Here is a 71,567-nt window from a genome sequence, read left to right on the forward strand (position 1 = left end):
ATCCTAAACCCTAATCTATTTGATTTTAATTTATATTTATGCCATGTACATTATGATTACTGTTCTATGCTATATGTATGTTATATGTTGGTGTATATGTGTAAGTATACTGAAAAAGAAACCTTAAAATCGTAGAAGCCGTGGCTGGAAGCTGGGCCTACGTCTAAGCTGCCGGACCGATTCACCAAACCCCTGCCTTAGACTGGACAACCCGTCGTTGTTGACGTTGTCCCTAACCTCTAATCGCTGTTGTTGCCCCATCTCCTCGACATAAGTCGAGAAACCCTAGGGCCGCAAAGACTAGTCACCACGATGCCTAAAGCTATCCTTCTGTGGTGGTGATTGTCTCTGAAGATCGAGGCTCGAGAGATTCTGGGAGAATCTTAGTAGATTGAAGGTCGTTTCACCTCGCTGCCATCATTGTGACGACGTCGGCATCGATACTCGGACTCCGCCACCATATTTATAGGTGGAAGACTATGCCTCGTAACCCATGCCAACATTAAGATTCCTCCGTTGTGCCCTATTAGGTTACCACTAAGAATCCACGACTTTCCTCTTTTAGAACCACATCCCTCGATGATTTCGAGGTTGATGGTGAGGTCTAGAATGTTTGACTCGACCCATAACCTCCAGAAGATGCCTGAAAGCGGCAGACTTGTTTATTTTGGCGAGGGAGACACCACCAGTGATTCAGATGGTGTGCGTTGAACAGTATTGACTCAACTTCGGCTAAAGTCCGTTGAAGAAGACGCCCAACTTAGCTAAGACCTACTGAAGAACACGCTCAACTTCAGCTAGGACACATCGAAGAACGCACCTAGCTTCGGCTGGGCGTACCAAATCTACTCACCCATCTTTGGCTGGAGAGTGCCCATCCATGTAGAGACTTAAAGTTCTCCATGTCTTAAATCCGTTAAATCATACTATGTCCCTAGAACATGAGGGGAAAACTTTTGAATATGCTAAGTTCATAGAGTAATGTATCGTATGCAATTAACAATTACAAGGAGGAAGCATGCTTGTATGCACTAAAAAACTAAAACTTAGACTAAGAAATTAAAACCTTGTAGTTTGGCGAACCAAAGACTTAACTCAAATTACAAAGAGAGTTGAGATTTCTTATACCTTTGAAGATTCTCTATGCCTAGCAAATGGTAATCACCCAAAGTGAGGGCCTTCATTACTTTCCTTGAGTTAGACACTATAACCTTCATCTTCATAACTTTGCTCCTTGGATTTAGATGCTTGAATGGATTCTCCAAAGCTTCCAAAATTGCGAGCCTTTAACTTTCGACACCAAGCATGATTGAGGAAGAAGATGAGTGACATGGGAGAATGAAGATGGTAGTGTTCTTCTCCCATGTAGCTTGCATCCTAGAGTGAGAAGAGAGAGTTGTATTCTCTCTTCTATCTTTATAGAAACTTCTTAGTGAAGGAAATGGTTAAAAGATCTCTATGTAGCCACTCACATGTGAGTGGCACAAGCGAAATTCTCCTTTCCTTACTTGTATGGCTAGCCATCCCAACTCATTTGGGCTTTTGGGCTTCTTGAATTTTGTTGTCAAGTTATTATACAACTTAAGTGAATGGGCTTAAATTGGAAGCCCATTAGGCCTTGAGGCCCAATGTGTTTTAAGTTGTCATACAACTTAAGTTAATAAGCTTGAGTATTTAATTTTCATTGGACCTTAAGACCTAATACTAACTCAAGGTCTAAAACGAACATATTTTTTTATTATTAATTAGTCATGCCATAAACTATTAAACTGTTTAATTACTCTTACTCAACTTCGTTATATTCTTCAATCATTACATTACACAATTTGTGATCCATTAGGTTCTTTTTATCGAGAAAGTGAGTTATTATAACTCTTACTAATCGATTGTGAATTGAAACTTACTTTCGTTTCTCCCTTAGTGATTGTTAATTGCCATGATCTAACCCATAAGATACATCTAGCAGTATGTCATGACTCCCATGTAAACCAGAAGAGGTTGAAGAAATTGTTCAGTTTGGGATTACAATGCAATACGATCTTTCTCTAAATCAATACTCTTGATCACATTGTTTAGTTGATAGTTTATTCATGTCTACTATCTAATGTGATTCTTTTATCTATATGATTACCTTGGATGTAATTTGGAATGTACTTCCTCAATCTCATTCATACTTTGGTCAGAGATTCTTAATTATATTATAGAGTATTCTCCCTCAATGGTTTGAAGGTTAGAGATACCTTGCTGTATATTCACATGCCCATGTGATTAAGTAGCTCAACCCCAATTATGTCGTGAACACTCTGTAACGGAATGCCTTTAACATACTCAAAGATTAATGACCTAACCACAAGACAACTATGATGCCTCAGGTCGAAAGACTACTTTGCATTATCCCAACTAGTGAGTTCTCATATGACATAAGTATGAGGACTCATGGTTGATCGCATTTAGTGGACTCATTCTGATTGAGCACCTATACACTTGTCTTGGTGTCATTCATACCAATGACTTGAGACCCGTCACTCTTTGAAGAGAAGACATAGTATGTAATGATTTGTCGAGATTGTCAATGCCTAATAGATAGTCCTATGTTTAGGAATGTTTAGGATTTGTATATAAAAAAGTAAAGTCTTATGAATCTAACATCTTTAGATTACATTCTCTTAGTTACATATTACTTGAACTTATCGTTTAAGTGTATAACATTTAATGATACAGCTTTAATCAATAATATTTACCTTTATATTAAACTAGATTAATTTAATATGTGAAAAGTTCGTAAAGTATCATCTCATGATTTGCTTTAGGGCTTATTTCCAACAGTCATAGCCATGATTCTTGTGAATATTAATTCAAAGCACTAATTCACATTTTGTTTATATACAGAATATGAAGCTCAAGTGCATACACGACCTAAATGTGAATATTAATTCAAATAACTAATTCACTATTTCACAGCTTTAGAGGTTTTTGGAAGAAACTACCTCAAGTAGATACAAGATAGGAAGCCCACCTAACTACAAAGGATATTAGAAGTGACCATTGAAGCTGAGAACGAAACAAGTGAAGCTGAGAATGCAACTGTTACAATCTTTATGCACCACCACATGCATGATGCATTACAGACTGAATATATGTTGGAAAAAGATCTCCAAACTCTCTAGCAAGCATTAGTTGGTCATTTTGGTCACCAAGAGCTGATCCCCTTGCCTGAATCAAGACATGATTGGATTAATATAAGGCTTTAGGACTATAAGTTTTTGAACGAGTATAACTCTGAAGTAGGGGTGGGCAAACAGGTAAAGGATTCGTGGGTCGGGGCGAGGCGGTGGTATTTATGGGGTGAGGCGGGTCCTAATCTTCAAACCCACGGGGCACTAGACCAACTCGTTTCTATAATAGAATGAATGGATGCGATTTATTGATTAACAATCATCCACATCTCAACTGTTGGATTAGATATGTTTCTCCCTACCATAATTCATCCTCTCCCATTCCAAACCACATGCACGCATACTCCCACTCCTTTCCTATCTCTCATCCTTGACGACATCACATAACTCAGTCCCAGACCATTACCGATTCACCATTGTCACCTATCACTGTCATTGCAACCATCACCACCCCATCCTTCATCCTTAAAGACATCGCCAAAACCCAGTTTTCTCGCTCTTGATTCCTATCTCTCTTCCTCAACGACATCACAGAACCAAGGTCCCAGACCTTCACTGATTCACTATTGTCACCCATCATTGTCATCACGACCATCACCACCTCATCAACGTTGTCGATAACACTACCATCACCGAAGCGTCCTGCTAAAATTTAGGTAATTTTTGAATTAGGGTTTTTTTTTTTTTTGTAAATTTTTGGTTTAGTGATTTAGGGTTTTTGATTTAGGTTTTGTGAAAATCTAGTAGATTCTGTTGTGGGTCCTCAATATCTGGGTTTGGACTCTGTTCTATATTTTTAAATTAGCATTTGTTAATTAATATGTTGATTTGTTGACGAGTCCTTTGTTCAGTCCATATCAAGAGATTTGTTAACAAATCAACATATTAATTAACAAATCCTAATTATGGGTTTGTTAATTAATATGTTAACAAATCCTAATTATGGGTTTGTTAACAAATCAACATGCTCTGGGTTCTGGTATTCAAGCCTCAAATTGACACTGAATATGATCAATATTAAATTTTCAAAATCTCTTTTTAATTTTATCTATGACCATTTCATGCAAATTGGATTTGATTGTAAATTCATTTTTATAAGCTATTATTTGTAACTATTAACAGGGAAAGATGGCAATTTATGAAGCAGTATTCACCCTCTTAGAATTGGGAGAAGGCTGCGAACACCTTATGCTGACAACAGAGGCTGCAAAGCCTTTCTCATTATTTTATAACTTTTCTTATCTAGCAACAACATGACTAATGAGCTATTTATTTCTATATGTTCAAATGATTTAAGTAGTCGCCAAGTTAGCCTAAATGCAATTCTCTCTTTTAATACAATATTCTACTCGGCAAATATTTACAAAGAAAATGATAGCCCAATTTTGAAGGGACTGGACCGGACCTAGGTTCAAAGGGAACCGGCCGGGGGGGGGGGAGGGGGCCGGGCCGGGGATTACATTTTCTAATATAAGAACCGGACATTACCCGGCCCGGTTGAAATGGGCCGGTTCGAGCCGGGTCCACGGGTCCTTTTTTTTTTTTTTTTTTTTGGTTTGAAAAAAAGAAGAAGAAGAATTGTACGGATTGCAAACTGCACAGATTGAATTTTGCACAGATTGCAATCTGCACAAAAACTGCACAGATTGCAAACTGTACAAAACTGCACATCTGCACAAAACTGCACAGATTGCAAATTGCACAAAATTGCACAGATTGCAACTGCAGAAAGTCACATACTGCATTTATGCAGATTTTGCACAAATTCACCATTATTCACATCCAATCTAAATACAAAGTCTAACATCCAAGTTCATAGATTAACAATACATCCAAAATAATAATATTACATCTTCCAACATCTAAAAATCAAATCAACATACAAAATATCTGAAAATCCAAGACATCCAAATTCTAAGAATCAAATAATCCAAAACAACATAAACATGACATCCACAATAAATTTCAAATTAACATCCAAAACCACATCCAAGTTCCAACGCCCAAGTTCTAACAACAATCTTCATTGAATCTGTAAGCAAAAATAGAATATAAACATGACATTTTTAACGTCCAACATCATATTATCTATCCTCATTCAAATTGAATTATTGAAATTTAAAGTTTATTCATTTGAGTTTAAAATATTACCGCAATCCTTTTCCTTTATTCGTTCGAGTTGCTTCAATTTCAAGAACACTTGATGAGATGGTTGAACTTGTAGATATAATATTTGCTCTTTTTCTTTTATATTCTACAACAAAGAACAAACGTTAATTTTAAACCAATTAATATAAAGTTATAAACCAAACTATAAAAAACAAGATAATTACCTTCTTCACACTCTTGATAAAATTCAAGCTCCGCGGGACTTGCTTCATACTTAATGCTGCCAATTGGTTCACTTCTTATCCAATTTTGAAGGCACATCAATGACTCCACTGTTTGAGGAAGGAGACATGATCTACAAGGGTCAATTACTCTCTTTCCTCCACTAAATGCACTCTCACTAGCAACTGTTGACACTTGAATTGGCAAGACATCTTTCGTTATCAAAGCAAGTGTGGGATATGTGCTCCTCCCTTTCAACTTCCACCATTTCAAAACGTCAAATTTTGAACCATGTGGTACTTTCTCTACAGTGTCAAGGAGATACCTATCCACCTCATGTTCAAGCGCAATATCCTTGGTGTCTTCTAGTTCCTTTTCCCAATCATCCATGATTTGACTAAATATCATTGGATTTTCTGTTGGCACACTAGAAGATGATTGTTTTACCCTTGAAGAAGAAGTGTCAAGAACTAAATCTTCTCTACCCTTTTGTTGTGTTTGTGAATCGAAAGCTTGACTAGCATATTCATCACACATTGTCTTCAACAATGTCTTCACTTGATTACTTTTTTGTTCAATCTCTTCTTCAAGAAGTTGTAATTGCTTTCTACACAAGTGCATGTAATGCCTCAATTTGAACCTTGGGTCTAAGACAAGGGCAATTACAAATATTTGATTAAGGGACTCAATTGAACCAAAATACTTTCTATATTTGGCTCTCATGATGAATGCCATATCACGTAGCACCAACTCTGCAGGTCTTCCAGTTTGCATATATTCAGGCAAAAAAAGTTTTTCAATCTTGTTTTCCACAACAATGACATCATGAACAGCTGTATTAGATGTGTGATATTTACTTGCACTAACTTTCAAAGTTACAAGATAAAAGACCTTCAAAAATTTCACAAACACTTCGGCACTATCCCAATCTTCCTCCTTAGGTGGTCCAACCCTCCATTTACTCGCCACTTCTCCTTCATCATTAAACACCTTTTCACTGAAATAGGTGGTGTATATATTGGCTTCATCGTCTTCGATCATCATTTCAAATGCTTTTTTAAACTTCAAGCAAGATTCTAGCATCATGTATGTGTTATTCCACCTAGTAGGCATATCCATAACAACTAGACCCCTACTATCCAACTTCTCATTCTCCACACATTTCTTGAAATAACTTAACCTTCGGGGACTTGATCTCACAAACTGCACGGCATTTCTAAGAGCATCCACACTTGTATCTAATCTTTTCAACCCATGTTTCACTACCAAGTTGATAATATGAGCTAAGCACCTCACATGCATAAACTTGCCATTCATAATCACTTTACTATTAGGCTATTTCTGCATTTTACGAACAACATACTCAATTGCCACCTTATTAGCCGATGCATTGTCAACTGAAATGCACATTACCTTTTCAATCCCCCACTCAACCAAACATTGCTCAATCATCTTCCCTATTTCTTTGCCTTCATGACTTGAAATCAAACAAAAGTTTAGAATTCTTTTGTGCATATTCCAATCATCATCCACAAAATGAGCAGTTAGCACCATGTAGTTCAAATTTTGCACACTTGTCCATGTATCAGTAGTCAAGCTCACTCTATGATTGTGTATCTCTTTTTTTAACTGATCTTTCATGCTATCATACATACTGAATAACTCCCTCACGATAGTTCTCTGAGATGGAACATGCAATCTAGGCTGGACTTTGCACATCATTCGCCTAAACCCTTGACTCTCCACAATACTAAAAGGTACCTCCTTGATCACAATAAACTCAATAATACCTTCCACACTTTCTTCTTAGCTCCACTCTTTAGCAACAAGCATGTTTTTGACATCCCCAGAAGGTCCAGAACTGCCTAGAACCTTTTGCAACTCATCAGTTGGTTTATATGACTTGCAATGTTTATTGATATGTTTAATGTAAGTACTAGTTCCACCCCCCACTAGTATCACATGCAAAAAGGGCGTTACAATGGTTACACTTAGCCTTCAATACTTGTACCTCCACCTTCTCTTTCTTTCCATCCTTTTCTACTTCTTGTATTTCCGAGACGGTACACTTAGTGACATGATCCCAAACCCAAGATCTCTCAGAAGAAGATCTCTCTAGTGAAGCTATTATAGTTGGTTGTTTTGTCTTTGGAATAGGTGGTGCTTTTCTTTTTCTGGAGGATGAGGGGTTTGGGGGAGGCATTGATGGTTTTGACTGTGTGGGTTGTGCTTGTGTTGGTTGTGGAGGACATGGTGATGTAGCCGTAGATGATGCTACATTAGTACTACTAGGGGTACTTTGACTTTGAGATTGAGACATTATGTAAAAATCTGTAAACATTAAATAATGGAACTATATTCATTAATCAAATAAAATAGCATAATCTCCATGTAAGCATAATCTACATATTATACATAATTTAAACCCAAAAAAGCATAATCTCGCGATTTTTATATCCCACATCTAATACAACAAGTTATAATTCAATAATTCATTGATCACTAATTGTGTTACTCAAAAGGACACAATATGACAAGTTAATGAATCGATACTCGTGATTTTTAATTGAAGGACCAAACCTTCAATTGAGAAAAAAAAGTCAAAAAAACCAATACTATTTTCTCATTATATGAATTGAATCATGAAAGAGTAGGACAGTTGTGATTAATTAGGGTTTAGAATATCTGCTCCCTCGTCGAAAGCATAGTCAACGGAGACCTGCCCCTATTGCCGCACAAGACTACAACCTACAAGTTTATACTCTGAAGTTTTAAGATATGAAAGATTTATACATCTGTCCAACTGTATTACATTAGCATAACACGCAAGTTACAACATCATTAGTCCTAAACAGTAATTAGAAAATTAGTCAACAATACAAGCCCTTTTATGGTTTGACGAACATACACTCTAAAAGCTTGATAATAATAGTTTCATGATTAGTATGGTCCAAATTTTTTTGACTACTTTAATTCTTTTGCACTTCAATGAAATAGTTTTTATAACCATTTCGTTTTTCGTTTTCACCTTTTTGTTATGACTAGGAGTAGGAAATACATGGGAGAAAAGAGGGATGGAGGGTGTTGGGAACTCGAAGGAAGTGGAAGAAATGTGCACTAGAAGAGTACTCAAATGAAAACTAAAAACTAAACAATTTTAGTTGGTTTCTTGCATTCTCCTTCATTTCTCTCTCCTCCCACCCTCATCCCTCCTTTTTCTTTTCATTCCTCATTCCTCCATATGCATTTCCTCCATCTCTATCAAGAAAGAATAAAAACTACATATGAATTGGTTATCAATCAATATTAAGAGTTTGCCAAATTCACTCTCACCCAATCCTAGTTACCAAAATAACCTCGCAATAGAATGTTGATGATTCTGCTAGTTAACAAAATCTAGGGACAAAAGTTGAAACTTACCACCCTATATATATTATTCATGGAAGTAATTATTCTCACTGCTACAGCACTATGGGGAATTTGATTGGCAGGGACAGAAAAAAGGAAAAAAGAGCCAAAGAGAGAAGAGCCTGAGAACTATGGATATCAAATAAACTATGGATATCAAATACTCGAAACCAATAAACTATGGATATCAAATACTCTTAAATTTCTGCAAATTTAAATACCAAACAACTTAAAATCTGCAATCTATAAGCAGATCCATAAAATTCAAAACCAATAAACAAGTTTCTACAAGTAATCAAATCGCAGCAGTCCATATAATCAATCAAAAAGCTTATGCAATCATAGCCCTAAAAACCCTAAATTCCCAAATCAAAAACCCACATAATTCCTAAATCAATTGAAAAGCTTATGCAAAAATCCTAAATTCCTAAATCAGAAACCGTAATTCATAAATTACCTAGGAATTTGCAGGATGATGGTAGTGTTCTCGACGACAAGGTTGGTGTGGACCGTGTCGTGGTGGTCGGAACTCGCGATTGGGAGGATTGAAGGAGAGTCAAGAAACGATCCCACGATGGTTATGGTGGCTACCTGATGTAATATCGACAGACACAGTCGAGGTTGACAGTCACTATGAGTCTCATGGAGTCGAGTCGAGTCGAGTCGAGTCGAGTCGAGTCAATAGGGGTGAGAGAAAGAACAAGAAAGTGGGGAAAGTCGATGGAAAAAGATGGGAGCAATCGAGCGAGGTCTGAGACGAGAGATGAGAGGAGATTTGGGGAGTCGACTGTGGGAGTCTGGCAGGTAGAGTCTGAGACTCTTGACTTGAGTCGAGTGCGATCGCGGTTTAATCAATAGATCAGATTAAATCTTAAATTTTTGGAAGGTGGAAACGGTTTGGGTTGGGGACCCGTTTCCTCAGCAATTAGGACCCGTCCCGCCCCTCAAATAACATGGACCTGCCCTGCCCCGCCCCGTTTCAGAATTTTAAAAACAGGACTCGCCCTGTACCCACCCCAAACCGCTTGGACCCGCCCCGTACCCACCCAGAACCGCTTGGACCCGCCCCTAACCTCGGGTCCAGGCCCCGTTTGCTTAGCCTTAATTTGGACTCATGGACCTTGCTCGATCCGGCCTGTTTCAAACGGACCGTTGCATTTTAAAACGGTCTAGTTCGCTCCCTCTAACTTTAGTCCCGGCCAGACTCATGCCCACCCTTACTCTGAAGTATATAGATCCAATCAGTCTTGAAGTATTGTGAGGTTGGGTTCACAGAAGTGGATCTTTGGAAAATACCTACTCAACTTTTCTTGCTATGAATAATTTCCTGCATCAACAATATCAAGCGCAAAAATTTACTAAGGCACCATCTGTGGATGCAAATTTCTACCATCTTTTCCTTTGATGAAAATGCACTTGCAAAATAATAACACCTAAGATTAAGGCCAAAAACCTCACGCACCCACGATGAATTAGGGAGGGGGCTTTGGCCGAAGAATCTCCAATGCCAAAGTTAGAATTATGAAAATAATGTGTTTAGGAGTTTGTGGGTAGCAAATGACTTGGCTTTTTAGTGAGAGAACATGGCTATTTATAGGGGAGTGGCTATCTCTATTTGGAGAATAGTGGCTGGCCATATATGGTGAATTTGTGTGAATAATTGCAAGATATTATGTGAAATAATATCTTGCAATTAACATGGCAATTAATCTTAAATTAAATTGGACAATTAGGAGTTACCTTTTGAATAAGGATTTGATGAGGAGTGATGAGAGGGATTTGAATAGATACCGTATTTGATAACCTTTGACTTTTCCTTAGTTGAGTCGTTATTGTCCGTTGCACGTGTATGGGAATCCCGGTATGCCTCGAGGATAATTTTGTCCCTTTCACCGAAAAGTCCATATGTCACCTCCATAATTTTCTTGATTATTTTTGGCTCAACAAATGCCCCCACACTTGTTCGGCTACTCACAGGAAAGGGTAACAGGTGTAGAGATCTTCCCTTGCTTTAGGAAACATAAGATCGTTTCCTATATTGATGTAGATTCCCACATTTAATTGGAAATTAGATCCTTCTAGGAAAGAGAAATAAATCACTTCCAAAGGCTATTTAAGTCTACCTTATGTAGATAATTACATCAATTTTAGAGAGCAATTTATTCTACCCTACAAGAGAGAGAAAGCTAGATGATATTTGTTCCTCCTCCCTTAGCAATCTTCTATACTTGCCCGTGCAAAGGATTGTCTTTTGTTACTTTCTTCGTATTCACGCTGCACCAAGGTAAGAAAAAATTACTTTTTCCTTGTCTTCATAATTTTTTAGAGCCTCGCGGCTTGAAATTTGGCTCAACGGGGGTCGAGGATGTGTGAAAAATGGTTATAAGGGCCACGACACTATTGCCATGGGTGGCATGGTGCGGTGGCGGCTTGACTTAAGCCGTGGGCTGGCGTTGTGAGCCTAGGGCTCGGCGCATGGCTGGTTTGGGCCTGGTGCGCTGCTTTTTTTTTTTTTTTTTTTTTTTAGCTGTCTAATGATTCTTCCTTGTATCTTTGTAGAATTTCTTTGAGTATGTCATCTTTAAGCCACAAGAGTGATGATGATGCACTGCCGTGGTATTGCCAAGACGGGTCTTTGAGTAAAGTGGGCTATTTTAAGGCTGCTTACTTCAAAATTAGCTCCGATGACTTGTTTAGAGATTTCCTTAAAGTATATAGGCACGCCATTCCGTCTGGGGTGCGTGTCAAGAAGGGTAGCAGTCGTGAGCCATATAGTGGGGCTCGAAGAGCCATCAAGTTTCACCCCTACTACTTTGTGTTGGGATTTACTTTTCCCATGCCGGATTTCTTCCAAGTAGTGCTTTGCTCCATGAAGTATGCCCCCGCTCAATGTTCTCCAAATGAGGTTCGTGTGATGGTGGGATTCCTCAATCTAAGCCAATTCTTAGACTTGGATCTGACCGTCAACGAATTCTGGTACTTCATTGACATAAACCATATTGATGGAGTTGGGCAGCTGTGATCCCGCCATAGGCTTTGTGATCATTCGAGCAAAGGAGATCATGGCTGGTCTAAGGAGACTTTTGAGATAAATGGAGAGTGTGAGTCTAATTCTTCCCTTGAGCTATGCGTTTCCATGATTTTCATCATTGGTAAGTAGACTGCTTAGTCTCTAGGCTATTTTATGCTCTTACTGAGTTGCTTTCTGATTCGTTGATTGTCCTCTTCTGCTTATGTAGATTTGAAATTCGGCTCAACTCCCAAGATTTCTCCAGATATGAAGAAGGTGAATGTTGCTTTAGGTATCCCCGTTGAGTATCATAAATGGCGTTAGCTGCTTAGTCCTCTTCGTCAGGAGAAATGTGGGCTACCCCCTAGAAATGAGATAAAGCAGATCAAGATGGATGCATTAGCTTGTCCGATCATTGTCATGGAGCCTGTTGTGAATGAAGGTGAAAAAAAGAGATATTCCCTACCTGCTCAAGAGATACCGGTTGAGAAAAAATCGAAGACTTCATTCGTTGCTCGTGAGGGTCCGTCTGTTCTCGATAGAGTGATTGACTTGACTTCTTCCAAGGGAAAGAAAGATGATGCCGCTAGATCTTAGCCGGTGACGCCTGCCATGTTGAAGGTAGCTAGTACGATTGCTGATAGAATTACTCAGTGTGGAGGTGGAGGTTCCTTGTGCCCTTAGTTTCGAAATTTGTGCTAAGACGTCTGTTGGGAGCTAAGTCTAGTTCACATTTGAAGAGGCTTGCTACTATGAAGAGCGATAAGGTGGACTTTGCTACTAAAATGGTGCCAAAGCCTATTCCTCTTGCTACTGAAATTTGTTCGCCTGCTGAGAAAGATGAGACTGCTCGTGTAGGAAGTTATGAGAAATCCACCAAGCTTGTTTCTGGAGAGGCTGCTGACATCTGTGCATTTTTGAAGCCATATCTGCTTGAAGACATAGACGTGTATGCCAAACTTGTTGATGACGTTAGATGGGTTATTTGCCTAAGTTCCTTTGCGAAGCATATGACCCAATATAGAAGGACTGCTCTACTTGCTATGATGCAGAAACAGTGATTCTAGCAGCCGAGTCTATGTTCCTTAACCAAGAAGTACCAAAGTTGCCAACAAGATGGCAAAGACTATGGCAGCTGAAGCTTATTCTTCTGCGGAAATGATCAAGAGGTTGGAGTCTGAGCTCGTTATTTTGAAGAGGTCCAATATCTTTGCCCCTACTTTTCTGCAGCTTGAGACTGCTCACCAGGAGATCGTTGACTTGAAGACTAGGCTTGATGCGATCCAAGTTAAGTATGAAAATGTAGATAAGGAGATTGGATGTTACATACCTCAGATTCAAGATCTTGAGCGTGCCATTTCTAAGATTCATTTTACTACTTATGTGGAGGATGAAGAGTTGATTGCTGCTTATAATCAAGTGATCAACTTCAAGAAAGTCGTCGATAGGCTTGAACCCCAAGTGTTAAAACTCCAACGTGCACTGAAGATTAACAAAAATTTGAAAAAGGAAGTGGATGAGTTACAGCGCGTCCATGTTGGTCTGCTCAATGAGAACGAGCAGCTGAAGGGCTTGAGGCTTTGCTTGTTCAGAGTCAGGCTGATTTCTACAAGCTGGGTTATGTAGATCATCTTTTTGGTAGGCCGTCTAACTTTGTGTTTCCTGGGAAAGACTTTAAGACGTTCTTTATTTCTCTAAAAGACTTGATTGCCTTTACTTTTAAGGCTTCCATTGGTGAAGTAGTCCGAAAAGTTGGTGCCTAGGCTGGGGCAGCCGGGGCTTAAGTGTTGGATGATGTCGCTGTTGAAAGCGTCGTGGCTGTTGAATGTGTGGTGATCGAGTAATCGTGGGATGTCTAAGCTGCTGAAAAGTAGTCTTCTAGGTAGCCTTTATGATTTCCTTTGTTTTCCTTGTTTCTTTTTGCTTTCCTTGAACTTTTTTAGCCTTTGCTAGTTATTTATCATTTTTGCTAGAAAATTTAATAAACTTGCTACTTTTGCTTTTCTTCGTCTTCGTTTTTCTTCATCTTTGGTTTTTTTGTTTACGCCCCAACCTTTGACCTTTAGACCAACGACATATGTGCTGATTTTCTATAAGCAAACAGGCCCACGTAGCCTATGCAGTCGTAAGTGTTGGTGTATAACTTTTGCAAAGTTGTTAGCCATAGGGTTGGCAATCAGACACCTTACTTACAGAAGCAAACGAGTTCGCATGACAACTTGGTTGTTAACCTTGCCTTTCTTCAATCGTTTGAGTTGTGTGGCCTGTATCACAACATACTAAAGATTTTTGGGTCATGAAATTCGCTAATCTTTAGTATCAAAAGTACGTGGTTGTATGGAATTTCGTAAGCAAAGGTTTGAGAAATCTCCTTGCTCATTATGTAACCAATTCCGTGGGTTGCGTAACAAGTATGACAACACTTTAGGAATTAGTGTAGATCTAAACGATCATTCCGCACTTTGCAGAGGTGAAGCTTATTGACTGCATAACATGTTGACAGTGGATAGAGCTTCGTATATGCATACTAACTGTTTAACCTTTCACAAAAATGTGCGGTTGTATAAGTTTAGCACAGCTTGCTGCTTGAAGAGCAAGCCGGAGGCAGTCTTCTGGAAACCATAGGCTACCTTAATGCACTCAGTAGCAACTTTAGGATTCCAGGGCAGTCGTTCATAGGGCGTACTACGTAATGTGCCTCTTCTGTCTCTAAGGCCCAGTTCCCTATAGATTAGGCAAAGAGACCAAAAATCCTTCAATTAGCTAAGCTTTGAAAAAGATCATTGTGGCTACTTCTAGGAATCCTAGCGTAAGCCATTGTACACCTAGTTACTCTAGGGCATCCCAACTCATCCACGTCTGGATATTTAAAGTGTATAGTTTATCCTCCTGCATTGGAGAGCAAACTCATGTGGGTGTTAGGGAATTGGTTTACCCTCTTGCACTGGAGAGCATGGTTGGTCTCTAGGGGGTGTAATTCCTGCAATAAGTCTCTAAGAAGGGCGCAGTCTTCTTTTGAAGTGCAAGAGTGATCATTTGTTGTAAACATGCAGCCAAGCCAAGTTGTAAATTACTTTCGAATTCATCATTGAAAAATGAGTGAAACGAACGAAAACCTAACTGTAAGGTAGGAACTACATAATAACTGGATAATCGTTAGCTTGCGAGGTGGTGCCCATCGAGCTGCTTGAGTTTTCATGCTTTGATGTAGCAGGAAGTCACGGATAGTACTTTCTCAGATTGTAGGCATTCCACTGCTTTTCGATCTCTTTGTTGTTTATGGTGGTGAGGGTGTAACCACCCTTACCACCTACTCTGTTAATCTTGCATGGACATTTCCAGATGAGATTCATCTTTTTGGAACATTCTCTATGGGTAGTGATGAAAGCTTTTCTTAGGACTAGATATATGGGCTGGAATTGCTGGATCTTGGCCCTTTTGTTATAGTTGGAGAGAAACTGCATTCGGTAGATTATGATGTGGGTGATGACCTTCTTGTGTTTCTCCTCTGTTGGATCTAAGTTTGTGGCCATTTCCTTTCTGTTCAGCTCGATGCTTGGCAGTAGAGTGTTGGTACTTGGTACGATGACATTAGGAAGAATGATTGCTTCTGAACCAAATGCCAAAGAGAAATAAATCTCACCGGTTGCTCGTCATTTGGTTATGCGATACACCCATAGACATTCGGGAAGTTCATCTGACCATTTTCCCTTCTTATCGAAGATGGATTTCTTGAGGCAGTCGAGAATCGTCTTGTTGCATGCTTTAGCCTGCCCATTGCCTTGGGGATACCTTGGCGTGGACATGTGCTGCTTGATTCCATATTTCTAGAAGAACTTCTCCAAATCTTTGCCTACAAATTGAGGGCCGTTGCTTGTGACGATGGATTAAGGGACGCCAAATTGGCAAATGATGTTCCTCTATATAAAGCGTTTTATGTCCGTTTAAGTTATGGTTATCTTGGGCTTTGCTTCCACCTATTTGGTGAAGTAGTCTGTTGCCACGATCATCATGCATTTGCCCCCAGTAGTGGGTGACATTAGCCCTACCAAGTCAATTGACCACTGTATGAGTAACCAAAGACTTGTCTGTAGATATAGTTCACTGGCAGGCAGTGCTGGTACCGGCTTGTAGCGTTGGGAGCAGTTTCACTTTTGTACTAACTCCTTAGCGTCTTGATGCATAATAGGTCATTAATAGCCTGCATTAAGAGCCTTCTGTGCTAAGGATCGGCATCCAGAGTGATTTCCAAAAATGCCTTCGTGGATTGAACTTAGAACCTTTAGGTCGTCGGGAGGCGCTAGGCAGCGGAGATATGGTCCAATGTAAGATATTCGGACAAGAATGCCGTTCCACATGTAGTAACGTGTTGTCTTTGTTTGGAGCTTTCTAGACTCTAATATTTCCATAGGGAGTGTACCATTGACCAGGTAGTCTATAATAGAATCTTGCCAGTTTGGAGTTGTACTAACATGTGACACCTCGGCTGCTGGCTCTGTCTCTATGCTTGGTTTGTCTAGATATTCCATCGAAATAGAACGTTTGAGCTGATGGTCGAGGGCGGAGCCTAGGCCAGCTAGCGCATCCGCGTGTGCGTTGTCTACCCGCGGAACTTGAGTGAGGGTGTAAGTCTGAAACGCCTAAAGTTGTTTTTGTACCTTCTCTAGGTATTGCGCCATCTTCGGATCTTTTACCGTGTACTCCCCAGTAATTTGGCTGGGAATCAAAATGAATTGCAAGCTTTTTCACCGCCAAGTATTTCATTATTTGAAGATCTACTAGTAGGGCTTCGTACTCTGTTTCGTTGTTGGATACTTTAAAGCCTAGAGTGATTTCCTGCTTGAGCATCAAACCATCTAGGGTGACAAGGACTACGCCTGCTCCCGAGCCCTTGTAGTTAGATGTGCCATCGACATGCAAATGCTAAAAGTCTCCATCCGGTGAAACAGGCGTGGCTAAGGCATACTCAGTTGCCTCCAGGGCTTAGTTGGGTCGCTCTATTGCATTGCCTAAGTTAGGGCCTAAGTTAGGCATGACTTATGCTATGAAGTCCACCAAGGCTTAGGCTTTTATCGCTGTGCAGGGTTGGAAAACTAAGCTGTATTGGCCAAGTTCCAACGCCCATTTCATTACTTGTTAAAAAGTATTTGGACTATGTAGGATTGATCGTAGAGGATACTAAGTCATGACGATGATTGTATGAGCTTGAAAATATGGTCTGAGCTTCCAAGCCGTAACAACTAGCGCTAAAATTAATTTTTTAATCTTCGGATATCTAGTTTTCGCATCGAGAAGAGCTTTAGAAGTGTAGAATACCAGCAGTTGGGCCCCCATCTCTTCTCGTATGAAGGTAGAGCTCACTGCTACTTCTAAGACTGTCAGGTAGATGTATAAGTCTTCTACTGCTTCCAGCTTGGATAGTAAGAGAGGTGATGTGATATACTTCTTTAGGTCATGGAAAGCTCTTTCGCACTCATCATCCCATTTGTCTGGTTGTGCCCTCTTGATTGCTTTGAAAAAAGGGGTGCATAGATCGGTGGACCGCGAGAGGAAACGATTGAGCACGGCTGCTCGTCCGGTCAAGCTTTGGTCTCCTTCAAGGTAGTTGAAGACTTTATTTCTATAATTGCTAGGATCTGCTTGGGATGTGTTTCGATTCCTCGTTGGGTTACTAGGTACCCTAAGAATCTGCCTGAAGATACTCTGAATGTGCATTTGGCGGGATTGAGCTTCATCTTGTACTTTCTAAGGATGTCGAAAGTTTCCACCAAGTTATTGATGTGGTCTGATCGCTGTTTGCCCTTTCCCATAATGTCGTCAACGTAGACTTCCATGGTTATTCCAATTTGCTTCTTGAACATCATGTTTACTAGTCGTTGGTAAATGGCTCCCGTGTTCTTGAGGTAAAAAGGCAGGACCTTGTAGCAGTAGGTGCCTTGCTCGATTACGAATGCGATTTTCTCCTTGTTGGGCTCGTGCATGGCTATTTGGTTGTAGTCGGAGTATACGTCTAAAAAACTGAGCAGCTGGTTCCTGGAAGTTGAATAAACTTGTAGATTGATTTAGGGAACTGAATATGGATTATTCGGGGGCTTTGTTGAGGTCAGTGTAGTCCACACAAACCCTCCATTTACCCTTCTTTTTCTTCATTACTAGCATGACATTGGCAAGCCATGCTGAATGTGCTACCTCTTCTATGAATCCAACTTCTAGTAGTTTGTCGATTTCCGCTTCGATGATTATCAATCGTTCGAGTGTGAAATGTCTTCTTTTTTGGATCACTGGTTTAGCAGTGGGGTTAATATGCAGCTTGTGACAAGCTATCTCAGGGTCAATTCCGGGCATGTTGGAAGGTGACTATGCAAGGACGTCACAATTTTCCTTAAGGAAAACCATAAGTTCCTCATTTTCTTTCGGGCTTAAATGTGAGCTGATTTTAGCAGTCTTCTCCGGCTGCTGGGGATTAAGAATGATGTGCTCGGCATCCTCTTTAGGTTTTCATTCTGTCTCGTCTGCTGGCGCGTTGATTTGGACATCATCATCTTGATTCGTCTGCTGTAATTGCTATTTAGTAACTTTGTCATCCATTTGGACCTCGGTAGCCTCTACAGGGGTAAAAGTCTTCTTTTTTTACTTCTTCAATACTTGCACAGTGCATCATCGAGATGTGGCCCGGTCAGACTTGATTTGTTTGATTCCTCTTCATGGGATGCGGAGTTGGATATTTTGATACTTGACGGAGGTTACGGCATCCAGCTTTATCAGCCAAGGTCGCCCTAAAATCCCATTATAGGGAGATGGGTCGCTTACTATCGTGAACATCTGCTTTGAGTCAACTAGCGGTGTTTTCATGTTAAGTGTAATATTGTCGATGGCAATCGAGGTGTGTCCGTTGAATCTGGTGATTACCTCAGCCAATGCCGTTTTCTAAATTATTTAGAGCTAAAGTAGGTTGAACTCACTTTCATTGTCAACTATCATTATGTCGACTATAGCGTGGACACTGTGTGGGAAGTCAACGCCTTTGGCATCCTACTCGCTGAAGCCAACGATGGGTTTAGGTTAGGTGTTGACTCTTGGAGTTGTTGATGGCCCCCAAGTGCTCGGATTCGACGAAGATGCTAATGATCTGGATTGTCTTGGTCGATGGCTCTTCGTCAGCGTCTATGTTTCTTCTAGGATGCGCAGCTGGCTTGTCCAAGTATCTATCGACCTTGCCTTCTTTCACCAGTTTCTCTAGGTAGTTTCTCCAAGTGTAGCAGTCGTCAGTTGTGTGATCGGGACCTTGATTAAATGCGTAGTACTTGGTGTGGTCCACTTTAAAGGTATCTCCATTTGATTACTTTGGGAGCTTGAACCATGGTTCGTTCTTGATGTCGCAAAGGATTTGGTGGATCAGGATCAAGAACTTAGAGTAGTTCTTCGGCGTAGGGCCTCTTTCAGTTGGGGATTGGTCCTTACGCTTAGCTTCCTGCCTATTTTTATTGTTATATTGCTTCTCGTCCTTTTTCTTTTAAGTTACTTTCGATTCTCTTCGAGGCTGCTTGGGTGCCTTGTTTGCTCTCCAAGCTTCGTCCCAAAGTGCATGTTTCTCTGCCAGAGTGAAAGAGTATGCCAGATTTAAATCTTTTTCATGATCAATTCTTTGAATAGTAGGTAGTCTCCTAGGAGTCATTTTTGGAAGGCTGCACTAGCTATCGAGTCATTGCATTCGATTATCGTTGCCTTCTTTGCTTTAAACCTCTTCACATAGTCATGAAGCAACTCCTTTGGGTTCTTTTTGACATTAAACAAATGGTCGGACTTCTTCCTAATCGAGCAGTAAGATGAATACTCCTTGGTGAAAACCAAAGAAAACTCATCAAAACTTTTGGATAAATTGTGGTGGCAAGGTATGAAACCAATCTTGCGCCTCACCTTGTAAAGTGATGGTGAATATTATGCACATCAGAGCATCGTTGTTTCGATAGAGGATCATTGCACTTCGGTAGTGCTTTGGGTGTCTCTCTGGGTCTCCATCCCCTTTAAAGGATGTGAAATACAACATGCTGAACTTACGTGGAGGCTCTACCCGCTTGATTTCGTCCGTAAAGGGTGACCTGCTTATGTTGGTTATGTCTCATCGTACTACCTCGTGAATGACCTCATTGCATTAGAAATCGCATAATCGCTTGGTCATGAACCTCTCTACTTCTTCCTGAATTTGTCTTTGTTGGGGGTAACAGAGCCCTCGGTTGCCCCTGGTCGTGACTTGTTGGTCTAAGCTGCTTTTCCATGTGTTTGGCTAGTATATGCCATAGCTGCAGTGCATGTGGTATGTTCTTAGCAGGCGAGCAAATTTCTTGTAGGTTACCGGTTGAACTTGAGCCGGATTAAGTGACTGTTTTTCTCTGTCTATCGTGCTGCCTACTGTGATATGAGGTCAATGATGTTCCTTACGGGCCTAACGGTGAATGAATACTTCACCTGGATGGTTGCTCATGTTGTTTATCAGAGTATGGCCCAACAGTGAATGTATACTCATCCGTGGGCCTAACCGAGAGTGTGCATTCCTCTGCATGTTAAGATGAGAGTATACGCTATCTCGAGGGCCTAGTCGGGAGTGTATACTACCCGAATGCTTGGTCCGTGGCTAGTCAAGGGGCTGCTTGCTGGGACGTTGCCGGAGAGGTTTGTCGTCTGCCTTTGTCCTACTTCGGGACATCTGGTTTGGGGCGCGCTACATCTTGGCACACTGCAAAAGGGCGTTTGTCAACTCTATGACTTATTGGGACAAGTGTTGTTCACCATTTGGGTTAGAAGAGCTTGGATGGTATGCGTTTCCTTATGTAGTAGAAGTGTAATGGGCTCCGAGTACGAAATTTGAGTTAGGAAATGTCAAATCTGAGGAGAAATGGGGTGAAGATTCCTCTGGTTTAATCCTTGGTCCAGAAATCTGAAGTCGAGACGGTTGAACCAGTCTTGGACTAATTTGGATTGCTATGAGGGCCATGTGTATGGGTTGCCTCGCATGCGGCGCTCATAGACCCACGTGGGTTGGAGTGGGCTGGGCTGGAGTAGGCTGCATCTCTTAGGCTTGCTGGGGCGCAACATTTTGGGCTGCTTCGCGCTAGGCTTGCAGCTTTGTGGTACAGGCCTCGGTTTGCTACTGCGAGGTGGTGCGGGCTTGGGCTTGTTGCTGCATAACTGTCTACTCACCATAGACAGAGGGTTTGCCAAGGGCTACCATGGTAGCTGCCACAGTGGTGCCCCGTGGGGGTGGTTCCGCTCCACTAGCCATCGTGTTAAGCCTCGTAGATCGTCATGGTGGGGCTATACCTCGATCTCCATCGTTTGGTCCAAATCCTTGAACGTAGGAAGTTCTGTTCGTTGTGATTTCCGAATTTCTAGTCATTGTACTTTTCTTTTACATTTATTTAAAGAACTTTATAAAAAAAATTCTAGGAACAAGAACGTACGAAAAATCTACAAATGAACGAGAAATGAGAAACCTTGAATGCGAGAGTCTTCTTCGAGCGTATGAATCAAGACTCTCAATGAAAGCACCAATTCGTGGATGCAAATTTCCGCTGTCTTCTCCTTTGACGAAAATGCACCTGCAAAATAATAACACTTAATATTAAGGCCAAAAGCCTCAACCGCCCACGATGAATGGGAGGTTTTGGCCGAAGAATCTATGATGCCAAAGTTAGAATTCTGAAAAGAATGTTTAGGAGTTTGTGGGTAGCAAATGACTTGGCTTTTTAGTGGGAGAATATGGCTATTTATAGGGGAGTGGCCGGTCTTATTTGGAGAATAGTGGCCGACCATATATGGTGAATTTGTGTGAATAATTGCAAGATATTATGTGAAATAATATCTTGCAATTAACATAGCAATTAATCCTAAATTAAATAGGAAAATTGGGAGTTACCTTTTGAATAAGGATTTGATGAGGAGTAATGAGAGGGATTTAAATAAATACTATTTTGATCACCTTTGACTCTTCCTTGATTGAGCCATTATTATCCGTTCCACGCGCATGGGAATCCCGGTATGCCTCGAGGGTAATTTTGTCCTTTTAACCAAAAAGTCCAAATGTCACCTCCATAATTTTCTTAATTATTTTTGGCTTCACACCATCAGAGGCATAAAGGATGCTAAAGACCTTTAAATCTAAACTTGTGAACACTGGGAGACAAATTTGTGGCTAGCATTGGGGAGATGACCACTGTAGGCGTGATTCCCTAGCTTTCAAGGCTTAAAATTCAAGAGTAATGCTAAAGCTGCCAAAGATTCCTCCGACCTTGCATGTGTGTTATCACTGTGGTGAACCAGATCATTGGTCCTGTGTATGTTGTGGCCTCCAGAAGGTTGTAAAGGAGTATCACCCAAAGAAGAACGTTATAAAGGCTCATTTTCCACAAAAGACAAACTTTGCCCAAGTTTAGAGTCCTGCAGATACGACATTGAAGACATCTGGCTTCTAGATGTTCGTGGCAAATTCTGGAAGACTAAGTTTTGGAGATAGAGCCATATAAAGGCCGAAATTACCTAATTGTTTTGGTTTAATTTGTGAACAGTTTTCATGTTTCCAAATTTCGAATTGGTGATTGTTTTCTTTAATTTTAAGTTTGAATATTAATGAATGGATTTTCTCGGTTAGGTGATTAATTGAATATCAAGTTTATTCTTAGTTCATGTGACCAATTCAATCAAATTATCATTAGGTATGTTTTTTCGGGGAAGTTAGTTTTCTAGTTGATAGTGCTATGACGCATACCATATTGCATGAACATAAGTACTTTACTAACTTCATACCTAAGATTTTTCTTCCAACAACTCTCAAGCCCATCACATCCTGGTTGAGGTCTATGGCACAATCCTCATAATGTTGTCCAATGGTATAAAATCACTATTCAAGATATTCGAGCTAATGACTATCACATTGAAAAAGAATCGAGTGGATTATTTTTGCATAACTTCCCACAAATACGGCTGACAATGTATTCTAGAAAAGATTAAACATCTACTGAATGGGTTATACTTAATCACTATTCGAGCCGTAGAGGCGACTACGTGGCTAGCCTTCCTCTACGTTTTTGAGTCTTTACACGCTTGAGGATATCTGGGTCATACTGTGATGTGCCATATACTTTGTTTCTCTCATGGCATCATTTTTACCCAAAGTAAGGATATTGTGCCCATTTGCACACAATGTCGAGCTTGTTTATTAAGGAAATTGCACATTAGACCACCCCTTACAAAGATTACTACTGACCTTCCATATTTTCTTCAAAGAATGGACATTTGTAGACCAATCCAACCATTGTACATACCATTTAGATATTTTATGGTTTTGGTTGATGCATCGACCAGATGGTCATATGTTTGCTTATTGCCCACAGAAACGTTGCATTTGCTAATCTCTTGGTGCATGTTATTAAATTGCAGGCTCAGTACCCTGGTTATTCCATAAAGTCCATTCAACTGGATAATGTTAGACAATTTACGTCGATGACCTTTGACAATTACTGCATATCTCAGGGTATTGAAGTTGAACATCCATTTCTCTATGTTCACACCTAAAATGGTTTCATAGAAGTGTTCATTAAGTGTCTTTAAATGATCCAGAATAACAGAAATCACAACCCTGAGCAGTACAACAATATCGAGGCTGAGATTGGAAAGCTCAAGGATGCTGAATTCATTGTGGAAGCTTTCCACTCATAGTGGTTAGCAACATGGTATTGGTTAAGAAGAAAAACAGCAAGTGGCGTGTGGATTTTACATATTTAAACAGCGCAAGATCACTCTGTCAAAGATACTGAAAGATGGAGAAGTTAATCCTGACATTGGTCATGGTGGTGAGGAAGCTGAGGCCTTACTTTAATTCATTCCGGATCTTAGTGATGACTGAGTTCCCACTCTGATCAATCCTCCATAGTCATGATGGCTCCACAAGAGTCAACAAGTGGCCTAGTGATTTGGGGCAGCATAGCCTATTTTACAAACCCAAGACAACCATCAAGGGGCAGGTGCTAATGGACTTCATTGGGAATATTTATTTCCTCATCTGTCCTACAGATGACGCAACCTTAGCTAATGGGAAGCTGTTATATGTAAGGCAAAATCCTAACCTAGGCTCTCTGCTTGAACGGCAGTTTGGTTATTTCCCAACTTCTTGACAGAAGTGTTGATCTTCATCAGGTTTCCTAGATTTGATCTATAAAGGGGGCTATGTACTGATTAGATCTCCATTGTTTTTAAGCGTGGTCGTTGCTCCATGTATGATGTTACTTGTCTCGCAAGTTGTAGTGGTATGCGGTAGCGAGTTATTCGCTCCTGGGATAATAGACGCATCAAAAGTCAGGTTATTTATACTGGTGGGATTAATGTTGGCGTTAACTGAGTTTTCCTTGGTTGGCAAGTTAGTTGGCGAAGTGATTTAGTCGAGAGGAATATAGTTCACTCTCAATGAAAGCACCAATTGTTGGAACTAAATTTGCGCACTGCCGTAAGTTGTGGTTGAGCACAAACTCGAGCAACCTGCAAAACAGTAAACAACAATGAGCCTAAGATAGGAGTGAGGGTGTGCGTTGGCCAAATGCTCTCCAATGGTCAAGTTAGTGAACGATTTTAGACTCAAGCAATGGGCAAGAAAGTTCAAGTGTTTAGATTGCGTTACCATAGATGAACCCTAGACGGGTGTATTTATACTATGGGGAATAAACCTTTTTGGAATAAAATCCTTGTTTTGAGCCAGAAGAACCTTAGAGCATATCTATAAGTAGTTATTGCACCTTCTTATAAGTTATGATTACTTGTGGTGCATGCTAATTCCTAGATTGTAGGAATTCCAAGACTTGTAGGATTTCATTGTTTCTATATCCGGATTAAATCGTGTGTCTTACGAAACAAACATGGTCATCCAGCGAAGTCATTAGGACTAGGCCTAGTACCCCGGATTAGAGTGATTGTGGCACCATTACTCATTTTGATATAGCTCCGCCCAGAGCTGGTAAGTCCATAAACGAACTTCTAAGGTAACTATATTCGGATCAGCCATACTCCCGCCCTATTAAATTCATGGTTCCACATTAGGATATATAGGTTGTCCAATCCGGATTCAATTGCAATACGGTTGTATGCGAACAAACAAGTCCACGAAGAACTCAACTTCTTACGCCCCACCATAGGCTTAACGTCAAAAGTGATCCCTGATGTAATTATTACATCATATCATCTTTTTCTTAGAACTACACTACTGATTTGATTCTCTATCCTGGAGAACTGTAGGAAATTCTTCTTGGATTCATTCACCCCCTTATCAACCAACCCTATTTTTTATTATGAATAAAGAAGTTTTATTTTTCAATGTATGTTCTTTCTGTTTTCTAGTAATGTAGGGAATATCTCATCCACCACAAACAAGGTATAAATTTTAAAAACTTCGCATGAATGTAAGTTTAAAATAGTTCAAAAGTAATACTGTCGGATGAGCCTCTTTTAGCCCATCTCGTCTTGAATGGTCAGCAGCTTGGGAGACTCGAACCATAATAAGCGTGGTTACGATTAGTAGGCTACGAGTATGGGTACATGGGGCTCTAACCCTAAAGTCCAATGCACCGTCCAGCCTCTGAAAAGTTTATATAACTAGCAAAGTTGTGGGTTATAGTGTTTAAACATGGGCTCTACACCATTCACGAGAATAATCAAAATGGCAATCTAGAAATCATCCAAATATGGCTCTGAACTCCGACTCTGAGTACGACTACTTTTATCCCAAGCCAACACACTAAGTCAAGTATGTTTTGCAACATCGTATATTAGCAGGTGTGAATAAGGCATCTAGACTAGGAAATCTTCAGGAGAAATTTTATTCCACTGGAGCTCTAATATGTGGAAATACTTTGGCTAAGCCAAGCCAAGGAAATCTGATCGGAAATGCTTAGGTCCGACGTATAGGTCTGACAAAAGGATTTAAAAAGTGTTTTCGACCTACATGCCGATGACCAAGTCTCCAAAGTACTTTTGTGTAAGCTTCATTGGAGACGGATATGCAATCCAGTCTATTAAGAGAAATCTCTCCTTATATTACATTGCAAGTATTGAAATCCTTGACCCAAGAATTGACCGGGGCAAGGTAAAGAAATATTATTGTTATTAATTTCCTCTTTGCAGATCGTTTTAAGTATGACATGAACTTCTTGAATCTGATAAATGTGTTGTTGAGCACGAAGTGAAAGATTCTTCATAGGTTTAATGTTTAATTCCTGGTACCAGAGTAAGGTGGTACACTGACTAATGCGAAGAAAATACTTTATGGATGCTTAATTTGGGAGGTAATGTTTTTCCAAACCAACATTGTCGAGATGGGCTTTTGAGCTCTGTCCTGAACCTACAAACTTACTCTCATTTTGCTCTGTTGTTGATTTAATTTCTCATTGTTCGTTTACTTTAGAAAAGTTTATTGGATTAAAAGGTTTTCATGGATAAGAAGGCGCCTGACAAGTAAATATTCACACAAGCACATGTTTATTATCAAAGCCCCAATAAAAGAGTTCAAGTTGGTACAATGGTTTGGGGAAGAAAGACCTTTACCCCTGGAAAAGAAAGATTTTGAAGGTTGTATAACATACTTGGCCAAAGAATATCAATTTTGAAGGAATCTCTGTCGCCAGATCAAATGCGTATTATACCCATCTAACTGCTTTCCAAGCAAGATACTACATTGAGGGCTAGTTTTCAAACAAAGATCTGTCATCATCCTCATCCATAATAGAGGAAGAGGAAGGATAGCAGTGACGAAAAACCCTCTAAAAAATCTCAACATGTTGTTGAGATTCGACCCATATGCAGAGGCTGTAGGGAAAGTGCTACGAGGATGAATGTTATGGAACAAATCGCAATAAGCGAGGGATATTAACATGGAATTATGGCTAAATTGGTATTGCATAACCCTATTTGGCAGATATTGGGGAGAAAAAAAGGTTTTTTGGTTTAAAGACTGTGGACATCGAAAGATTAGAGAGGAAATTGGGTAAAGAATGAAGGTTTTAGTTAAAATGCAAGAACCTCATGGTATGAAGTTTAGAATGAGAATGGAAATCTCAAGGGAAAATCAGTTATTTAAAGGCAGACCGTTGGAAGATCTCACTCTTGAAAATGGAGAACCTTTTGTTCAGAGATCGATACGTGCAAGGATCAAATTGAATCAATAACATGCATGTTTAATTCTTTGAAGATCATGCACACGAAACGGAGATGTTAGTCATCATTACGGTTGATTTTGTACGATTTTAGAAGATGAGTGACAGAGATCGAAGTAGCAGAACTACCTCACTTTAATGTTAAGAGTCAGGCCAGTGCACACGAAACTAGAGATTAAATGATACTTATTCTAGCTTACTCTGAAATGCATGGTCTTTGGATAACAATCCATCCTGGCGGTGTTTGTAGGTTGCTCGAGTTTGTGCACAACCACCACTTACGGTGGTGTTTGAATTTAATTCCAATAGTTGTTCTTACCTTTTTTGTTGTATTTTTCATTAGTTTTAATCGTCTCCTAGTTTATTTTGCCTTATGCATTTCCTAGTCCAATTCCCAATTGGTAGAAACCCTATCAACACTTATATAACTCATTTGGAAGAAATTTAAGAACTACCATTAAGATCTTCACTGTTTTCGCCATTATACTATCATCTTCACTGTTTTTGCCATCTTCATTGTTTCATCTAGGTTTGCTCACAAATTATTTGTAACTTTTGAGCCTTTGAAATTATGGTGTGAATTTGTGATTTCAGAGTTGGATTATTTATGGGGTTTGATCTGTCCTATCTAGTTTTCAAGATCAAGTTATGAATTGTGCATAATTGTTTGATGCAACCTTGCCTGTTAATAGTTGGACGAAATGTCTTGATGAATTAAGAAACTGCTTTCTTCAAATCTACATTACGTCTAATTTCAAGATTATATCATTGTGTAGGTAGCATGTTGTAGTTGGTAATTTGGATGAGTAGTTATTAAGGCGCTAAGCCATTTCTGATTTGGTTTTGTTGACAATCAAGATTATTTATTTTTTTATTACAATTTGAATTTTTTTTTTCTGTAAGTGGATAATTTTTTCTGGTTCAAGATTCTTTCGAGATTGAAGTAACTAATGGTATTGCAAAAATCCTTGAGGGTGAAAATGGATTTGTCTAATCTTTTCAATTGATAAGACTTCTGATAATATTTCTTGGTGGAGTAGTGAGGTATGAACAACTTTTCTCTAAGTTCCATTACGGATTGTCAAAGCATGATCTTCTCAAAGTGGTATAGCTTATCCTCTAATGCATGTTAGATTATGTATTTACCCTATGTTTGCTAAGGAGGCTGTAATGTTTGATTTCGCTTGTACTAAGAGCAACCCATGGTCCAATTGATAATGCAATTGGGTTGAATTACCTTTGGTCTAAAAATGGTGGTCCGCTAGTGTAAAAAATGGATGCCAATTGGGCCAAAGGCTTATGCCCTCCCAGCAATCATTGCAAGAATTGCATGGACTTGTGTTACTGCAGCAGAAAGGGAGCCCTCACATGAAATTTCAACTTCATTTTGTTGTGCAATACATCAACGTTGGATTTCCAACAGTAAAAAAAATTGCAACTTTTTCTACAGCTGCCACTTAGCGAGCTCTTGGGCATCTAACATAAATAATTTGAAATTCAAAGGACATGATTATTCTAACGATAAAATTTTTTAAAAAATACGAAAAAAATACCCTTTTTTTTCCTGTAAATACCCAACCATCTTCATTTTTTGTATTTGAAATATGTTATTGAAATTAGAAAATCATTTTATTTTCATGGAACAAACTTACAAAGCATAAAAAATAAAAAATACATATGGTTAATAGTGCCCTTGCCTTTCACAAACAGGCAATGGCGGATCCAGGATTCCAGCATTTGGACCTAATCAAAAGACGTTAGGTGCTAATTTGGCGGCGAGCTGGGATGCCAATGCTCCTAGATAGGGTCTTGGCAAAGGGCTAGGCAGACTAGGCGGATTTAAGTACACTTACTATGTATCATACAAGTAAGTGCCTATTTACACTTACAAAAAAACTAGTATTGAGAATTTAGGGTTTATTATTTTAATTAGGTATTACTAAACTATAACATACGAAAATTTCAGAATTTTTGCTTTAGTATTTTAGTAAATTTGATGGTATGAGATGAAAGTGCAAGTGACTATGAGTTCATAGTACTTTACAAAATACTTTTCAAATGTCGTATGAATTTATAGGAAATTTAAATTTATAAGAAATTAAAAAAAAAATTAACGGTTATAAACATATGGTATAAAAATATTGGTTTAGTAATACACCATCGCTTTGCTAATTAAAATGATAGGGTGACACAACCTGAGAAAAAAAGAAAAAGAAAAATAGGAATTGGTCACGTCGGAAATGGAAAGAGAAAATCTTTCTTGTTCTTTATAACCAAGGTTCAAGAACAACAGAGCCATTGTGATTTTCTCTAAGTTCCACTTTTCTAAAATTAGATATTTTTTCTTGGTTCAAAGCTTCTGTTATAGAACATCTATACAACTGTGGTGGTATTCTATTTTCCCCACATGTCCAAACCGTTTGGTGGTCCTCAGAGGTCCTCAAAGGCCTTTCTTTAGACGTTTGGTGGTCCTGGGACCACCTCAGTCCAACAGTGGATCCGCCCCTGCAAACAGGTGGACTTATACAAAAGTAATTACTGTTCATGGTGAATAATAAAGGTAATTTCATTGCCTTGCCCTTACCCTTCTAAATGGGTAGACTTGCTCTAAGTTTAGTCGAGGGATTGTAATTTACTTTACATCCAAAAGATCTTAATGAAAAGAAAATAATGAGTCTCTATATGAAAATACATTAAACAAAAATACTTTATTTTTCGATGAAACGATCCTGGATGGTTTTAAAAATAATTTCTTTCTTTTCTTTTCAAGATTATAATTTTTTTTTTTTTGGGTCAAGCACAAAGTACTAATGTCATTGAGCAAATTAGGCTTTTGGTAAGAAAAAAAAAAGAAAAAAAAGACAAAATATGAACCAACCTAACAATAGAAACTTTACTATTTTTTTGCCCCAACAATTATCCTCAATACAATTGGGGCCCACCAACAACTACAAGGATCCATCCAATCCAACCTCCAAACTCCAATGTTCTCTTCAAGGAAACTTATCTTAAGTGGTGGTAATGTTTACTATCGTATTTATAATATTCCGATAAGTTTGCAATTGATCTATATCCACAACATAGATTTTGAAATTTAAAATCTTTCAACAGTAAATTCAATAATAAATAGAATGGTGACACCATTATTAATTTAAAGTTGTGAGCAAAAATATTTTTCGATCATTAATATGGTAAAATCTCCTTCACAACCTCGGCAAAACAACACATCTCACATTTATCTTACATGATCCCATGCCACGTGTAAAACCACAAAAAATATCAAAAATTCAAATAAAATAAGATTTATTTAGCTAACAAAATAGTAAGAGTTAATTTCAATTTACTACTCTAAAGTTTTTTGGTTTTCAACATTCATACATAAGTTTTTTTCGTCGCAGTTTGATACCTAAAATCATAATTCTGGAACTCTTTCATATATCTTTGTTAAAACAACAATTAAACTGTGACGTGACGTCTACATAGATAATAATTGGTGCCACATGTCAATACAAACCTACATGAATATTAAAAAATAAAAACATAATTAATTAATAAAAAATAAAAAATAAAAATCTTTTTTCACCTAGTAAACTGAAATTAACTGAAATATGAATTATTTGTGGTTTAACCGAAAAACAAACAAGTGTCAGTGTTTTAGAATTATTTTTTATTTTTTATTTTTAAAGGGAGTTTATGCAATCATTCCCATTTTTCCTGTTTCAAACTTTTCTTGTTTTTCATTTTCTCCATAATTATCCGCCCTCCACTTCCATACTCACACACTCTCTCTCTCTCTCTCTCATCTCGGGTTGATCGCCGGAACCACGACCGTCCGATCAAGTCGCCGGCACTCCGGCGATCTGGCTCAGATGACTTTGAATTCGGATCCACCAACAACCACTCAGCGATTCCAATCTCCAAAGACGGTACATTTCTTCGTATCCCCACGCCCCCTTTCGATTTCAATTTCAATTTCGTATTCCGACGCCGAAATCGCCCATTGAATAGAACCACTCGGGGATTTGATTGATTTGTGGAGAATCTAGGGCTCTCGTTCCATGCATGTTGAATCAAATCATCACCAATCGCCGATTGCTTCCCCCACGTCGCCAGAGCTGCTTCCCGATTCCCATATCGATCGCCGTCCTCAATTCTAGGGTTTAGGATTCGTCGCTGCATTGGGAAATTATGTTTAAGAAAATCATCAAGGGAAACAAGAAGCCCTCGAAATCCGAGACACATGATCCTTCTTCGTACGGGTACGGGCAGCCCGGGACACGCAATTCTGGGGCTGTCTCGGCGAATGTGGTCGTAAACCATGCCTCCCGCTCTGGGCCGGCTGCTTCCGGCACCAACGCAGTTGGCGCCGCAGGGATTACGGCGTTACCGCCTTCTGGAACCATCGAGCCTCTCCCTTCGTTCCGTGATGTGCCCGTCTCGGAGCGCCAGACCCTGTTCCTTCGCAAATTGCAGGTTTGTTGCTTTCAATTCGATTTCTCTGATACCCTTAAGAACCCTAGGGAAAAAGAGATTAAGCGTCAAAGCCTTTTGGAATTGGTTGATTTTATACAATCTGGGTCGGGTAAGATTACCGAGACTTGTCAGGAGGAGATGATTAAAATGGTGTCTGTTAATATATTTCGGTGCTTGCCCCCTGCGTCCCACGAAAACACAGGCCAGGAGAATGCCGATCCTGAAGAGGAGGAGCTTTATTTGGAGCCGTCCTGGCCTCATTTGCAGTTGGTTTATGAGCTTCTTCTTAGGTACATTGTGTCATCTGATACGGATACCAAGGTTGCCAAGCGTTATATTGATCACTCATTTGTGTTGAAGTTACTTGATTTGTTTGATTCTGAGGACCCGCGTGAGCGCGAGTACTTGAAAAACAGCCTTCACCGCATATATGGGAAGTTCATGGTGCACCGACCCTTCATCAGGAAAGCCATCAATAACATATTCTATAGGTTTATATATGAGACCGAGAGGCACAGTGGCGTGGCTGAGCTTTTAGAGATTCTTGGGAGTATAATTAATGGGTTTGCTCTGCCAATGAAAGAGGAGCACAAGTTGTTCCTTGTTCGGGCACTTATACCGCTGCATAAGCCGAAGCCAATTGCCGTGTATCACCAGCAGCTGTCCTACTGCATAACCCAGTTTGTTGAAAAGGATTACAAGTTGGCAGATACGGTTGTAAGGGGTTTGTTGAAATACTGGCCGGTGACCAACTGTCAGAAGGAAGTTCTTTTCCTTGGAGAACTTGAAGAAGTTCTGGAGGCAACACAAGCTGCCGAGTTTCAGCGGTGCATGGTTCCTCTTTTCAGACAGATTGCTCGCTGCCTCAATAGCTCTCATTTTCAGGTTTGGGAATATTTTCAAATTTTATTGGGTTTGCTTCATTTAATTATCCATTATGATTATTTGTTTGTATGGAGGACTAGAATTTTATTTTGCTGGAGCTTTAAACTAAAACTTTAACTTGTTTATTTAAGACAGACTTATTTTGTGAATTTTACTTGGTGGTATTTATCTTGGTAAAGTTTTTCCTTTTCCATTTTTTTCTTCGAATTTTGTTATTTAGTTTTGCTTTTGTTGTACTCATGATTACAATGAATATTGGTATTTATCTTGGTCAAAAGTTTTTCCTCTTCCATTCTTTTCTTCAAATTTTGTTATTTAGTTTTGATTTTGTTGTACTCATGATTACAATGAATATTGGTATTTATCTTGGTCAAAAGTTTTTCCTCTTCCATTCTTTTCTTCAAATTTTGTTATTTAGTTTTGATTTTGTTGTACTCATGATTACAATGAATATTGGTACTCATGATTACTTAATTGTATGAATGTATTGAATTGCATCATGATATGAAATCTTGCTCAAATGGAAACTGCTTCTGTTTGTGAAAAGTGTCATTAGTGAGCATTTATTGTAACCGAAATACACTTTTCCGCAATCTCTCTAAAGCTACTTTTTGGTTGAATACCATGTCATTGTTCTCCTTACCTCATTTCTTTTTTTGCACGAGGCTGCGTCCTTATTAGTTTATTCTAGTTTGATAAATTTACCTGTTGTCTCTTTCTTTTGTTGCTGATCTCCTACTAATGTGACTGCCATTCTGTTATATCGTGGTACACATAAGTATTTGCTTTTCGTGTTCCTCCAATGGGAGAAATCTGCCTTGAGTACGTAATTTTTGTTGCCTTAGCTGTTTTGCCCGTTTCTTTTACTTTTGTTATGATCTTTTTGTAATTTTTCATCCGTCCATCTTTAAAGAAAATGTCAAAAATTGATACGTTACTTGAAAAGAAAAATCAATTACGCAATAATTTGGAACACTGGTCTATAGTTTGACTTGGAGGGGTTTTCATATCTGGACGTTTGATGAGCGTGGAAGGTAGAGCAGTTGTTATAGATGGCTAAAGTTCTTATGTTAATGTTTTAGGAATGCACATAATATGTTAAAAACACTGGTGTCCTTGTCATATTGATTTTCTATTGAATAAGCAGACTTGGAACAATATAGTGGGTGACATTGACATATGAGATCAAGTTGTAGTCTGGCGGTATATAGAGACCATATAACTTGAGAGGGAGAAGTAGTTACTTATCACATAAAGGACCATCTTAAGTATCTGAAATCATATAGTATCAATATTATGGGGGCAAAAGCACAAGATTGCCAGGTTAGACAAATCCCCAGGAAAGTGTGCATTAGGCAGTGGAAAACTAAGTGTTTGTTAGACATGAATGTTTATGAAGCAATGATGGATGTAACCTTCTGGATTGGCATTTTATATTGATATCCCTTTGGTGGTTAAGATCAATTTACGAAGAGAAACAGTTCACCTTGATTAATCTAACTTTCGATGTATTTTTTTGCAAAAATGCTTGCTGTATTTGACATAGTTTTAAATTTTCATAGTTCCCGTCCGCCCCTATTAAGTGTCCTGCTGACAACATTCCTGATTTGTTAAGAAACCTGAAACCTGTATGTAATGTTCGGATGAAATATCATGGGCTTTTTATAGTTGTAACTTGTAACTAACAATATGTATGTTTTGTTTTTCTGCCAAACAGCAGCAGTTTGAATTTAAATGCTTTTTTTTTTTTGGGAAGTGTTATTGGCACTCCAAAAATCTCATTCTACACTCCTCACAAGTGTATTTTTCTTTCCAAATATAGAAAGTTTGGAGTGTAGAATGAGATTTTTGGAGTGCCATTAATAATTCCCTTTTTTCTTTTTCTTTTTTGCTCATTTTATGCATTTATTGTTATTTAATCTTGTCCCCAATTAGACGGTTGTCTAATGCTGTCTTTTGAAAGTATTGGTATGGCCCAGCAAGAAATGGGATTCTAGTTAGCTTTTGTGCTTGCCGTCATGAATATTGGTGTGTCGACAATTGATCTTGCTTTGGTAATGGGGCTCCGTTTTGATATTCTGTTGAAAAATCTCAATGAAATGGGAGGTAACTCTTTAACATTTATGAAATGGTGAAGGGATAAGATTCCAAATCAAAACTTCTTAAGTTGTATTTACCTAATAATTGCATTCCTTGAAAGTTTTTCTGAGTCACATTTTTAATGCAGGTTGCAGAACGAGCACTCTTCTTATGGAATAATGAGCACATTGTCAGTTTAATTGCTCAGAACCGGAATGTCATACTACCAATTATTTTCGAGGCGTTGGAGATGAATATCCAAAATCACTGGAACCAAGCAGTTCACGGGCTGACTGTCAATGTTCGGAAAATGTTTTCTGAAATGGATGCTGAGTTGTTTGAAGAGTGCCAGAGGCAGCTTGCAGAGAAAGAAGCGAGGGCAAGAGAGGTGGTAGAACAGCGAGAGTTGACATGGAAAAAACTGGCAGACGCGGCAGCACAGAGAGGGGAAGAGGACATGGTTACGAGCTGAACGATCAACCAGGGTTTCATGTACCGGCATTGGTGGTATTCTTTTTTAATATATTTTTTGTCGTTTAATTTTTTGATCCCGTTCAAATCATTGAAGATATCAGAAGCAGCGATAAATTGTAATTTAAGATGTACGGAATTTGTTAGCAATATGCTGCAGATTAAGAATGATTTGGGAAATATGTTGTGCTTCTCCCTCTCTTCATTTTTCGAATTCTTCTACCATGTTGGGAACAAGAATTATTAGGTAAAGTTACACTTTTTTGTCCATCTTTTGTCAATAAAACATTGGAAATGGAACTTGCTTTCCCATGCGCACAAAGTGAGTTTAAATTTGTGTGATGTTTTGCAGACGAGAGCGTAATCCAGTTGGCTAGAGTAGGGGCCACTCTGATGTGGCTAAATTTGATTTCTTTTCTTGTATTATAATTAGATTAGAATATCGTTAGAATCGAAAGAAAATTTTGTGATTTTTCAAAAAAGGAAATTTCTTAATTTTCAAGAGAAATATGTGGTGTCATTTACTTAACAATTATGACTCAAAGTGTTTACCTCACCAATGAAATGGAACTAATGTTACCTTAAATTGGGAAGTTCCAAGTTCCAACCTAAAAACTTGAGAAGATTAGGATACAAGTGTAACCCAAATACATATTTCAGGAAAACCTTTTATGAATTTCCAATTTTCTGGAGCAAAATATTATATTATATGTAGAGGATGATGCACTGATTTTCCTTCAACGGATTAAAAAGAAAGGAAAACAATAACTACACATTTTATTTTATTTTTCTTTCTCAATACTCACGTTTAATTTTGTTTGTAATTTTTGTTAATTCATTTAACATGATGACTACCATTCTAAAAAATCCCGCCTAATGCCGTCTATGCGCTAGAAGGCTGACCACCACCCTGATTAACTTTTAGGCATTTGAAAATTAAGAAAAGACACCTAGACTTGCTTAGGCACCAGCTAGGCTGCCTAGCCCACCCAGACCTGCCTAGGCAGCCGCCTAGTCGCGACTCTCAGTTGGATGGAAAATATATAATTTTTATTTTGCATTTTATTTTTTAATAAATTGTGAAGAAACTTGTTTAATACTTAGATAAACACGCATTATATGCTTATTCCCCATGTTTTCATTATGTTTTAATATTTTATAATCTATATGCCATTCTAATTTGCAATTCATGTATCCCAATATAATTATGCATTTTTTAAAGTATAAAGAGGTATTTATTTATATGATTTATAATAAATTTACTTAAATCCGCTTAAGTTCCCGCTAGCCTTTTAGGCGCTAGGCCCCAACTCCCTGCCTGACTAGAGCCTAATTTCTTTTAGAACCTTGATGATGACTAAAAATAAAGAGGATACATGTAAGAGGAGAAAAAAGTGGGTATCATTTCTCAAAAAAGAAAAAAATCCTAAAATTAAGAGTGAAAAAGGGAAATAGATTAAAAAAAAAAAATTATCAAAAGGTTTTCGTCAACCAAATATTAGAAAGAAAAAATTTAGTTTAACAACGGGGTTAAACGCTCAACAAAAACAAACTACAATAAAACATTCTCAGCAGCGTAAGGGATGTCAACAAGCTTGATCAAATAAATTGGACCAAAACAACACGAAGAAATCAAGTTACCCAGTTCATCGGCCACAAAATTCACTAATAAACTGAGACATAGCAGACTCGATTAGAATATAAAGCAGTTGATGCTTTAAGTGGCGAAAGAAAATAAATTATGTTTATGCACCTTGATGCAGGTTCAATTTAAATCACTTCCCCTTCATCCTTAACAACTTACCATCTAACCCCCATTAACAGTGTCACTCTACTAAAAAGAGTCAACAAAGAAAAATAAAAACAAAAATGTTATTCTTACTATTTATTTGTACCATCTCTCTAACAGTAACTCCACCGTTGCTAAGGCCCCCTAGGGCTATTCACTATTTAATCCACCCAGTAAACAATAACTGAATAGCCCTGGCAATAGGCAATAAAATAATAGTTTTTTTATTCATAAAATAATACAAAATAATTATTTTAAGAAAAGTAAAACAAAAACTCAAACACCACCCATCGATGACTCAATAGAATCGAATAGTTCCAAGTTCCGTCTCTTTCTGTTTCTATCACTCTCTGCAAATTGCAATGTTCGGAAACCACCATGTCCTCCGCCTGGTGCTTTCATGCCACAAAATCACAGCACAGGTGACGAGCCCCAGCAGCTCCTCAATCATAGCCATGGCCTCCTCATCCGAGCAAGAGTTCGTCGCCCGCTACCAATCCAATCTCAACCGCTTCCCTCGCTCCCAAACCTTATGGTATGCCAAGGTCGCCTCTCGTGTCTGCGAGAAGCTCGCCCCTCACATCGGCGAGAAGCTCGCCCCTCACATCGGCGAGAAGCTCGCCTTTTGTCTCCGGGATATCGGCATCATCAACGTTGAGATCGACCTCTACGAAGAGCCGTCCAGGCCCATCCACCACCACATCAGGGTGTTGCCGCTCTTCGACTCTGTTTAGGCCCGTCCAACACGTGACTGATATCGCCCAGACGTCAACCTTGCGTCACATGCCCTTCGGGCTCTCGGGTTGGCAACTCCTGCCGAGCCTTTCCCTCGGGCTCCCTCCGGCTCCATTGCCAGCACACGCTGGACCAAGTTGCTCGGGCTTTCTGGCCTTGTTTGAGAGTTAGTCCACCGGGCTATTGCCCACGGTGGAACTGCTCTAATAGATTGAGATGCATAGGCGAGTCCTAGCTCTATTAGAGAGATGACCTAAAAAGGCAAACTAAAATTTTAATAAACGTTTATGACAAAAAAATAAAAATAAAAAAAATAAAATAATAATAATAATAATAATAATAATTTGAACAAACGCCAAGGAAATACAAAACCTCAGCCGCCCAGCTTTGCTCCATCATCTTCTTCATCCAACTAAAAAATCCACACACGGACGCATAGACGCTCACCTCTCTCTTTCTCTCTCTCTCTCTCTCTCTCTCTCCCTCTCTCTCCCTCTCTCCTTCTCTCCCCGTCTAGGTACGAAAGAAGGGCATGTCGCGCAAAGGAGGAAGTGGTTCTTCACTGCCAAGGGACGTGCCTTGGAGGACCTCAAACGTCAAACCCATCCCCAAAATTCACCATTCCCCTCTTCTCCGCATAACCTCCAACCCTACTTCCAATTACGCCCTCTCCGTCATGAAGGTCAGTTTTCTCCCAAACTTTACCCCCATTTTGCTCCTCTAATTACATTGTTCTTTTCGTTTTTTTCTCATCTGGGTCGTCGTGCAATTGTGCCATGTTGCAGCACCCGAATCCAGTGGGAAGTGGGTTGGCCATGGAAGCTATAGTGGAATCCGCCGGACCGGATTGCATTGTCCCAGGACTAGTAGCACCCATCAAATTACTTGGTCTCAAGGTTGCCTCCTGCTCTTATTTTTGCCTCAGTAAAATATGTGCATACTTATTTGGTCCAGTAAGCCATTATTTAACTTTTTAATTCACAAATTTTGACTGATGCTTTTGTGGGTTTGCTTAATTTTTGACCAATTGTTGCTGCCTGTAGGTAGATTGCTATAACCGTTATGCTATCTGAATTTAGAATTTATAATTTAAGTTATGCTAAGTACCTATGCAAATTTAGAATCCAAACATCTGGTACGGGTTGGGGTTTGCCTGTTGTTCTTTTTAATTTGTTTTGCTTTCTTCTTTGTAATGTTCCAACTTTGTAGTATATGCCATTGCTTTATGTTTGAATTGGGTGACTTTTTTGATGTTATTCGTAAGTTTACTACTTTCTTCAAACGCTTGCAATTTCTGCATACACTAATTAGTTCTGCTTTTCCGGAGGCGTATTTTGTGGCGACGTGTCTACTTTTACGAGGACAGTGCCTATGCTTGAATTGTCTGTTTCACAGTTGCGGTTTGGTTCTTCGATTTGCTTGTTGTGCATGTGCAATAGATTTATGATATATCAAGTTTTTACTTTATACTTATCAATTATCTGTGCACCTGGTCTATTGTTCTTCTTAGTTATTGTTGTTTTAATTGAATTTTTGTTTTTCTTGCAGGTATGGCCTATTGAAGTTAACCTGAAATTTTTGGAACCAGTAGGGCGAGAGCTGAAGCAGCTTGGAAAGGTAAATTCTATGATTCAGATTAGTTTTCCTCTTGGAGTTAGCATTCTTGAATAGATAATGAAAGTAGATTGCTTTAGAAGACAAAGAAATAAAAATACATAAAATAAAGCTGGGAACGATCTTGAGTTATGGTGTTGTCTCCATTATCATGTAATGGAAAGTAGCAAGAATGTCAATAGATTGATACACGTTATTGATCATTCAAGTAATGAAGAGAGATAAGGTAAACATTCTGAGCATAGCAATTCAGAAATGATTTTCCTCAATAGTAAAACCAATCAATGATCTGCTGAAAATGATATGACGCCAACAAACAAATGAGTGCTTTGAGGTCGAATCGATTGGAAGTGTAGAAATGTTCTTGCACAGAACCGTAATGAAATTTATTGTTGGATACATTAGCATCTTTAGTTCCTGCTACATATCTTCTGCGTTTAGGGTTTGTAGGAATTTATCAGCTTCTATTTTCAAGCTGTGGTCTAGGTTTTGCAGACCTGCTTTTCCCCAAAACTGATGATTTTTGTATGAATTTGAAGGAGGTTGGGTTTCAGTTATATCTGATTGACTTGCTTTTCCCGACAACTGATGATATTTGTATGAATTGGAAAATTTGTAGCTCAGAATTAAGACTTCTCTGTACTCTTTAAGTTTTTTTCTTTTACTTGTCCTGAAAATGAATAAGTAAGGATAGACTTATTACCTCGACACTTTCTTTGTGGTCACGGTTCTAGAATGTAACTTCCACTGTTGTTGATAAGAAATTTTTACTTCTGTTTGATACTTGTCCAGTACTTACTGGCAGAACAGTTTGTGCTTTCATACACAAAACATGAAAATCCACAGTTCCAGAGGTCTTAATAATTAATACATTGATCATGTCTCTGATGCAGTTCATGGATGATGCTGTCAATCTCATGAATAAATCATTTATAGATCGCTAGTTCATCGATTTCGTGGTATCAAGAGGATAGGTAATTGCAGTCAGCAGAAGCCTAACCAGGAAGAATGACTTATTATGTGGTCTCCACTCTCCACTCGTGTTGTCTTTGCTTGTGCTGCGGTTTAGGCGTATGTAGTTGTTAGTATCTATAGATCAGAAGCGGGAGGTTTCTTATTTTGTATCGTGGCATGAAGAGTTCTCTTTTACATGTTATTTCGGCCCCCCATATATACAGGTTTCCTGTTCAATGTGACATTAATAGTTGAATTCAAATAATATGAGTCTTGGAGTAATGTCTAGTTATATTTGAAAGCTGTCTTCCCTGTACATATAGCACATAAATGCATATGTAGAAGTCATGTTCGATGACTAGGATTGGATATATTAACTTACGAGATTTGAGGTTTATTGATTCGTTGGCTAGGATTGGATATATTAACTTACGAAATTTGAGGTTTATTGATGTCAGAGATGAATGCCAAGTTTGCCAACTTCTAACTTTTGTCGAAGGTCAAGACATTAGATGGATTGGTTATAAGGTGTCAATAGGCTACCATTTGTAGGGAGTGAGAGGGATAAGTTTCGTTCATTACCAAACCATCTTTTACTTTCGACTTGGACAAAATTGGGAAGCTGGCATCCATTTCTTCATTCAACATACCTGAATCTAATGAGTTAATATATCCAATCCAGCGTAATTCTTGGCACCAAACTTGTGGTCATGAAGCATTCACCTGTGCTTGGATTAGAAGGGATATGTTTCCTTCAATTCCCTCATTAATAAAATCATTCACATCTACCTTTAACCTTGAAACTTATTTGTTGAGCACTCCATTCCAATCCCAGGCACCAAATGAACCCTAAGTTCAAAGGTAGGTTGCAGTAGGGATAGTTGAGCCCTAAATGTAAGGTACGGTAGTACCATCAACACTGGTTTTGGATACTAATACCGTACAAATATCTTCGGTTTGGTAAAATTAACGTATCATTCCCGTTTGGCACAAAATCGGTATGGTAATGGTATGGTTAGGTAGAATGGCAAAAAATTCCACTCCTAACCGCAGCCAGTCCAAACTTCTCTCCAGATATGCAAATGCAAAGTGTCCATAATATCTTTTAATCCAATCAAAATATTTGCTTCCCCAGGCTACCTTCCTAAACATTATCTCTTTATCCTTTCCCTTTTCTCCCTATTAATCATATATTATATGAATAATATGATTAATAGACAGAGACAAAATGGCTAGAGACAAAAAAATGTGATGCATAAGAAAGGGGGAGAGAAGTAGAATCATCAACTGTTCAGCTTCCTGGATGACCTAATTTGTTGCCTTAACTGGATGAGTTTATGTAAGCCAAAGCCAGTGGTGGAGTTCCCACAAACTAGTGGAGTTTATGTAAGAGGTCTCATTTTTACCTTTTCCCCAACTCTGTTGCCACCCGGTTCTCGTATATAAGGGTTTAGCTTCTCTTGGTTTGTCACACCAATGATGGCTTGTCAAGCAGCCATGGACGGAGAGAAACTGCATAAAGGTCTGTGGCTCGAAGAGGAAGATGAACGACTCACCACCTTTGTAAACCTTAAGGGGAATCGGAGGTGGGATGCATTAGCTAAGGAATCAGGTAAGCACATTACATATGATTTTTACTTGTGAAGTTTAAAGATGACTCACTTCATATGTAGTGAACGGATAAATTCAGATGCAGTTTACATTGTGCAGGTCTAAGGAGGAGTGGTAGGAGTTGCAGGATGCGGTGGTTGAACTATCTCCGCCCAAACGTTAAGCATGGCCAGATTACCATCATAGAAGAGAAAACCATTCTCCAACTTCATCAACGTTGGGGTAACAAGTGAGTTTTGTAGTTGTTGTCTTTGGTAATACCTTTTCAAGTTTGCGAGATTACTACCTTCTTGCTACATAACTGGCAGTATCACCTAGCTTAAGTGCATAATGCTGTAGTGTTCTGAGTTTGTTCTAACTATATCACTATATCAATCTTATAGGTGGTCGAAGATTGCCCGAGCGCTGCCAGGAAGAACCGATAATGAGATCAAGAATTACTGGAGAACTCATTTAAAGAAGAAAACACAGATTCCAGATGGTATATTGTACTTCCATCATTTTCTTCTGATTTCTGATATATATTGTGAAAAATGCCAAGGCTTGTTCTTCAAGGTGCTTGCTCCACATTACTAACAATTGCTGTGTCTGCAGGAAATTTCCAATGTACATTGAACAAAAACGGACGAGGTCTTTTCTGCCAGGAAGGTGATATGAATAATAAAAAATACGACTTCGATCAAGACCATGACTCCGTTAAGAATTCATGGGAAACCAAGGTTACTATCTCTGATGATCTTGGTTTATCAGACTTTGCAGTGACAAATTCTCCATATGAAACCCAGTTATCAGATTGGATATCCGAGCTATCAAGTGAACAAAATGGAACAGTCTATAATCAGGACTGTAATAGCGTCGAGTCCGATTTATGTCATCTGACATGGACTCCGGATGATAGTGATACATGGGACTGTCCAAGTTTTCTCTGGGACATGAATTAACAGAGACTCAATAGTGTGAAATGTGGATCGAATGAACGTCAAAGAATCATACTACAATGCATTTCTTCCTTTCCAGCTCCATCAAGTGAAGTTTGGCATTTCTTCTGGGAAGCAAATACGGCCGCTGATGATGGCTTAACAAATATTCTTGGGATAAGTATGGAGGGTGAATAGCTTTTGTACGCTCATCTACCTAGAACAGTGGGATCTACTTTGATAAGTTAGGTAGAGTTCACTGTAATGTACTTGATGAAGCTTTTCAAAACTGTAATTTGTAATGGCATGCATTGGATGTACAATCATCTCAGTTAAATTTGAATTGTCTTCCCTCGTCTTCTCTCTAAGCTGTTGAAGCGTAGCGAAAACGATTCAAATGAACACCATATAAACAAAGCAATATTACTATCCTTTCAAGGCCCCACTTGCCTCCTTATATATAAGGACTCATTCCTCCTTACATGACAATGTGACATCATTTCATCTTACAAACGTTATAATATGAATTACGTGACATCATTTCACCAACGTACAAACTTTTCAAATTGCTCATTCTCGTTATCATCATCCAATGATCATCTCTAGAAAACTTCATTCTACTTAGAGACCATTTTAGTCGTTCATATAAATCAAACAAGTTGGCAGTTAATTATAAGGATATTACAAGTTAATAACTATCAATTTGTTTGCCACATCAATTATGACATTTTTAGGGTAAAATGATGTCATGTCGTGATATAAAGAGAAATGACTCCTTAAATATAATGAGTCAAATATTAATTATCAATCCCTCCAATAATATGCTTATACTGAGTGTATTTTTAGCTGATAGAGGTTGTTCTTGTTATATTCGACACGTGATTTAAGAGTTAAAAATATACCACCTGATATATATGATATATAAACAGATAAACATGTACATGATTGATCTATACCAACACTTATTTTCTCTCTTAATTTATGTGTTGATTTTCTTTTGATTTACTCAATTTAAAAATTAAAAATAGAGTGTGTTAGGAGAGAAAGTAAGGGTGTGAAAGTCTTTATCATGTGAGTTAAAAGATAGCGGTAAAGTTGCTCTCATTGAACATACATGCAATACGTTGTTTAGTGTTGAAATTCTATATTTCAAGCGACTAAATCTATTATACCCTTACACCTATCAATTGGTCAGAAAAGCCTGTGGCACACCACCAACCATCAAGACTCCTACTTTTTATCTCCACAAGGATAGTAATATATAGTTCAAGCCCCTCTACTTTTCATTACCATTGCATTGTTAATGTGACAATATATAACATAAAAATAAATTAAATCAGACAACCTAGCTCTACTTGTAATTCTGATGACGAAAAGAGTTGGTCGGGCGTAAGCAAAAGCAGAAGGTAATATTATCCATGTGGCAACTCAGATTATAAATGAGGAGGCAGCTGGAAAGATGACTACATGATCTGAACGAGAGCTTCAGTAGACGTCACATGCAGGCTTACAAGGATAAAGGGATCACAACTCTAGTTCTTAATTCATGTTTTAAATACCGATCGTTCACTATTTGCTATTGCAGTTGAGTTGTGTGGCTCCATCCAAGTTGTGAATTTGAAAATTAAAGAAATTATCTCTCGTAGAAAAAGTATCACAATAATCTACAACACGTATAATATATAAAACCAAGATAGTTTAAGATAAAAACCCTATATATTAAAGAAAGTGAAGGTTCTACCGTAAAATCCATTGGCAATATGGGAGTAGCCCAACTTACTTATAAATCCATGCAAGGTCCCCCCTCCATCAATATGGGATTCATTCTCAACACACCCCCTCACGTGTGGCAAATTTTCAAGCCTAACACATGGACAACACAACAGAAGGACGTGAAGCGTCATAAATCCATGCAAGGTTCCCCCTCCATCAATATGAGATTCATTCTCAATACATCCCCTCACGTGTGGTAAATTTTCAAGTCTTTCACGTGGACAACACAACGGGGTGACGTGAAGCTTGTGTGGTTGTTTGGCTTCACGCAGGCCAATCTGCTCTGATACCATGAAAAAAGTTGAGGTTCCATCGTGAAATCAATTGGTAATATGGAGAGCAGCCCAACTTATTTATAAGCCCATGCAATGTCTATTCTCCCATCAATGTGGGATTGATTCTCAACATGTATCCATATGTGTTGAACTCAAATAGTTAAGTTTTGAGACAATATCGGTACACTAGTCCGTTGAACAACATATTTGGCATCAGAACCTACTACATCATCACCTTCTAATTCTATCCACCCAGGCTCCCAAGTCCCAGCCAGGACTAACACGAAGTTTGTAGCCTGAACTCGATGGATATAAAGCAGAAAACCACAAACACAGGCACGATAAAAAGTTGGTCAACCTCAATATAAAAGTGATTGGGAAACTAGATGGGAACTACATCACCCTTTATCCATTTTCAGAAGATTTTTCATCCTAAATTGAAGTGAATTAATAAACTGTAATCATAATTAGGCTAATTAAAGCAAAAGGCAACAGCTTGCTCTTATATTTTCTTTTCTCTTGGTCTTGGATACCAAATATACTTCGTGCAGACATTGTTAATGTTAATAAAGGAGATTAAAATCATTGATTATTTTCAGATATTATAAATGCATGTCTGGGATAATATACAAAAATAGCAAGCATGACAATGAGAAGATGGTGGAGGTGGATGAAAGTGGCGGCAGTGGAATACGGCTGCTTCCCGACATGTCATCCGTATAGTCTGGACCTGAGCCTAAACCATTTCCGTCGCCGTTCGAGCTCCACTTCCCCAGGTTGTTGTCCCTTCTCAATCAAAATTGCATTAGGCATTGTCGCATTTTTTTCAGAATATAGTATCGCGTACATGTTTTACCATTTCAAACCAAGAAGGCACCACTAATTATAAGTTAACATGATGGACGAATGAGTTCAGTAAATACTTCAAGTTAAATAGTGTTAAATTAATTAAAGCTAGGCTTAAAAAAGTATGTACTGTGTATTTCGGAGTGCTCTAGCGTGTGGAATTCCGATGCTTCTTGCATATTCATTTGTAAGTTCTATACGAAAAAAACCCTACCAGTACGAGGTAATAACGAATCTTTTGACCATCCAAAAAACACTTTTGTTTATTTTAACTGAAAAATACCAAAAACGCTTTTGGTAATTTGAAGGTATATGTATAGCATTGACAAGGAAGGTGACTTCTGCAATTTCATTTTTTAACCATTGCACTCTTCTATCCCCATCTCTCTCCTTTTTTCCCTAGCCATAATATATTAAATTGAAAAATAAAAAGAAAATTGTGCAGAAAATTAAAAAAAAAAAGTGTGGAAATCATTTTTTCTAAAAAAAAAACACTTCAATCACAATAATAACTACTCAGCACCCGATTCTCTTTATATCACTCTTCACATATGAATTGAGAGTCATTTCAATTATCTTTAGTAAAAAGGTACAAATTAGGATCATTTTGATGGGTGGAGTATCTAAGAAGGTGAAAAAATGCTACTAAGTCCTAGGATGACCCCAACCCCAAGCCGAGTAAATCTAACTTTAAGTAACTTGAGCCTGAATTCAACCCATGCACCGTAAAGTTGGCATGAACTAGTGGGAAATTATTGAACAGTAAAGTGAGTTCACAGCCAATTAGGAAAAGTAAAAGGGAGTAAAGGGAGAGACAAAAAAGTGCAGAGAGAGAGAAAAAGAGCAACAAAGAAAAGAAAGATACCTGCCACCAACACCAAGGGCACCAGCATGCATGATGAGTTGGTCAATAAGCGCAGCAGACTTGGGCTCCACACTGTAGGCCTTCTCATAGTTAAGCTCCACTCCCTCCCCAGATGCTACAAAAAATGCTCCATTTACCATTATGTCCCCCTCCGATCTCCAGTTCCAGTTCTTCCACTTCCCTTCCCCCGTCTCCACACGCTTTGTCACCTCCTTGGCGTTAGGGTTTGACGGAGCAGTGTAGCGGTTGCCCTGGCTGTTAATTGTAGGCTCTCCACTGCCTCCAATGGCGTACATTTCCCATTGGGTGAAGTCATTGTTGACCACGTGGATGTAGCCCCTTCTACACCTAGGCACAAGAATTCGAGAGTACATTAATATACAACATGCATTACTCAATTTAGCAGTTAGATGTATGGTCAAAATTGAAAAGAAACTCAACGGATTAATCTAAGCCACTTAAAAAGTAATGTATACCAAACAATGTTTGATCTATAATAAAAGGACGAACCTAGGCATTCTCTGCACCAACTCTTCTCCAAAGTGATTGAAGGCTATGGTGACTTGCATTCCAGAGTCGGGCAAGTAGTCATCGCTGTGGCCCAGCAGCATGACTTCGTTGTGATGAGAGAAATAATTGTTTGATATTGTTATTCCTGTGGACCCCATCACTGCATCTATCAGTCCATCCTTGCAGTGTGATAGGCTACAATGGTCTATCCATATGTCTTTGGATCCAAAGATGGAGATCCCATCGCCGTCTGATTCTGTGCGAAAGCCGTAGTGAGTTGGGCTGGAACGCACATTAGCCTGACCTGCATAGTCGCACAAACAAATTACTAATAATATTTTGAGGGAACTAGATAAATTAAAACTAGGTGCAACTTTTTGAATTTAATCATTCGTAAACTATGCGTATCTTAACACGAATGAGATTAAGGTAAATCCTAAACTAAAATAGAGTAATCTTGATATTATGTAAATTTAGATAAATATTAGGTGAAAGCAAATGTTCAGAATATTTATTTTTTAGAACAAACGATATTATCTATAATAAAGGAGAGGAGATTGACTTAATCTCATAATGAGCTTCCAATAATATGGTTCAAATTCGCATTTGAGGAGAATCGAACTAAAATCTCTCAATTACAAGTAAAGAAGAATATTACTAAATCATAATACTAAGTGGTCAAATGTTTACAATTGTAAACAAAGCACATATATTATGAAAATGTTATATACCAAATAAATCCGGATACCTCTGAAAAAAAAAAAATTAAATAAATAAATCCGGATACCTATTTGGACAGGCCCTGTAAGGGGAAGGAATCCCCGTTTTTTTTTCTTAAAAAAAAATAGGGATTAGTTGTGCGACCCATTCAACATCGAACTTCAATGATTCGAATTTTTATTTTGTAAGTCTCGATTCATAAATCATCCTTGCAAAAATTCAACTTAGTTCGAAATCATTTGCCTATTTGATGTCTCAAATATTTCCAATTTGGCTAATATTTTTGCAAAGATAATTTATGAAGTGCAACTTGAAAAATTGACCGTTCAAATTGTTGAATTTCGATGTAGTGTGAGCTCAACAACTAATCCCTATTTTTTCATAAAAAAAAAAAAGGGAATCCCTTCCCTTATCGGCCTCCCCTGTTTGGAAAACTAAAATACATGTATAAGCAAACCATGCGCACTAGGTAAAATGGGCGTGTATCAAACAAATCGAAATACATATTGCAAAAGTTAAAATACGTTTATCAGCATGTATATTAGGTAATCTGAAACAGGTGCAATTATCAACAAACAACACACATAGGCAAATCGAGTTTTCCTTGCATATGAGACAAATATTGGTGGCCAATTAATTATGGCAGATAAAAATTTCTGTACCTGACTGATAACAATGGTGGATATGCAAAAATTTCTGTACCTGACTGATAACAATGGTGGATATGCACATTGTGGATGATGACATTGCTTATGTACTGCAGAGTGATGCATCCACCACCAACAATGTGGACATTCGCTCCGCGGCCATCGAGGGTTTTGTAGCTGTTGAAGATAAGTTCTTGGGAGAGCTTGATGAGCATGTTGCGAGGGAACACAATCCAGAGAGGCTCAGTCTGAATCACAGCATATCTGATAGTGCCTGGCTTCGGAGTTACCGCGTCGTCATCTGAGTCGTCCGTCACAATGTAATACTCACCACCTTTGCCTCCATGAGCATATTGACCAAACCCTATTGCACAATCTGCCAGGCTTTGCCTGTTGTTTGGCCAATCTGGATCACATTTCCAGCAGTCATCTATCGGGTTTCCGGTCAGGCACGTAGAATCCAGCTGGTCTTTCTGGGTTGTTTGCAGCATTTGCCTTCTTGCTAACGAAGCATTAACCTTCCTGAAAACACACAAAAAAATTAGGAAAAAATACGGTAAAAAATTTATTACTTAGATCTAGCAAAAGGGTAAGAAACAGAGGAAGTAAACGAAGCTATATATGTACCTATTAACTTGTAGAACAACTTCATCTGGGTTGGGATGCTGACCAGGGAGAGTGAGGTTGAGGAATGCAGTGGCGAGAGGGGAAAATGAGGTGAGAAGAGAAAGCAGGACAATGCAGGTTCTGGGGATCATTTTTTAGGTAATGTTTGGAGGGTTTTTGATATTTTGTTGGGATTTCTATGCCAATGTGGTATAAGAATGTATATAGTTAGGGTTCATGGAGTTGCATGGTTATTTGAGAGGATAAGAAACAGTAACTGAGTTGTAAATTGTGAATCATGTATGTAGTGAATTTTGGGTGTGTGGGTGGAGAAGATGGGCACTTGCTTCTTCTCCCACTCTCATCTTTCTTACTGTATCCGTTAGTGTCATTTCAGTGTTGTTCTTTTATAATCATTGATATAGACTTTGGGCTTTTCACTTAATGGAGGTAAAAAGAGAGAGAGAGAGAGAGAGAGTTCACTAGAATGGAATCCGCCTGCTCTCGAGGAAACGGTCTCCAAGTTGCTTTTTCCGGCATTACTTGCAATGGAGATTAGTGCTGTCATTTTGTGATGCTATTGGAAGAGTAAATGTGTTTGGAATACACTAACGATTCTTTAGCAACATAAATACTTTGATTATAGTTCACTTTTAATGAATATAATCACACATCTAAATTACAATAGGAGATAGAATTTGGTTGACACTAGTACGAATAAAAATTGCGAATGAAGAGTGGTGTAGTGTGTCAAATTTATAATACCTCATCGACATGCATATCACATGATATTGTTACAGATGCAAAAGTTTCTCTATTATTACCACTCCAAGAGCACTTTTGAATGGTTGTTGTCATCCTGTTATTTTATTTTTATCAAAGAATTTTGTATTTTATTTTAAATCAAATCACAGAATGCTATATTGGAATGAGCGAATTTGAGGCTCTATAAATTAAAAAATTAGACTCTAAAATGAAAAAGAGCACATCCTACTTGTCAACCAGTACACAAATCAACCAGGCGCCAAAAATTCCCTAGAATGGTTGGTGTTCTAAATATTTAATTAAGTAGGAGTGAAAGTGCACAATGATTAACCGTGAGGAGTAAAGTTGTGCTCCAAATACAACATGTTTTATAATGCCAATTTGTCAAACAGCTAGATACTATAGACTATGAAAGTTTTTTAGTATGTCAGAAATACAGTCTGATACATTAAAAATCATAAAATAAGTAATTGAAAGTTTTTTTTATAAACATCCAACTACTTATATAACAACATTTGGCATGCCAGATTGTGCTTCCGGTACATTGAGTTTTTTTTTATGAGGCTAGGTGGATTATAGCTAGGTCTAATGGATTGCTGACATGGCACTAGCTAATTGGACCATTATGATAGGGTTATGCGAGATGGAGAGGTGGGCAAAGAACTTGGTATCTTGTTGCGTCCAGCCGGGCTTTTTGACTTTTTGGACCTTACGGAAACCACAGTCGAGGCTGTGCACTGCCCAAGGTCAGTCTTCAGCTCGTACACTGTCAGTTTTCACGACATTTTCAACATCATATCTGTTTCAAGCTCCCCCGTTCATACGAGGATAAAGACTTCCGTAATACAGAAAAACCTGAATATAACGTTCCTTACTAATAATCCAACATAAAAATGTTAATGCATTAAGTTTCTCTTCACCTATTGTTATATAATATTGATCTTGACAAGAAGCTCTAGTTCTAACATACCATGAACAAGAATATTTGAGCACTGTAAAAAAAATTTCCGCACACACTTGATTACTTGTGTCTAATTATTTTCCCTTAATTTATTAAACAATAAAAATAAACATGAGTTTGTATGAGAAAAGAAATGAGTGTGCGGTTCACTTTCCTACTATTGGGACGAGTCGATTATGTTCTTTTTGAAACACTAAACCATAAATTAAGCTGTATAAGTTTAATACTTTTGTTTCTTTTTCACTTTGTTGCAACAGTCACTAGTCCTTTTCTTTGGACTTTTTCACCAAGGCGACCGGATGATCTGGATCCTTAAAATTTGATACAATGGTTAAAGTTATTATAACTTTTGAAAGAATTTCTGTTTTTAGTCATTGGATCAAATTTCAAAAGCCCGGATCACTTGATCCGATGACCTTGATGGAAGAATTCCGAAGAAGATCTCTTTCCTTTTTCCTCAGGTTTCATCCATGCCAGTTACAACTCCGGTTGGTTAATTCAAAACCCAGTTGAACAAACCACGTAGAAACCAATTAATTAAGGGGCCTACATTATAAAGTGCACACATGCAGATCAGTATCACCAGCAACCAATAGTAATGGATGGAGCGTCCTCCTGCAAATCCGGAAACAAATTGATTAGCAAACATGGTCTCTGGTCTTCCATCTTTCTTCGACAGGAGTGGTCCACCCAAAAGGAAAAAGATTAACTTGGCATTAAATATAATTATAGCAAAGATACATACATGGATGATGTTATCTGCTTTATTAATTAGTTTTCAAATGACCTAAATCTATTCAACCTAAAATATATTCCCTACCTTGTTTTGTGCTTTCATTATTAGATTACGCTACCTTTGATTTCCTTTCCTTTTTTTTTTTTTTCTTTTTTTTTTGTTTGCTCTTTGGTCTAATCTATAATCTCTATGTATATACTTTTACTTCGCTGCATGGTTTCTTATACATCCAAAATCTCCACTGCAATTTATAGTTTTTAGGCTATTTTAGTTTGCTTAAGCTCGTCCAAAAATGGACCTAAAGGGCTATAATCTTTTAATGTGAACTTTTGTTAGAAAATGTGTAAGAGCTGGTTTGGGATTACATTTATAAGAAACACTTTATAAGTGTTTTTATTAAGTATAAATGTCAAACAATTCAAGTACTTTATTAAAAAAAAAAAAAAAAAAAAAAGGGATGTGCTTATTTACCCAACAGATTCTTCTCCTGAAAATATTTGTATGACCTAGAATGCTTTTATTTTTTTGCCATATATATTTAGAAGTGATTTTTATTTACGAAAATCACTTTTAGTCATTTCAGAAGTAACCCCAAACAAACGTTAGCTCAAATTATATAATTTGAAATTGAATGAAGTGATTCTCTAATTGTAGAGTGACATATTTTACTAAAGTGCGTTGAGATACTGTGAGAAAACATCACACGCCTAGATGGAATGCAACTCTCATGCCAATCACTAACTCAACTTATTAGCTGCATGAGTCGTGTACAATATCATGCACTAACTTAATCTACGCACCGGTTCATCAGATTCTCAAATCAGACAAATGGGATGTCCAACATGCACAGCAAAGCAGAACACCCTCGATCAACTTTAACCGCATACCATTGACCCACTCACCGTTCTGTCAAAGGATTTAAAAATGTAACCCTACAGACCCACCATTTTTTGGGTTTAATGAGCAAAGCAGAACGCCCTCGAAATGTTAATCCAATCTATAATCTATCAAGTTTTGTTCTTTGATCAAATCTCTTAAAAGTTCAAGTATGCAGCAGGCATATCCCTTAATTTTGGGTTTATTTATTTTATTTTTATTTTTAAAGGAATCTGTCAATTTGCAAACTAATTTTGTTTTTTGAAAAGTTTGGGATTCAGAGAACTATTTTGATGGACCAAATTACCCCTCATTGTCAAAGTTCTATACATCTGAGTCTAACACTGTAATGGGTAAATTATTACTTTCCACACCAATTTGTGCACAAAGATCAAATTTCAACATCATGTATGTATTTGCGGAGTGGGAGCTTTTGGAATTTATGTTTTTGAACCAAAAACATGTTGAAATAAGAATTTTCTCATCCGAAGTGTTAGATTTAACTTACACGTGATAATTTAGATGAAATGTGTAAAATTGGACAATTAGAGGGTAATTGACTAATTAAAAAAGTTGAAGTCCTATATTTTTTTGATAAAGTTGGGGGAAAATAAGATGGCCATAAATTTCAAAGAATAATACTTAGCTACTCAAATGATGAGTAGGGGTTCCTACTCAAAACCGTTCATTGTTCTTTTATTGAATATTGTGTTTATAATCGGAACCATTCATATTATAACTCACTTTATAAAGATTGCATCTCTAAAAAATCAATTAAAACTAATGTCCTTTAGTAATCGAATTGTATAAAAATAAGAGGAAATTGTAGCAATGGTCCCTCAACTTTAATCCAATTGGAGCAATGGTCCATCAACTTTATTTCCATGACCATTGGTCCCTCAACTTATCAAAATGTGCAGCTATGGTCCTTTTCGTTAACACCGTCAATAATTCTGTTAAATACAGTCACGTGCGTGGCACATGAAACTGATTGTAGGGGTAATTAAGTAAACATTGTTTCCCGTGGGTTGAAGTCAATACAAAGGGATGGGGAACCAAGCAAGACCAGATTTACATGGATTTGTGGGTCAAAGTTTTGGGAAACAAGCTTCTGCAAAGATGGGAAGACCATAGAGACTTTTGAAATAGACAATATTGTTGCTTGGTTTTTGATGTTCATGGGCCAAGAAGGCCTCGATTAGTTGATGTTACCATATGTCTTCTCCTCATCGGCAGTGGCTTCCAATCGTTCATTTTCCTCTAAGGTTAAGTGAACTGCCTGCTCCTTCATGCCTTCTCCTCTATACCAGTCTATACCAGTGCAGTAAAGCTCTTCCATACCACATCGTCATACCTGCTTTGAACTCACCGATATTTTGCATAAAACTGGTTAGTTTTTGCTATTGTCTTCCTTCACTAAAGGTTGATTATTGCAATACATGGTGGGAATTTGAGGAATGTGAGGCTAGGCATGGAGGAAGTTTTAATTGGGGATGGGAACAAGTTTCAACTGGGGATGGGTTTTGCGTTCAATAGAATTCAACCCACAAGAAATATTATGTTTCCCAAATTGCACTTACAATTAGTCTCATGTGCGACGCAAGTGACTGAATTTAACAGAACTATTGACGGTGTTAACGAAAATGATAATAATTGCACATTTTGCGAATTGAGGGATTAATGGTCAAGGAAATAAAGTTGAGGGATTGTTGCTCCAATTGAATTAAAGTTGAAGGACCATTGTTACAATTTTCTCTAAAAACAAATGAACGGAATTGGTAAAAGCATTATGAGCCGTCTATGTATTTGCTACAATAGATTGACTAAATGACTTTAGTTTTAATTCATTTTTTGCATAGATGATCTTTAGAAAGTGATTCATAATATGAACGGTTCTGATTATAAGTACAATTCTCTATGATTCGAACACAAAAAATTTTGAGTAGAAATTCATACTCATCCTTAAGTAGCCAAACATTATTCAATTTCAAAGAGCCAATTAGTAAAACCAGCTCTTTTATTACATCTATCACCTCTCTAGTTTGTAATAAAAAATCTAAAGAATATTATGTTTCCTCTTTTCTACAAAAACAACTTAAAAGAAAATATGTGGGAATGTATAAGAATCTGCTTTTGAATAATGTTAATATACAAAAATTCTTCTTGAATCATTGGGATGGTGAACTTTTCATGCCTCATCGGCCCACTAATACGTAAGTTTGATGACCTTTATTATTATTATTACTTTGTTATAAGGTCCCACATCTTTGACGACAGGGAAGATTATCATGCTAGAGGTTCTGGATTTAGATTCCAAATGTATTTGTCTTGCCTTGTGTTAGCTTTGGTCTTCAAGTCGCTCCGTAGTAGTCCATTGGTTATAATGTTGACCTCTTGTATTTGAAGGAGTTTCTTTGTCTTTCCTTCACAAAAAGAGGGAGGGATTTGAGATTTAATGTGGCTTATAATATTGGAATTGATGATTTATTTTGGGCTTTTTAGTCAAAATGGTTCTTGAGATTTTCATAACACATAACTTTGGTCGCTGAGATTTAAAATCAATAGAAGTGGTCTCTGAGATTGTCTATCATCCATTATTTTGGTTATTTCATTAAAAAAACTCTGTTGAGTGGTCCTTGAGCTTTTTAATGAAAGGATCAAAATGATGGATGATGGACAATCTCAGGGACCAAAGTTATGTGTTATGCAAATCTTAGGGACCAAAGTTATGTGTTATACCCTTAACTTAACGCAGTTTTTTTAACGGAATGACCAAAATAATGGATGGTGGACAATCTCAGAGACCACTTCTATTGATTTTAAATCTCAGAGACCAAATTTATATGTTATGCAAATATCAGGGACAATTTTGACTAAAAAGCCTTTATTTTGTGATAAAATGCTTGTTTGTTGCATATTAGTTGGTTTTGCAGGATGTTTTATAGAAAGAAGGCTCAAGTTCAAAAGGATAAGTATTTTGAACCAAGCCGTTATGCAATGGCTCAACACCTTTCCACCTTTAAATCTACATTAGGGTAAAGGTTTTGTCAAGGTAAGCCAAAGGGGGAGATTAAATTATAGGTTTATTAGCGTTATCTTACTTGACTAAAAAACCTCAAATGAAGTACTTGCGAACTTCCATCCATCTGTGATGTTTCTACTACTATCTATGAAGATAATGACACTTGTATTGAAATGTTACATCAAAGGAGACAATACCAAGCATATTGCACTGAAGTTCTTCTCCTTAACAAAAGCATCAAAAGATTAAAGTCAAGCAGATATGATGCTAAGACAATGTTTCTGAGATCTTCACCCAAGTTCCTGCCGAAGCCTATTTTCTAGAAACTTGTCCAAGGTATCAATTTGCGTATGTTATCTAATTTGCAACGTCGTTTCTAATTCTTAAAGGGAGTTATGTCGAATGCAGAGGGACTATCCCGAAATATACTCACTTTACCTTAATGTACCTTTTTCCTTCAATCATGAACATTTTTCCCATTAGATTTTTGTTACCTAACAATGTTTTAATGAGGCAAACACTTGTGTACGTTTTCAATAGTCTCACTGCATCTTGAAGATGTCAAGTATCCTCATATTGCATGTTCTCATGTTTTCTCCTTCAAACATAGTTTTGTCCCATTGGGTTTCACGCATAAAGGTTTTGGTGTAGCATTTTCTTTATGCATTCCCCATAGACCTATGCGTTCTTTCTCGTGAGCCTGACGAGACAATTTTATCAACTGCTTTCACATTTATTTGAAGATATGATGCAACTATTTCTTGAGTTTTACACACTCAAGGGAGAGTGTTGTGAATAGCATTTACTTATGAATATGATTGTGTAAATTAGAAGTAGGATTAAGTAAGGTTCATTGGACAATACCCATGTACTTATCGTATTCTTTGTAGGCGTAAGTCATAGGGTGGGCAGAGGAAAAATCGGCACAACAGATTTGAACTCTCCTAAACCTTAATTAGGTTGGTATAAATGAAGGCACTACGCAGTGAAAAAGCACACATTAAAAATTCTATGATCCCCCTTTCTCTCTCTTTGCGGCACTGGCCATCAACCCCCTTCTCTCTAAATTTTTTCTACAGCAAATGATCATACTAATATGCCATTATAAATTATATTATATATACTAACACCAAGTTTTGGGTTTCCGTAGCTTAGGAACAGTGTTTCCGATTTTTCCCCGCTTAGTTTCTGTTATTCTAGGTTTGCTTCGGTTTGCCTTGTAAAATGTAGCATGATTCTTTGACACGTGGGATCGCATTCTCTTGACCTCTTGACCAATTCTCAGAGAGGTCCTATTTCTTTGGGTTGGTCTGGCTACCTTCGACGACTCCTACTCCCCTTTTTCCGTCCTCACCTCATCTGTCGAAACCTCTTTGATTGCCTCTCCAACTCCACCTCCCCCTTCGCGAATTTCCCCCCTCTCGACCTCGCCCCTCTCCTTCGCCGCAGCCGCATCAAAGTATTCGGTAAATACAGAAGGGCACTTGAAACCGAAAACCAAAACCGAAGCATGGACCAAACGGATCGCACCGAACGATTTGGTTTTGAAATAATCAAATGGTTTGGTTCCAGTTCGGTTTTACTCCAAAACTGCATCGAACCGAACCAAAATAAATTTTGGTTTTGATTTCAGTTTTACCCTAAAACCGTACCGAACAAACTGATCCCGCCTCTTTAGATAATTGTAGAATTTTATTACATAAATACTACGATCTGTGCCGGCCCCTTTTTCTTCATGATTCATTCGTGTCTGGTGATGTTGGGTTCATCTCCAGCTGGTGTTTCCCTTTGTGTTTTTTTTTTTTTTTTTTTTTTTTTTTTTTTTTTTTTAATGTTCCAAGTCTTCTTCTGATTCTCTCCTTTGACCCCTTTAATCTTCTTTTTCGATATTTGATAATTACCAGACGAAATTTTAGGTTAAATTTTGTTGGTCTTTTTTATTTAACTTGATACCTGATGTTTTGTAGAAAATGCAAGGAGGGGAAGAAAGTACTTATTCAGGTTCACGAGTGAACACTCTGCAATTAAATGCAGAAGTTGTTGGGTCTAAATAAGAAGAAAAAGGAGAGAGCAGTACCAACCTACTAATAGCAGCACGAAATTGGCTTTGGGTAAGTTTCCCCTCTCTTCTATGTATGATCTCTTTGAGAAATGATTTTGGTTGGTGGTTTTGGAAGAGATGATGTCAAATTCATATCTGAACTAAGAAAATAATATGCACGGATAATGAAGTGAAATTTTTCATGGTATTATCAACATGCATATTATAAATAACTTTTTATTTTAAATTTCTGGTGTTTTTTTTTATCTGAATTCATGACTTGATAACAAATATCTTTGGCAGCAGCAAATTATTGTTGAACATAGTATGCATGTTATAACTTAAGGAAATGAATAACCCACAAGCACCATGATCTATGCACTTTCACTTGGTAAAAAAAATTTAACACTCTTGCAAGGCAGGCAGCAGCAAGTTGTTGCACATAGTATGAATAGCATATCCAATACAGCTAAAGGTATGTAACACTGTGCATAACCTATAAGTAACACAGGATACGTTAAATGACTCGATAACCTAGAAGAAATCAACGAAATGTTAGATGACTGAAACGCAGTACATATTGACATTATGTACCTGTACAGTTTAGGAGTATCTGAAGTGTTGGAACCTAAACTCTCTCTGGAGTCAAGGATCGAAGGCAGCAAGGAATTTCCCAAGCATGGTTGCTGTCTGCATCGAAGAAGAAAGAAGAAGAAATAGTATGCACGGATAATGAAGTGAAACTAGTATTTAAACTGTTTTATGTGTGAAAGGGGCCTTTAAATCTTAGCATTGTCATTGTGCTTGCTTCATTTTGTTGTCTTATTCGTATATATATACATACTACAGTACAATATAAACTGTTTGATGTATGTAAGAGGCCTTTAAATCTTAGCGTTGTCACTTGTCATCGTGCCTGCTTCAGTTTGTTGTCATTTCATATATACATAATGCAGTACAAAATAGATCTATATATAAACCTTTTGATTAAGCTACTCCAAAGTAAGTAATTTTCTAATACGACCACCATAAAGTTAGATTTTATATTAGCATGGATGAAAACCGGTTTGTATTATAGAAACCCAAGTAGGAAAACCTTTAGAGAAGAGTAGAGACAGGGCAGCGGACAAGAAACCCCAAAAGCCAAATAATGTAGACCTTTCTCCTTCCACATCCGTCGTCCACCACAACCTGTGGCAGAGCCATAGCCAACCCCATCCCTAACCATATCCTACGGTCCATGCCTGTTGTGTGCATGGTAGGAAGAGAGGGAACCGCCCGGTAGAATCACAGTCGTCGTCTCCCCATCATCGCCTTCTTCCCCAACTTCATTTCTCTACGCTTTCCTCCTTGCAGCCGCCATGGCCAGTGACTAACCCCATCAATTCTTTATCCATGTCATGGCCAATGATTTTCCATACACATTTTTTTATGCTTTTGAATTCGGTGTTTAATAATGAATGTGGTGATTGTTAAAATTTCAAAATTCTCTCCCATTAGCTCTTAGAAAAGCCATGGCAGCCAAGAGGAAGTGGAAGGGATGAGAGAGGAAAACATTTTGGGTTTATTATTGGGTAATATTAGAAAGACCAAATTTTTAAATTTATAAATTTCGTAAACCAAATGATGTGGATAATTATTTAAGTGTTGATTAACATGCTTATGTTCTATTTGTGACACATCATTTGGTTTGGAAATTTGGTTTAAAAATTTTGTATCCTAGCATTATCCTTTATTATTTTATTTTCCTTGACCAAATTTATTAAGGGTAATAGGGGGAAGACAGAGTTTGTGTTTTCAGAATAAATAATTATGAGTGCTACTATACCCACCCCAATGTCATATCATCCCACCCCACTTTTTTTTAATTTTTTAAGGACTAATATATCCTCTCATAAAATGACATATAAGGACAGTAAAAAAGGAAGCGCCATTCCCTCGTCCCTAGCAATTTAGCACACTATTCGGATTGCCATTTTATCGTCTCCTCCGAGCTCTCTCAGTCTTTTCCAAAACTCCAACCCCCAGAATGGACAACACAATTAAGCATGCTATTGTGATCAAGGTTATGAGAGAGACTAGATCTCGTGGATAGGTGACACAAGTGAGGGTCATGTCTTTGTTATTTTGTGTTGGTGAATGGTGATTGTGTTACCTTGTGTTGGTGAATGGCGCGGAGAGAGAGGAAGGGGACGAGGCATTTGAAGGGAAGGCAATTATTGCGAATTGAGATGCCACTGCCGCTACCAAACCCGCTAGCCAGGCATAGGCAAAGATTGCAATGGAAGTGCAGAGTATGTGTATGATTGTATCAAGTGATTGACGAGCTTGGCATTTTCCTTTCTATTTTGTTTCAAAATTGTTAAACAAAAGCCCCATGTTGATTAGAAGTATATTGTAATATGTCAAAGGATGTGATAATTGTAATCTTGTGTATTCAATATAGATGGGAGCTCAGTATCCCAGTAGGACTCTTGTAACTCAAACTAATTATTTATACCGATGAATGCAGCAATGAAAGCCAATGCTTTCATCATATTTGGAAATATTATTTAAAGAATTGTAACTAGTATGGAAAACATGTTACAGGAGAAGGAGATCAAGCATTGATATGATAGGATTTGGGCTTTAATTAAGCAGCCAGTAATGATCGGAATAGGAGGCCAACGAGCAGGGTGTTGGGGGTAAAGGTGCTTTGGGAACAATGGTGGGTGGGAAAATAGTATGGGTTTCTCTTTATTTTTTACGGTGGATGGGAATATAAGGTGGGTGGAAAGATAAGACATTAGGGTGGGTATATCAGCGCTCTCAATTATTTAACTTAATGTGTAAGTGGAACCATGTATCAAATAATGAGTGGGAAAGGCAAATGGGAAAAGGCAAGTGGAAAAAGTAGCTAGCATTCCTCTTGTTCGTATGCATTGGAGTAGGATTCTCTCCCCTCTTTTTTTCACTCCCCTTCCCTCTCCTCCTATTTGAACGCCCACGGTTAAGCCACGTCAACATCTTATATTAATTTTTTATAGAAAGAGAAAGACAAAATAGAGAATATGAGAGGAGGGGATGGAAGGGGATGGAAAGAGGAGGGGAGAGAATCCTAGTCCGTATGCACTTGGTTTGCTTGGTAGGGGTATAGGTTTACTTGAAATACTATTCATTTTCATTAGTCTTTTTCCCCTTCCAGCTATCAATTTGTTGTTTAGCGATGTAAATTTGTGAGTACAATGCGCAAAAAAAACTAGGCTTAGCAATAGACAACAGGTGATACAAGAAAGCTATAGTTTTCCTACTTGAAGTAGTACACATATGCCTGATATAGTTCAACAGACACTAACAATGAGAGGGTTGAAGGGATGTGCAAATAGATGGGAACAATATAATTGATTTTAATTAAACAAAATGAAAAATGTAACCTTGCTGAATTATACTCTTGGTTGATTTGATGAAGCTCGGAATAAATATAAATTAATTGACGAATTTAGTTCTTTATATTGAGTACTTACAGACTTCAAGTCCTAATACACAGCAAGCACGGGAAAACTCTTGGACAAAACAAAAAAGAAGAGGCAGTGCTTCAACATCATGATGGCCAAGAGAAGAATGCTCATTCGCAAACTAGCAAGACCAAATATGACCAAGAAAAGTCTTTGTGAACATTGAGTAGATGAGTAGTGCCAACTTTCTGATAACTATAGACATATGTATATAAATCTAGCTCCGAACAATGAGCAGTTGAACACTGCCAATCTTTTGACAACTATGAACTTATGTACATAAATCTAACTTTCGTGGCATCTCTATTTTTTGAAAGTTGAACACTGCAAACCTTTTGATAACTATTAACTTTTGCTTGTATGACTATAATATGGATAAATGATTACATCTAAGTATATATAGACAGTAGTATGGCGTAACTATAACATGGATAAATGATCACATTATGTATTATATATATATAGGCAGTACGGCTTACCTATAACACGGATAAATGATCGTATTTAATTATTCAGAAGCTACATTTTTAAAAAATGTTTTATTCTTGCAGATCAGATATAGACCAAGACGTCAACATCATGTGAGTTAATTCTATATTTGAATTCGCTATTTTCAGTTACGTATGAACTCTCTGATATCGTCAATTGTGTTTGTTCTTGGCATTTTTGCCATAGTAAGAGAATATCTTTCGCAGATTGAGTGGTTGCACTGGCCTTGCGTTCATCTCTGCGTACTGCAAATAGTTTATGAACATCATTAAATAATTGATGTGCGTGTATGTGCTTCGAGTCTTCAAATAAGAAGTACAAAGGATAGAAGATATGTCTTGGTACGTACATCATGCACAGCCACTCGAAGAAGATCTATTTGTTCTTTTGAAACTGTCCCTAACTGCGCATACAGAAGCAATTGAAATGTAGGTAATTAAGGAGCAGAAATCAAACAGACTAACAAAAATTAAAAGAAGGGCACTAATACACATAGTTGAAGGGCTTGGGTGTACCTGTTTGCTGATGATCCAAATAACGCCTTCAGTACAGGGAGGAATGGTGAGCGAGCCGATATATTTGTAGTAGTTGTTGCCATTCAGTTGGACTATTTCAGCAGGATCAATCACCCCAATGCTCCTCTCTGTCTTTTTGTCAGTCATGAATGCTACATCCCTCATCAACTGAAGTTCAGAATAGCAACATGTTAGAGATCAATTCTAATTATTAACGGTCCCATGGATATGGTAGTTGTACGGCATTTGATATGCAGGGTATTAGGGTGCATTATTTTGAATTAGCGATTACAAAAAATAGAATCAAACAAAGGCTTTTTAGTCAAAATGATCTTTGAAATTTGCATGACTCAGCACTTTGGTTCCTGAGATTTGAAATCAATAGAAGTGGTCATTGAGTTTGTCCTCCATCAATCATTTTGGCCATTCCTTGAAAAATTATGTTAAATAAGGAAAAAATGATAAAAATACCCTCAATTTAATAAACAATGGACCAAAATAATTTGACAAAAATTGAGGAAATTTTTGTCATTTTATCCTTATATAATGAAGAATTTTCAAGGAATGACCAAAATGATTGATGGTGAACAAACTCAGAGACCACTTCAATTGATTTCAAATCTCAAGAACCAAAGTGAGGAGTTATACAAATCTTAGGGACTGTTTTGACTAAAAAGCCTAAAACAAAATATGTTGGTGCGTATACATAAAGTGAACCAGAGTTTTCTGCGCGCAAAAATTATTTGAGCAGAATATAACTTGGTTATTGTTTGATAACCTTTCGGTTTTATTTTTTGTGTTATGAATAGAGTGAAAATATGTCGAATAAATGAGAAATTAAAAAGGTAAAGGAAGGATGGTAGAAGCCATATGAAATGAACGTGTATCTTAAGTTGAGTTTCTTATATTTTCAAATAATCTCTTTCATTTTTAAGTATCTCCCTCCCATGCCTCTCTTCTATTGGATAATAATCAACAATCAATCACTATATATATATATATATATATATATATATATATATTGCAGGGGTAAAACAAAACATACATACAAAATTTAGATGCTAATATATAAATAAATTGCAACTATATATATTGACAGAATTCGAACAAACAAGACAGACATTTAAACAAACGAAATGAAGATCGAGGCTTGTATACCGCAATGTCATTGAAACAAAAATTCGCCCTACTCTATGCTTTTAGTTTTGTAGGTATCTGCTTCACTAGGATTTAACGATCTAAACTAAGATTTCAGCATCGTAAAACTTAATTTCTGACGAATTTCTTTGTGGTTCTCTCTATATGCTTGGTTTTGGTAAGAATCGTATGAAAGATGATTTCCTGTGTGTTTGAGTGATATGCTGATGCATGTACATATAGTAATCATATACATGTTTGCAACATGTTTGAAATGGGGAAGTGACTGTTCAACAGAAGGGATGTGAGACTTCATGTTTTCCTCAGTCTTTTTTAGACGTTCTCAATTGAAAAATAAAAAGATTACTTAAGTCCGAAATTAATTTAATAAATTAACTATTGAATTTAATGCTAAAGCCCGAGCTTCAAGGTCCAAGGTCCATCTTTTGATAATTAAATATATATTAATTTTATATATAATAAATCACACCCCATATCCCAATCCCAAGGTTCATGCCTAATTTTGCTTTCTATGGTCTATCTTTCCAATCACTTGGTAAGAGGGACAGAGTGTGAGAAATTTTTGATGGTAAGCAATGTGGGACAATGAGATAGAATGAGATTTGTACTGAAACTCCAACATCTTCTCCATTCTTCACTTCTCTCATGTACTTTCTCTCTATTTTTAGCACAAAAAATGAAACTAAACTGTTTAAAAACTAAAAATTAATAGTTATCCAACGGGACATAATATAAGTCATGAGGGTTTATGTTAGGGAAAATGATAAACACACCATTTTTAGCCTCTCATACACCCCTATTTAATCATATTTGTTGTTTTAGTTTAATTTAGTATGATAGCCAGAACTAAAGAGGAGTGTGTGAGAAACCAAAAGGGCGTGTGAAAATCATCTTCCTATTTGTTACTCAAAATAGGTAACTCGGATAAAAAAAACTTGGATGTGTTCATCACACCGTCACGTGGTATACATTGAGTAATTTAGAAAGCATTCTACCTTAGAAAGGAAGGCATTTGGGTGACCAATCTGGTAAAGGACACCAACAACAACAACATTGTTTTCCACTTTCGGATCCGGGCTTTGATAAACCATGTGGAGCTCCATGGCATACCTAACACAGGAAAATACATATTAAGAAACTCATATTACTTGTTTAATATTTAACTTTAATTATGGGTGCACTATAGAGACCTCCTGCCATTGATGGAATGCTCGGAGGGTGAGTGCCAGTGACTTTGTTGGAGGTGATACTCAGTGCCATTGACCTCGATCGATCCTGAATAGCCTGTCCACTCAAGCTGCACCCACCAATACATCTTTTTTATTGAGTTACACACTAGCCTAATTATTTTCTCCTAATTTTGTTGGACATCTTACCCCAAGTAGCTCATTATTAAATCTGATAGAAAGTTTAACAAATTTATCGGCAAAGACTATGTGGGAACAAAATGTAGAAGACTACATTGATTAATTTTGAAACCAATTACCAAAATGATGACTCTTGAAAACGTCATGGACAATTTGTGAAGATAACCCTTACCTTAATATCATGGCCTCTATTCTTGAGAGTCGCGTTAGAACTCTTGTATGTCGTCTTTAGCCCCACCAAGCTTGGGATTGTTATAACCTTCAGACTTGATAAATCTATGGGAGATTGCAAGCGTCCATTTTTACATGCTGCCCACTCTCTCTTAATATCTCCCCAGAAAGCTGGCCCCTTCTTGCTCCCTTCAATATAATCAAAATTCCTCTCATCCTCTGCACTTATGTGTGTTCTCATATTAGTTTCCATAACCAATAAAGAAAAAAGAAAAAAAAAGGACAATAAAAAAGGAATAATAACATATATATATTTGCTTTCTACATTACCAACTTCTTGAGCTGTGACTGAAGTGGAATGTGTGAATAAAAAAAGAATAAATAAAAGAAAACAAGAAATGGTGAAGATGGGTTTGCTTTGATTCTTCATTTTTCACACGTAAACGGTCCAGAAAGTGTGGTAAGTGATCATATATCAGATAAAACGCGCAATTCGTTGTGATACGCTGTTCTTACAAAGGATTTTTTTTTATTGGTATATATAGACACATTGCAAGTTTTATGGATAGTATTGGCATGAGACGTCTCAGTCTCCTGATACGAATAAAGAATGCCCTATAAACTTACATGGATGATTCTTGTATTGGATGATTCACAGTATTGAATGATTCACAACATCAGATCGCACACAGTCAGTTCAGTTTTCTACCAGAACAGCATTGAATTAATGATTCTTGTATTGCTGAATGAGGAAAAACCAGTATACTTGCATGGACATGATAAGTTGGGTAGAGTTTGGGATGATTTAGGTCTAAACCTCATCAAGCCACAAAGAGAAAAGAAAATGCATGTGGAAGATGTATATATGGTTGATTACACATGGAAAAGGAAAATTTTCACAAACTAACGACTCATTTTTGTTGTGACTTAGGCCATGTTTACGCATCTGCAATTGGAATGAAAATAAGAAGTCCGATTTTGATTATGTTTCATTTTTATGTTTACTAAGATATGGAGGAATTAAGACTGTGTAGGGCCCACAAGAAAAATGGAACTCAACTCCTCCTTGTGGAGGAATTGGATTCCCTGGTGGGAGGTGAGAAATGAATTCCAAGAGTTGGGGGCAATCTGGAATGCATGATTTTTATCCATTATACCCCACATATTTCATAAAATGCCAAGTTTGCCTAAGGTGTATATATAGTAGTTTGGAGAAATGCTTAATTAAGAGCAAGATTGCAACGAAATAGATCTTTATTGAAGGAAAAAAAAAGTTTTAAAGAGCTGGAAAAAGGGTAAAAAGAATTATGGATGATATTATAAATAGGTAGAAAGTTTCTAAAATTTGTTAGTATATGTTGTTTTCGAAATTAAAGTCATAACGTAGCACATATATAAATTTGTTTAGAACATTGGTAGTTTAGTAATTATACTGGTTTTAATTTCGATTCAATGGTAATTGGCAAACAACTTTTATGGAATCAAAATCATTTTGACTCCGATTCCAGACAGTTTAGTAAATAACTTCCATAAGAATCCGATTATAATTCCTCCTCAATCTAACTCATACTAAATTCAATTCCACTCAACTTGATTATGGATTAATAAACGTGCCCTTAGTATTGCAACACAATTGATCATTTACAGCATGCAAGATGATGTTTTATATCATTTACGGCGCGCGACCTGAAAGCGGTAAAACCCCATGTCGTAAATAACACAAGCTCAATTACGACACACATTTGAAGTCGTGAGTAGTCGCAAGAAACACGCCGTAAAACTGTCAATGTTTTGCAACGAGTGTCTTGTGTTTTTATGTGGGATAATATTTTGCATCTGCAAAACTGTGTCAAATATTAATTTTCTGCAGACCATTGCAGAACTCTACTACTAAAAATGGACAATGATGAAATGTGATGATATCTATTGCATTTTTTTTTTTTTTTTTCCTATTACCAAAATCTGGGCTACAAGAGGTTGCATCTAAGCACAATTTGATAACATTTATATTTGAAATGGATATGAATTTAGTGTAAGAAATAGGAGAGATATGAAGTATAGATAATTCAACTTTTCCAGAGAGCAAAACGTTGCTGCTCCTCTTTGTATAGTCATTCATCAAAATCTGATTACTGATATTCACCTACCCTTGTCTAAGAAGAAGATAAGGTTGAAATGCCTAAGGCATGCACCTAAGACAAAGCCATCTAGGCCTTACACCTTACATCTAATCTTAGCTGTCCATCTGTCTAACTTACCTAACCTTCTAACTAGCCATTGCACTCAAATAGCAACTATTTATTTTCAAAACTCAGTTTTGGTAATGATTCAAAACTCAATTAATTATCAAAACTGTAGAACAAAAACTGACAGAGAACAACATATGTTCCATCACCCCCCTGTAAGTGGTTTTCTGCTTTGACACCAAGTAATTCCATGAGACAGACAACATGTCCTTTGGCAATACTTTGGTAAAGATGTCTGCAATTTGATCATCAATTTTGCATTATAATATATTCTTTGACTTGGAATACTGGTCCAAAAAATTGAAAATCAGACACATTGCTGACCCTATGCATATTGAGAAGAAGTTTACAATAACGTGGTGGGAACAACTCTGCCTATCAAGGCAAAATTGAAGGACACCATGAAGATTCGGATCAGCATGCAAGAAATGGAGATAAGGCCCAACCTATGGCCGTAATTTGTTAATGGTAAATACAAGAAGAGACCTGACAATAATACCTTTAAGCCGGATGGCAAGTGGGATGCAAAGTGTGAAATTTTCAGACGGATAAGCTAGCAATTTATTAAGACATGTTAAATGGACAATTGGACATTGTTGGGTTTGAAGAGTCATGACTACCATGTTTACTGCAGTGGCTCCATCTAGTTAGTATTCGGCCCTACTTGGACGACGAAGTTGTTGAGACGATTATATATTTGTCTTGGTTCTTCTAGCAACTATGTGCTAAAGCATTGCGAAAGTTGGACGATGACATGATTGAAGATATTGTGTACATCCTATGCATGCTAGAGAAAATATATGTTGAAAAATATTAGTATTTATGGTTAGTTGATTATTTGAGTTTGCTTATTAGTTTAGTATATGGGCTTAGCCCATCCGAATTAGGGTTTCTAGGTTTTGCTCTCTATAAATATAGCTTATAGTTTAGTATGAAATCAAGTAAGTTAGTCACGATGTAGCCTCTCAAGATTTTGTAGCCATTTCAGCATTCTCGTTTATTTAATAATATTCTTATTATTTTGTAGTTTTGCTTGTCGCACATTCTGATATTCAACTATATATCCACCAGCATTTTTCAGAAGTATAGTTCATGTAATGATACATCTGCCAGATGAGGCAAAGCTTGCTAGGCTGGTGCATAATCATTGGATGACCCAATTGAAAGGTAATCCTGACAGTAAATTTGTTAATATTCTTTATTTAGCAATTGAAAAGAAAAGTTTGTAACATTGATATTTTTCAAACTGCTGCGTAGTAACAAGCAGTTCGTTCGCAACAGGGTAAGACTGAAGGATCCACAGCGGATGCATACATTGTAAAAAAATTGCATACTTTTTGTGCGAGGTACCTACAAAATGTTGGAACTTCCTTCAATAAGGCCTCGTGCAATTTCGATGGGGGTGAGTGAGCCGAAAAACTATGTTGCTCATCCTGCACGCTCATTCGGCTAAGGACCTTTGTTTGAACCATTCAAAGACGGTGACTTGGAGGTGGCTCATTGGTCCATATTTAACAATTGCGACAAAATCTAGCTATTCTAAGAACAATATGAGGTATTGATGAAGTCCAATATCCTTCAAATTGGGTTGAAATGGACAGACAATTCTCTTCGTGTTGGTTTGCCTAACATGTAAGTCAGTTTATTTTTAAATTAATTTAATTTTGTCTATTGAAAAAAAAAAAAAAAAAAAACTTGCATATATAGTTGTATTTGGATTTTACTAGATGAGACAATTGAAAGAAGCCAAATCGCCCTTGTTCGACTAAGAATTATTGAAACTGGCAAGTGGTCCCGTTAAAGCAAAAACGTACTATGGTTTTCACGTGAATGGAGTTAAATTCTTGACGACGAAATGACGATAAATTGTGCATTCAAAACAGTGGAGTTTTTGTCCTAGGGAAAAATGCAAATAGTTTTTTCTTCGGCAAACTTATAGGTGTGGTTCAATTATTACACACAAATCATAAGGAAGTCATGATATTCAAATGTCATTAGTATGATACGAACCTAGACAATGCAAGGATTATCATTCGAGATAATTACTTGTTACATGTCAACATAAACACCCAATGGTTAAGATGATCCCTATATCCTTGCTAATACGGCAAAATAAATATTCTACCTCGATGATCCAAAAGCAAGGGGGTGGTTGAAAAATACTACATTTCATACAACATAGAAATATTTAGGACTTGCCAAAACCACAACAGGAGGACGATGAGGATACCGATTATGACCAAAATGTTTACCAAAAGGATTCATCCGTAACGACCCGAAACATTCCCAGAGTACAAGGCAACACATCGTACAACCACCATGCCAGATGTCAAGTGTCCTCATAATTGAAATAGATGCAATATGTATTGACCTCGGGTCCCTACCACCAATTTAACCGAATGCCTTTCTTGACGATAGCACCGATAACTCAATTAATGAAAGGGCTTCAGAAGAGGATAATGAAACAAAAGATTATACTAACAGTGATTTAATGTTTATTGTTGTAATAATATGTGCAATCCATTGTAATGAAAATTGTGTACTAAATAAAGCATTCGATTAATTTTATTTTTTACAATGGTCCATTTAATCTTCAATTCCTCAAAAAAAAAAAAAAAAAATTCAAGATTTCGCCCGATAGAAAGGCGAGAGTTTCATTGGATAAGGTGCCTTGCTCGACGAAAACATGAGAAATTTGTCAGGCAAAGATATATTTTATGATTGAGGGTTTAGGGTTTTTTGTTTGTCAGGCAAAGGTACAATATTTGTCTGGTAAGGTATATGACATTTTCGCATATTCAATTCCTTGAAGATTTTCGCAGTCAACCAAATTAATTTGAACTATCCAAAAAATTAATTTGAATGATCCAGCGGTCAAAGTAGTTTGGTATATACTCCAGGATTGCATAGCCACAAATCGAAGAAAAAAAAAACTTTCATGGATTCGGCAAGGAGACAAAATCCTTGGACAGTTAGAACTGTATAATCATGATTTAACGATTATTTTAGCTCTGATTTTGATGAATTTTTACAAATACATTGCTCGACCCTATAAGAATACAATGAACGGACCTGATCATCAATTTATAATATTTGCAATAGTGATTACTACAAAATTTTACATCCTACTTAATAGAATATTAAATAAACTCTAAGTGTTTGTTGAATCCATTGTTTTGACAAGATATGCTGTCTACGAAATTGATTTCAATGATCCAACTATCAAACTTATTTGGATATTATACTAGATTGATTGCATATACCAAAAATCACCAAAATCAAACTTTCATGGATTAGGGAACAGGACAAAAAGTTGGACGGTTATAAACGTAGAATCACGATTTAACGACTATATCACCTTTGATTTTGTTGATTTTTTGCAAGGACGCTAATTGAGGCTCAAAGCACACATTGAATAAACCTAATCATCAAATTTAATAATTGAACTGTTTGAAATTAAATAAATCTACAGAGAAAAATTGAATTTTTAGAGTTTACCCTAGGAAATTTGTAAATTTCGTTGGTCAAACTTACTCAATTTCCCCATATATTTTTCTCAAAAAATCCAATTTCCCTCCATATTAAAGATTTGCCTGACAAATCCTATGAATTTCGTTGGGCAAATGTTCTTGCCTACATTTTTTTTGTCAAAATTTTCATTTAGCATACTTTTTTTTTTTTTGGGGGGGGGGGGGGGGGGCGGCCTTGCCTGACGAAATGTGTAATAACCAATTCGCAATTTTACGGTTTTATTAATTTTAAAAGGTGTGAATTGACCAAAATGCCCCTAGACGAGGATGTTGACTTTCGTTAACCAACGTATAGTGAGACGTACAAAACATTCTTTTAGGGTATTCTTGTAGTACTCGCCACTACGAACGCATAGGCACAAGCGGAATCAAATTTTTGAAGCTACGATGAAGATTCTACGGACTTACAAAGTCCAAGGCATTTTAGTAAATTCACAATTTTAGATATTTTCTATTATATATCACATTTTTATTTTTTTTACTTTTACTTTCAAAATTTTATTTGGTGAGACTCGCACCCCACGTCCTTCCCCTTCTTCTACATGGCAGTTCTTCCCCTACATTTTTGGGGACTCTCTCAAACCCTCCCTGTCTCTCTCACTCGATCTCTATTCTCTCTCACCTCACTTCAACTCTTATCTCTCATCTCAAAACTCCCTCGCCCTCTGTGTAAACCAGAGCAGCCGAGCACCACCACCACTCACCTTCTTCTTCATCAAGCTCCACAACTACAAAACCACACCAGACCACCCATTTATGTCCATCTCTGTCTCTTGTCCTGCATTTCTCTCCCTTAACCTCTTCGTTGCCTCTCTCTCGTCTCTGTAAATATGGTACGGCTGTGAGGCCGAGATTACCACCACTATTTTCCATGGCAAATAACGATCGAACCACTACTTCCACATTATCTTCTCACCTGAAACCTAGCCTAGGCCATAGGTTTAGCCCCATAAATTCGAACAACATAACTCTCGGATCATGGAGCTCCAACATGGTGGAGATTTTTCGGCGTGGATCTCATCGTTTTCAGTGAAGTTAAGTGTCGAAAATGCTTCGAATGATCTCTTCTCATCGTTTGAATTGACTTTTAAAGTTGATGAGTGAGTTTTGGACTCATTTTATGAGTGAGTTTAGGAATGTGAGGCTGAGATTACCATTGCCACATTCATGCCAATTTTTTGATCAACGCCGACCCACTTCATCATTAAATTGGGATAGTTTTGTTCATCACATTCCTAATTTTTAGTTGTTTCTTGAATCAATGATTTTGGTCAGGAAATGAGCTCAAACAGAGTTCTGAAAGTTGGATG

The 71,567-nt window shown here is 37.6% G+C and overlaps 6 protein-coding genes and 1 long non-coding RNA gene across 10 annotated transcripts; 5 read left to right on the plus strand and 2 right to left on the minus strand.

Moving 5' to 3' along the window:
- The first annotated feature begins 30,802 nt into the window (after positions 1-30,802).
- LOC137745632 (Protein phosphatase 2A regulatory B subunit family protein) lies at positions 30,803-35,292 on the plus strand. The gene is made up of 2 exons (XM_068485615.2): positions 30,803-32,474; positions 34,702-35,292. Exons 1-2 carry the CDS (start codon positions 31,305-31,307, stop codon positions 35,023-35,025), a joined length of 1,494 nt encoding a protein of 497 aa, XP_068341716.2. The 5' UTR covers positions 30,803-31,304; the 3' UTR covers positions 35,026-35,292.
- Positions 35,293-37,175: 1,883 nt separating this feature from the next.
- Positions 37,176-37,547, plus strand: LOC148692339 (uncharacterized). The gene has a single exon (XM_088680911.1). It carries the CDS (start codon positions 37,176-37,178, stop codon positions 37,545-37,547), a length of 372 nt encoding a protein of 123 aa, XP_088537037.1.
- Positions 37,548-37,942: 395 nt separating this feature from the next.
- Positions 37,943-40,398, plus strand: LOC137745099 (uncharacterized). Its single transcript, XM_068484974.2, has 4 exons — positions 37,943-38,230; positions 38,334-38,444; positions 39,097-39,165; positions 40,056-40,398. Exons 1-4 carry the CDS (start codon positions 38,081-38,083, stop codon positions 40,104-40,106), a joined length of 381 nt encoding a protein of 126 aa, XP_068341075.2. The 5' UTR covers positions 37,943-38,080; the 3' UTR covers positions 40,107-40,398.
- On the plus strand, positions 40,392-43,002 carry LOC148692340 (transcription factor MYB27-like). The gene is made up of 4 exons (XM_088681326.1): positions 40,392-41,728; positions 41,827-41,956; positions 42,111-42,208; positions 42,322-43,002. The coding sequence occupies exons 1-4, from the start codon at positions 41,593-41,595 to the stop codon at positions 42,666-42,668; spliced, it is 711 nt and encodes a 236-aa protein (XP_088537452.1). The 5' UTR covers positions 40,392-41,592; the 3' UTR covers positions 42,669-43,002.
- A 2,166-nt stretch (positions 43,003-45,168) lies between these two features.
- Positions 45,169-49,614, minus strand: LOC137745405 (putative pectate lyase 12). Its single transcript, XM_088681325.1, has 5 exons — positions 48,908-49,614; positions 48,336-48,802; positions 46,914-47,217; positions 46,404-46,751; positions 45,169-45,478 (listed from the first exon to the last, which is right to left on the minus strand). Exons 1-5 carry the CDS (start codon positions 49,036-49,038, stop codon positions 45,295-45,297), a joined length of 1,434 nt encoding a protein of 477 aa, XP_088537451.1. The 5' UTR covers positions 49,039-49,614; the 3' UTR covers positions 45,169-45,294.
- Positions 49,615-56,251: 6,637 nt separating this feature from the next.
- On the plus strand, positions 56,252-58,198 carry LOC137746181 (uncharacterized). Of its 4 annotated transcripts, none has more exons than XR_015953972.1 (3): positions 56,252-57,038; positions 57,214-57,357; positions 57,890-58,198. It is a non-coding gene; the product is annotated as an uncharacterized LOC137746181 (long non-coding RNA). The 4 variants fall into 4 exon arrangements; XR_015953971.1 differs by having other exon boundaries at positions 56,252-57,024; XR_015953973.1 differs by having other exon boundaries at positions 56,252-56,999.
- Positions 58,199-61,209: 3,011 nt separating this feature from the next.
- Positions 61,210-65,097, minus strand: LOC137746043 (carbonic anhydrase Nec1-like). Its single transcript, XM_068486093.2, has 7 exons — positions 64,812-65,097; positions 64,483-64,700; positions 64,134-64,240; positions 63,939-64,053; positions 61,786-61,953; positions 61,620-61,673; positions 61,210-61,515 (listed from the first exon to the last, which is right to left on the minus strand). The coding sequence occupies exons 1-7, from the start codon at positions 64,909-64,911 to the stop codon at positions 61,423-61,425; spliced, it is 855 nt and encodes a 284-aa protein (XP_068342194.2). The 5' UTR covers positions 64,912-65,097; the 3' UTR covers positions 61,210-61,422.
- Between the last annotated feature and the right edge of the window lie 6,470 nt (positions 65,098-71,567).

Source organism: Pyrus communis, chromosome 12, assembly GCF_041283825.1.
Source record: "Pyrus communis isolate YQ-2024b chromosome 12, ASM4128382v1, whole genome shotgun sequence".
In the NCBI taxonomy this organism is placed as follows: Eukaryota; Viridiplantae; Streptophyta; class Magnoliopsida; order Rosales; family Rosaceae; genus Pyrus; species Pyrus communis.

Coding starts and splice junctions, on each gene's coding strand:
- LOC137745632 (XM_068485615.2), top strand. CDS start 31,305: ATGTTTAAGAAAATCATCAAGGGAAACAAGAAGCCCTCGAAATCCGAG. Junction 32,475..34,701: donor TCAATAGCTCTCATTTTCAG/GTTTGGGAATAT, acceptor TTTTTAATGCAG/GTTGCAGAACGAGCACTCTT.
- LOC148692339 (XM_088680911.1), top strand. CDS start 37,176: ATGTTCGGAAACCACCATGTCCTCCGCCTGGTGCTTTCATGCCACAAA.
- LOC137745099 (XM_068484974.2), top strand. CDS start 38,081: ATGTCGCGCAAAGGAGGAAGTGGTTCTTCACTGCCAAGGGACGTGCCT. Junction 38,231..38,333: donor ACGCCCTCTCCGTCATGAAG/GTCAGTTTTCTC, acceptor GCCATGTTGCAG/CACCCGAATCCAGTGGGAAG. Junction 39,166..40,055: donor AGCTGAAGCAGCTTGGAAAG/GTAAATTCTATG, acceptor TCTCTGATGCAG/TTCATGGATGATGCTGTCAA.
- LOC148692340 (XM_088681326.1), top strand. CDS start 41,593: ATGATGGCTTGTCAAGCAGCCATGGACGGAGAGAAACTGCATAAAGGT. Junction 41,957..42,110: donor CATCAACGTTGGGGTAACAA/GTGAGTTTTGTA, acceptor TCAATCTTATAG/GTGGTCGAAGATTGCCCGAG. Junction 42,209..42,321: donor GAAAACACAGATTCCAGATG/GTATATTGTACT, acceptor CTGTGTCTGCAG/GAAATTTCCAATGTACATTG.
- LOC137745405 (XM_088681325.1), bottom strand. CDS start 49,038: ATGATCCCCAGAACCTGCATTGTCCTGCTTTCTCTTCTCACCTCATTT. Junction 48,803..48,907: donor GTTGTTCTACAAGTTAATAG/GTACATATATAG, acceptor GTGTGTTTTCAG/GAAGGTTAATGCTTCGTTAG. Junction 47,218..48,335: donor CCACCATTGTTATCAGTCAG/GTACAGAAATTT, acceptor GCGACTATGCAG/GTCAGGCTAATGTGCGTTCC.
- LOC137746043 (XM_068486093.2), bottom strand. CDS start 64,911: ATGAAGAATCAAAGCAAACCCATCTTCACCATTTCTTGTTTTCTTTTA. Junction 64,701..64,811: donor AGTCACAGCTCAAGAAGTTG/GTAATGTAGAAA, acceptor ACATAAGTGCAG/AGGATGAGAGGAATTTTGAT. Junction 64,054..64,133: donor CATTCCATCAATGGCAGGAG/GTCTCTATAGTG, acceptor TTCCTGTGTTAG/GTATGCCATGGAGCTCCACA.